This window comes from Microtus oregoni, unplaced genomic scaffold (assembly GCF_018167655.1).
Source record: "Microtus oregoni isolate MIOR12 unplaced genomic scaffold, Mior012 000077F_ref0000221, whole genome shotgun sequence".
In the NCBI taxonomy this organism is placed as follows: domain Eukaryota; kingdom Metazoa; phylum Chordata; class Mammalia; order Rodentia; family Cricetidae; genus Microtus; species Microtus oregoni.
Window position 1 is genome coordinate 6934866 of NW_024544029.1, and position 66915 is coordinate 7001780.

The window sequence follows — 66915 nt, forward strand, 5'->3', positions numbered from 1 at the left end:
GACACACACAAAGACAGACATACACAAAGACAGACACACAGACAGGCACAGACAGACAGACAGACAGACACACCCTTGGGACAAACTTGGAAGCTGTTGAGCTGCGGTACATTAGGTGGCAACAGCAGCACCTGTTGGTAGGATATTGGAATTGCAGCCTGGCTCTGCTTTGCAACCTAGGTGGGTAGATAGCCAGAATGGTAAAAAAGCAGGTGGCGTGGTCTCAGCTATAGAGTTCTCAAACAGGTACAACCCCTTCTGTGACCACAAGTTTTCCTCTAGTGGCGTGGCTTCAACTACAGCCATAAGCATGTCAGGCAGACACTTTACCACGGAATTATGTCCCCATTTTTCGGCAGACAGGGGTTAGATGTTTTAGAGCCTGGGTCTTTTTGATCCCAGACTATCTTTGTTCTAGCTATGCAGCTGACACTAACTTTGAACTCTTGATCATCTTTCCTTAGCCTCTCAAGTGCTTGCCTTAGAAGACTGCCTGCCGAGGGCTCCCTAGCCACCCGTTAGTGATTGCCTTTCCAAAACTTTACAGCCACCTGAAGACATTTCCTTGCCTGGTAAGTTCAAGGATCTGGGTTCCTTCTCCTACACCAAAGCCAAACAAAAACCTAGCAAAAATTTTCTTGTACACATGAAGTATATTCTACAAGGTGAATAAATAGCAAAGACCAGACAAAGCACTGTGTGGTGCTATGCTCCTAGAATCCAGCACTTGGGAGGCAGGGTGGCAACATCGGCTACACAGTGAGTTCAAGGTCAGTTTGAGGTATATATGTCTCAAAATATCAAAACCAAATTAAAACAGAAAATCCTCACATGATCAAGAGGAAAACCCATAACTCTGCAGGTACCCAGGTCCACTGGCTCCTGGCTGAGAAGCCAGCACACTGCCTGCTGCAGGACAAGGGGCTGTCTCCCAGGCTCCACCCACTATTCAACAAGGCCAGGCTACAGAAGCCACACACAAAGCTTCAGCCATCCCTCTATGCCCCAGGAGAGCAAGTGGAGGAAACAGACCCAGGGGCGAGGCAGCCCCTGCCCCAGCCCACGGCCAGCTTAGCTTCCTGCATACCCTGCAGCCACATTGTTCCTGTTCCAGTTGGGGTGCACCACAACCTTCTGCACACTCACTAACTGCTCGGTGCCATCGTTCTGGCTCAGGTTGTGATCTCCAACGGCCACACGGAAAGTCATCTGGCTGGGGAGAGAGGAGGAAGCCTGAGGATCTCTTCCCCGCTTGGAGAAAGGGAAGAAAGTGGGTGACAGCTCACTTTGGGCCAGGAGCTCAGCTTATCTGGCCTAGACAGAGGAGGGCAAATGTCTTGGAAGGTGAGAATACAGCAAGCCCCCTCATTCCCTGAAGTTATCGACTCATGGCAGCAGAAAATACAATCCCTGAGCATTTTCACTTTATTAAGCTAACAGTGTAGGTTGAGTACGATGGTACTTGAAGATGCCTAGCTGTGGGGAAATAAATCTAGAGGTTTTACACACACACACACACACACACACACACACACACACGTATGTATGTATGTATGTATGTATGTATGTATGTTTGTATGTGTGTGTGTGTTGTTGTTGTTGTTGGTTTAGACACTGTCTCATCCCAGGCTGGCTTCAAACCCTCAATCCTCCTGCCTCAGCCTCTTGTACCAGGGTTACAAATGTTCATCACTGTACACTGTCTAGACCGGCACCTCCTAAACTGTGTCCTGGACCAGCACTGTTAGCATCACTTAGAAACCTGTCGGGGTCTGGGGAGATGGCTCAGCGGGAAAAAGGCTCACTGTGCAAACCTGAGGAGACACCTCTGACCTCAGCACTGAGGCAGAGATGTGTCCCAGGACCTCTCGGCCAAGACTAACAAAAATATCAAGTTCTAGGTTCAGTGAGTGACTCTTTCAAAAAATAAGGTGGAGAAGTGATTAAGAAGACTTCCAGATGTTGACCTCTGACCTCGCAAATGCTTCTATGGGCAATCACACACCTATATACACTCGTACACGCATGCACGCCCCCCCCCCCCACTGAAATGCAAGCATCAGGCGTCACCCCGAACTTGCCATATCAGAACTCCGCTGAGTGGACCCTCCAATTGACTGTAATATCTGTTCAGATCCGGGAACTGGACAGGCAGGATGGTTCAGTGGATAAAGCTGTTTGCTGTGCAAGCGTGACAACCTGACTTCTACGCCTGAGACTGGAAAATCAACTCCACAAAGTTGTCTTCTGACCTCTGTATGGACATCATGTCGTGTGCCCCCTGCGTCATGCACACACACACATCCACACACACACAACAACAATACCAATAATGATAGTAACAATACATTCTAACTTTTTAAAAAGGAAACTTTGCTTGTTCCAAGGACTCGATGGCGAGTCAGCATTTAAGTGTTTCCTCAGCTGTCAGCATTGCTTTCCCACTTCAGAGAGACTGGGAGAGCAGAGGTCACACAGCCAGAAGATGCTGGAATGAGATTTGAATCTGAACCTGCTGGACTCCAAAACTTGTACTTTATACCATCCCTTCCATGACCCCCAAACACATGGGCTCGATGATGGTCCATTGCTAGTCCTGTCTGGAGAAGTCCAAAGGGGCTGGTCGCTTTCTGTTTCCTCACCTGTCCACACAATGAGCAGCTGTCATGACCCAGTTTCGCCGGATGAGGGTCCCTCCACAGGTGTGGTACCATAACCCTCCATCACGGTACTGGAGGGAAATCTAGGAAAGAAGAAAGCATGGGGGGCTGGAGTCGCCCCTTCTAAAACTCCTGACATCATTCAAAACCAGCTCCCCACCCCCACCCCACCCCTCCCCGATTGCCCCAGACTGGCTGGAAGAGGCTATGTGGAATGCTTGCCCAGAAGAGGTATATAGTTGCTTCTGGGGTCAGCTGGACAGAGTCTCTACCGTTTGGTGACATTTGCTATGCGCACATGGGAAAGTAAAGGCACAGTAAGTGCCTCAGGCCTCTCTCCAGTAGGATGTCACTGCCCGTGGGCTTAGAACTCAGGTTCTTCCATCATCTCCGTTCCAAAGGGAGCTGGGTGTTTCTCCTTCACCCAAGCCCTGCAGGTTCAGGTCTCCAGGGTCCTCCCTTCAATATCTTCTAGAAGTACCCTGGCCTCGTCCACCAGGGAGAACTTAGAAATGCCAACGGAATATTCTTTGTTTGTTTTCTCTTTGTAATCAGTTTGTGTTTTCTCATATTACACAATGGATCTACTTCCGAGAATTGGGTTCAGATTGCTGTAAATTAAATCTAATTGTAATTGCGGTGATTCCTCCGGAAGCGTGGCTGTCGAGCAGCTAGCGTGCCAGCTTTATGTACTCATATCTGCAGCGAGTCGGACGCAAGTGTCCTGTTAAGGCTATGAAAACATGAGCCAAAGAAACTTCACGCCTCTGTGTTTTTGGCATGTGGGCCTTACACTGGGGAGTGGTGGGTACGTGTGTGTTTTAGGGCATGCGAAGCCTTGTGGGTCCACCTGGCACACAGTCTGGAACTGTGTCCCACAGGCCATCACAGGAATAACAACAGCTTGTGGGGTAAGGAAGTAACTCAGAGGAAGGAAGAACGTTTGCCATGCATGATGGAGTCCTGGGTTCAAGCCCTCATATTACAGAAGGAAGGAATGAAGTTTGGGTCACAAGTAAATCACTTACTATGCCTGATAACCAGGGTATAAATCCTTGAAACCTGTGTAAGACACTGGTGTGCTCCAAGGGCATGTGCTCACCTATGTTCATAGCAGCATTGTTTGTCATAGCCAGAACCTGGAAACAACCTAAACGCCCCTTGACCAAAGAATGGATAAGAAAAATGTGGTACATTTGCACAATGGAGTACTACACAGCAGAAAAAAAATAACGACATCTTGAAATCTGCAGGCAAATGGATGGATCTAGAAAGCATCATATTGAAGGAGGTAACCCAGACCCAGAAAGACAAATATCATACATACTCATTCATAAGTGGCTTTTAGACATAAAGCAAAGAAAAACTAGCCTATAATTCACAATCTCAGAGACCCTAGACAACAATGAGGACCCTAAGAGAGACATACATGGATCTAATCTACATGGGAAATAGAAAAAGACAAGATTTCCTGAGCAAATTGGGAGCATGGGGCCATACGAGATGATAGAAGGGGAGGGGAGAGGAAGGGAGGAGGGGAGTGGAGAAAAATATATAGCTCAATAAGAACAACATAAACAAACAAAATAAATAAAATCTACCCCCCCCCAAGAGTACAAGAAAGAAAGAGGAAAGGAAGGAAGGAAGGAAGGAAGGAAGGAAGGAAGGAAGAAAGAAAGAAAGAAAGAAAGAAACCGGTGTGTTCATCTCAGCATTCGGGAGGCAGAAACAGGTAGAATCTCTCTGAGTTTGAGGTCAGCCTGGTCTGCACTGCCAGTTCCAGGTCAGCTGGCCCCATGGTGAGAACCTGTCTCATACAGCAAACTGAAGCCTGGACGTGCTGGTGAGCAGCTGTGATTCCCAGCACTCTTGTGGTGAAGTGAGAGGGGGAGACAGAAGAGTGAGAGGGATTTTTGAGGGGTCAGTGAGAGAGCGAGGGGTTGGCACTAGCTTAGAGTATGCAGAGCAGCGGCAGAAGCATGGGAGGCCTTGCCACAAACATGGCGGAAGGCTCTATCTGTGCTGTGGAACTCGGCACTTTCTGTCTCTGTCTCTGCATCTGTCTCTCTGTCTCTCTCTGTCTGTCTCTGCCTCTGTCTCTCTGTCTCTCTCTGTCTGTCTCTGCCTCTGTCTCTCTGTCTCTGTCTGTCTCTGCCTCTGTCTCTCTCTCTCTCTCTCTCTCTCACACACACACACATGCACACGCACACACGCGCGCATGCGTGCATTTGAGTAGGCACCCAGGACACTGGTATATAAGTCTCCTCCCCCAGGTCTTTTGCAATTCAAGTTCCACCTTAGTTTGGTCCCATACATCTTTAAAATTCAGAATTAGACAGCAAGTGAGCTGCTGAGGGTAAACCCAATAGACATGTAAACTAATTTTGGGGGCTACACATTATTATCTCTTGTTTGGGTAAAATCCTGGGCAGGGGGAAACACCCACCTGAGATGGCCAAGAGTTCTTCTGGGCCTCAGCCCCTCCGACCACCCGTGCATTAGTTTCTGGAAAGTCCTGGGTGCTGTGTCCTTTGTGGGGCAGAAGAAAAGGCACTGATGACTCAGCGTGGGGGCAGCCGGGCGGGGTCGGGGAGCGGCAGCTGGGCTTTGAAGACTGTTAGCTTTGTCTGCAAATTCACAGCCCTCCCGAAACAGGCCCAGGGGCCCAGCCCTGAGTTGTCTGTGCCCCTTCTGCCTCTTTTGAAAACAGAGCCCTGAGCCCCTTCTTTCTTTGGGGTGTGTAAGAACTCTGACTGGCAGGGAAATACCTTTCCCAAATCACCAGGCTAGGGGCTCACAGGTGCCTGCTCCTCCTGTCTCAAGGTCATCCTTCAGCTTGAGGAAACCCCTCCCATGCTTTGGCGGGATTCTCCAGGAGCTGCTGACAGCTGTTGAGCTGTCGGTGTCCTGCAGTTATGAGGGATGGTGGGTAACCCCCAAAGGGGCTTCTTTATACTTCTTGGCTCAGGTACCTGTCACCTAGCAGGCACCTGCGTGGCCAGTCAGTGCCCCTCAGTCCTGCGTGGCCAGTCAGGCAGTGCTCCTCAACCTTGCCCGTCTTTTGCTCTGGGAGAGTAAGGATTCTGCTAGGCGTAGCTTTCCATCTTCCAGAGAGAGAGCTGGTCTGGGCTTAGAGACTTTCTGATCCTGCTGTTCAAATCCCCCTCCCTCAGAACTCAGGCCAAAGGATCCACTTACCAAACAGGACCAGGGAGGCGAGCACCAGAAAGCGCAACATGTTGCCGAGAGGGTAGCCCACTGCCCCTTGCCACAAGCCAAGCCCTCTTTATACCCCTCTTATCAGCAGCTTTGCTGACCTTCCTGCTGCCAGCTGGGCAGGGCTGTGGGTAGCGGGCGGGAAAGCACAGGTGACACGGCAGTCCAAAGGGAAAGTGTTCAACTCGGCTATCTGCTCTTCAAAGACAGCAGGGCTGGCACTCAGTCAGCCTGTTTCAGTTGAAAAGCATCCAGAGAAGTCAGATGGAGAGAGCACCGTGGAGATGGCTGAGAGGGTTAGCGGCCTTTGCACCAAACTGTTGACCCCAGTTCAGTCCCTAGAACTGACATGGTAGAAGTGAATGGAATCTTACAAGTTGTCCTCTGACCTGCACACACACATACACCACACACACACACACACACACACACATACACATGCACACACACACACACATATATGCACGCACACACATACACACATATACATACACACATACACACATATATACACGCATGCACACATGCACATACATATATACACACACATACACACATGCACGCACACACATACATATACACACACATGCACACATACACATACATATATACACACACATACACACATACATATACACACACATGCACACACACATACATACATACACACACATACACACATGCACACACACATACATATATACACACACAGACACACATGCACGCACACACACACACCATAATATGTAAGTAGGTAAATGTGATAATAAAAAATTTGAGCCGTGGTAGCACACGCCTTTAATCCCAGCCCTTGGGAGGCAGAGGCAGGTGGATCTTTGTGAGTTCAAGGCCAGCCTGGTCTACAAGAGCTAGTTCCAGGACAGGCTCCAGAGCTACAGAGAAACCCTGTCTCAAAAAAAAAAAATCAGATGAAGAATGAGGATTGTTTTTCTTCCAGAAGTCCACGCGTGATCAGAAGCCCTGTCATCATTCACACTGCCCCACAGCACACTGTGGGACTAGAATACAGAGACCTGTCCTGCGTATGCAGGGACTGGGTGGGGAAAACCGAAGAGAAAAGACATAGCAGCTTCTCTATGTCAAAACAGGGAGATGGGACTTGTTCCCAGCACACGGATATAGGCTTGAGCCCAGGAGCAAAGCAAAAAAGACACCATGGAGAGAGACCGATTTGGGAAGGCTCAGGAAAGTCACAGAGCTCTCAGGATGAGAGAATGTGGACAAGATGGAAGAGGGACCTTTAGGATGGGGAGAATAGGGTCATGAGGATGGAGGGCAGAGGGTGCACAGGAGGAGGGGCTAGAAGAGAAAGAAGAAGAAGGTCAGAGGCCAAGACGACCATGGTCACCGCAGTGACGGGAGCAGCAGTGTTGCAGAGCCCAGAAGCTACCACGATTCCCCTAGGATCCTCCGATGCATCTCAGAGTCCAGGCTTGGGGGCTGCAGGGCTGGGAGAGGCTGAGGAAGGCACTTGAGGGACCTGCAGTCTGTCCCCTGGGCCTTCAGGATGGTGGATGTCCAGGAAGCTCCTTCTGCCATCAGCCTCCAGCTTCTAAAAACAGAGGTGATCTCACGGAGAGGGTTGAGCTGCCAGAGAATCCAGGGCATCTTGTGTTCCTCCCACCTTCTTGCTTCTCTTGGAGACTGAGAAGCAGTTGCTAGTCCAGGATATTTGGTTGGAAGTGTCAGCCCAGCCCCTTGACACCCCTATATCCAAAAAGTCTGGAATGTTTGGGTGGGGCTTCACCCCAGCCCCTGGCATCCATTCTAAAATGTTAGGGTGGAACTTTCCATTCCAGGCCCCCTTCCCTGGGAGTTGCCACGGTCCAGACTCCATTTCTGAGAAAGCCCGCCAAATGGAGTCCCTTGCAGAGAGGGTCAAGACCCAGAGAACGAACACGTGGTCTTTCCGGTTCTCCTTTCCCCTCTCCATGGTTTCCTCATCTTTCTCCCAGGAAGCCTGAAGGGCCACCCGGGAGTGCTGGCACCCATTAAACCTGGACTTCTTCTAATTGGGTTTGATTTGGATTATTGTGTCAGCGGAGAGCCCTACCAGGCCACAAAATCTTTATAGTGCCTAAGAGGAAGCTTGAGAGCCTTCTCTTGTGTATAGTCCACCATCACAGAATCCAACGTCTTTAAGGGCAGGACCAACTCTGTTCTTGGCCTGGCCCAGAGAAACCCTGTTCCCTGTCCACATGCACTTGAAAACCAGCCTCCTTCTGGAGTGGTGGCTCACATCTACAATTCCAGAGCTTAGAGGAGGTAGGAGGATGGGGTTCCGGGCCAGCTTGGGCTCAATGTGACCCTTTCCCAAACAAACAAAAACGGAAACTCTAGTAAACTCTCGGATTCCATTCAAACCTCCACAACTGGCACTTCATGGTTAACTGGCCAGTCTTTCTTTTTTCTTTGAGGTAGGGTCTGGTTTTGAACTCCGATTCTTCTCCCTCCACTTGCTGAGGTGCCCCCACCACACCATAGCTGTTTCAGACTCTCTCCGTCTCATTTGTAGGTTTAGGCATAGACCTTGGTTGGCTTCAACATCAAGACATCTTTTTGTTTGTTTGTTTTTGTTTTCCCAAATAAGCCATTCCAAATCCTAGGATTTGATCCTTTTCTTATTCTTCTTTTTAATTTTTGTTTTGTTTTAAGACAGGGTTTCCTTATTTAGTCATGGCTATCCTGCAACTTGATCTATAGACCAGGTTGGCCTCGATCTCACGGAGATTCGTTCTCCTGCCTCTGCCCCCTGAGCACTGGGATTAAAGGTGTGGACCACCACTGCCGGGCTGGAACACATCCTTTTCAATTGAGCAGAGATGTGAGGCTGTGGTTTGTGGTGTGGTTTACCACAAAACTTCATGGCTGGCCATAAAATTCCCACAAAGTTCGGAAAAGGCCCAGTTGACACAGAGGAAGTTTGAATGAATTGGCTCTAATGGTGGAAAAGCTATTATTAGATCCTGATTTGTTGATTTATCTTAAAGTTTGTTTGTGCTGTCTGTTTGCCAGCATGATGTCACTGCTACCTGAACAGAATGACCTGGAGAAACCGCTGAAGAGTGGGTCACCTTCTGTGGGCTCCTGGAAACCCTGCTCGCTTGCCAGCTCCGCCTTGTGGTTCTAGAATATAAAAACTGACCCCACGATGAGAGGCCTTTCGGGAGCTATCCTGGCTTTGATCCCAGGTGATATCTCTCCCCTTCCCACTGGTGTCAGAGCACTTTTCCCAGAAAGCTTCCTGAAGCAATGGTACAATGACACCCGAGAAACAGGACAGACCTGTGACCCCGGCATGAGGCCAGGGAGGCAGGATGAAGAGTCGGAGACCAGTTTCTGTCTGGAGAAGAGGAGCTGAGGGAGGAAGGGAGGGGAGTCACAGAGAAGAAAATCGAGCCTTTGCTTTTCTTTGTTATTTTTTTCTTTCCCCATACTGACTTTCCCCTTCCTTCCTTCCTCCCTCCCTCCCTCCCTCCCTCCCTCCCTCCCTCTCTTTCTCTCTTTCTGTCTTTCTTTCTTTCTTTTTTCTTTCTTTCTGTCTCTTTCTCTCTCTTTTTCTTAAATCCTTCTCATTTTAACTGTTTGGATAGGAATGTACTATATATTTTTCCCCACTCCCCTTCCCTCCTCTCCTCTCTTCTTCCACCTTCCCCCCTACTCCACACTCCCAATTTACTCAGGAGGTCTTGCCTTTTTCCCCTTCCTGTGGATTCATGTATGTCTCTCTTAGGGTCCTCTTTGCTACCTAGGTTCTCTGGGGTTGTGGCCTGGAGGCTGGTTGTGCTTTGCTTTGTGTCTATTATCTACTAATGAGTGAGTACATATTATATTTGTCTTTCTGGCTCTGGGTTACCTCACTCGGATGGTTTTTTTTAGTTCCATCCATTTGCCTGCAAATTTCAAGATGTCACTGAATTTTTACCTTTGATTAGTGATTAGTCCACATTTTCCCTATCCATTCTCTGGTTGGGGAGCATCTAGGTTGTTTCTAGGTTCTGGCTATTACAAATAATGCTGCTATGAACACAGTTGAGCAAATGTCCTTGTGGTATGAGTTACATTCTTTGGGTATATGCCTAAGAGTGGTATTTATGGGTAGTTAAATACCCATATTTTGGAGGTAGATTGATTCCTAATTTTCTGAGAAACTGCCATATTGATTTCCATAGCAGCTATACAAGGTTGCACTCCCACCAGCAATGCAGGATGTTCCCTTTATCCCACATCCTGTCCAGCATAAGCTGCCATTGGGGTTATTGATCTTCTAACAGGTGTAAGATGGAATCTCAGAGTTGCTTTGATTTGTATTTCTCTGATGACTAAGGATGTTGAGCATTTCCTTGAGTGTCTTTCAGCCATTTTAGATTCCTCTGCTGAGAGTTCTCTGTTTAGCTCTGTACCACATTTTTTATTGGATTATTTGGTATTTTGATGTTTAGTTTCTTTAGTAGATCAGACCTCTGTCTGATGTGGGGTTAGTGAGATTTTTTCCCATTCTGTAGGCTGTCGTTTTGTCTTGTTGACCATGTCCTTTGCTTTACAGAAGATTTTCAGTTTCAGGAGGTCCCATTTATTAATTGTTTCTCTCAGTGTCTGTGCTACTGGGGTTTTATTTAGGAAGTGGTCTCCTGTGCCAGTGGATTCAAGGCTACTTCTTACTTTCTCTTCTATGATGTTCAGTGTGGTTGAGGTCGTTGATCCATTTGGATTTGAGTTTTGTTCATGGTGATAGATATGGATTTATTTTCATTCTTCTATGTGTTGATATCCAGTTATTCCAGCACCATTGGTTGAAGACATTTTCTTTTTTCCACCTTATAGTTCTATTTTTTTTTGTTAAAAATCAGGTGTTCATGGGTGGATTGATATCAGGGTCTTCAATTTGATTCCATTGGTTCACCTGTCTGTTTTTATGCCAATACCAGGTTGTTTTCAGTACTGTAGCTCTATGGTAGAGCTTGAAGTCAGGGATTGTGATGCCTCCAGAATATCCTTTATTGTACAGGATTGTTTTGGTTGTCCTGGGTATTTTGTTTTTCCATATGAAGTTGAGTATTGTCCTTTAAAAGTCTGTGAAGAATTTTGCTGGGATTTTAATGTGTATTGCATTGAATCTGTAGATTGCTTTTGGTAAGATTACCATTTTTACTATATTAATCCCATTTATCCAAGAGCATGGGCAATCTTTACACTTTCTGGTGTCTTCTTCCATTTCTTTCTTCAAAGACTTAAAAGTTCTTGTCATACAGGTTTTTCACCTGTTTGGTTAGAGTTACCCTAAGATGTTATATGTTATTTGTGGCTATTGTAGAGGATGATGTTTTTCTGATTTCTTTCTCAGCCCATTTATCATCTGTATATAGGAGGGCTTCTGATTTTTTTGAGTTCATCTTGTATCCTGCTACTTTACTGAAGGTGTTTATCAGTTGTAGTAGGTCCCTGGTAGAATTTTGGGGTCACTTATACTATCATATCATCAGCAAATTGCGGACGTTTGACTTCCAATTTGTATCCCATTTATCTCCTTTATTGTCTTAGTGTTCTAGCCAGAACTTCAAGTATTATATTGAATAGTCATGGAGAGAGTGGACAACCTTGTCTTGTTCCTGATTTTAATGGCATCACTTTGAGTTTTTCTTCATTAAGTTTGATGTTGGCTATTGACTTGCTGTATATTGCCTTAATTATGTTTAGGTATGTTCCTTGTATCCCTGCTCTCTCCAAGACCTTTATCATGAAGGGGTGTTGAATTTTGTCGAAGGCTTTCTCAGCATCTAATGAGATGATCATGTGTTTTTTTTTTCTCTCAGTTTGTTTATATGGTGTATTGACAGATTTTTATATGTTGAACCATCCCTGCATCTCTGGGATGAAGCCTATTTGTTCATGGTGGTTGATTTTTCTGATGTGTTCTTGGATTTGGTTTGCCTGTATTTTATTGAGCATTTTTGCATTAATATTCATGAGGGAGATTGGTCTATAATTCTCTAAGTTCTGTCTTTGTGCAGTTTGGGTATCAGGGTAACTGCAGCCTCATAAAAAGAGTTTGGCAATGTGCCTTTTGTTTCTTCTATGTGGGACAATCTGAGGAGTATAAGTATTAGCTCTTCTTGAAGTTCTGGTAGAATTCTGCTCTTAAACTGTCTGACCCTTGGACTATATTTTTGGTTCAGAGACTTTTCATGACTGTTTCTATTTCCATAAGGGTTATACATCTATTTAATTTCCTTTCTATTTTCAATTTTGTGGAATACAGGTTTTTAAAGTATGACTTGATGATTCTCTGAATTTCCTCTGTGTCTGTTGTTTTGTCCCCCTTTTCATTTCTGATTTTGTTAATTTGGATGTTCTCTCTGTTTTTTGTTTGGATAAAGGTTTGCCTATCTTGTTGACTCTTGTCTCATTGATTCTTTGTATTATTTTCTTTGCTTCTATTTTATTGATTTTAGTCCTCAATTTGATCATTTCCTGTTGTCTACTCCTCCTGGGTGAGTTTGCTTCTTTTTGTTCTAGAGCTTTCTGTTGTTCTGTTAATTAGCTAGTGTGGGATTTCTCTAGTTTCCTCACGTAGGCATTTAGTACTTTGAACTTTCCTCTTATCATGGCTTTCATTGTGTCCCGTAAGTTTGACTATGTTGTGCCATCATTTTCATTGAATCTTAGGAAGACTTTAATCTCTTTCTTTATCTCTTCTTTGACCCCAGCATTGTTCAATTTCCACGAATTTATGGGCTTTCTGCAATTAGTGTTTTTGCTGAATTCTAACTTTAAGCCAAGGTGATCTGATATGATATAGGGAGTTATTTCAATTTTTTTTGTATCTGTTGAGGTTTGCTTTATTATCGAGTATGTGGTCGATTTTAGAGAAGATTCTATGAGGTACTGAGAAGAAGGTATATTCTTTTGTATTTGAGTGGAATGTTCTATAGATGTCGGTTAAGTCCATTTGAGTCATAACATGTTAGTTCTTTCATTTCTCTGTTAATTTTCTGTCTGGCAGACCTGTCCAGTGGTGAGAGTGGAGTATTGAAGTCTCCACTACTAGTGTGTGGGGCTTGATGTATGATTTAAGCTTTAGTAGTATTTCTTTTACATATGACAGTGTATTTGGGGCATAGATGTTCAGAATTGAGACTTCACATTGATGGATTTTTCCTGTGATGAATGTGAAATAACCTTCTTCATCTCTTTTGACTAATTTTAGTTTGAAGCATATTTTGTTAGATATTAGGATCACTACACCAGCCTATTTCTTAGGACCATTGATTGGAAAATATTTTCCAACCTTTTACTCTGATGTAATGTCTGTCTTTGTAGTTAAGGTGTGCTTCTTTTTTTCTTTTTAATTATTTTTTTCTGCTGTGTAGTACTCCATTGTGTAAATGCGCCACATTTTCCTTATCCATTCTTCAGAAATAAATCAAAACACTTTAAAACATTACATGCAAATATAAAATTTGAAACAAATCTGTAAAGTACTTTAATTTCTACAAGATATTGTTTGATGGAGACCTTTAGGTAATAATCCTGCTTCAAATTCCCTCCAAGTGTGGTTACTGATATTTAAAAAATGCCTTGTTAGAAAACAGTAATGCAATGAGGACCTCAGTTGTGGAATTGTTTAGCATTTGGAGCTGAAATGAGAAGCAAATATCCATCAAGAGGAGTGAATCATCTTTGTAAAAATTAGTTTTTTAAATTGGTTTTATTGAGCTATACATTTTTTCTGCTCCCCTCCCTGCCTCTCCTCTCCCCTTTAACCCTCTCCCAAGGCCCCCATGCTCCAAATTTACTCAGGAGATCTTGTCCTTTTATACGCTCCATGTAGATTAGATCTATGTAAGTCTCTCTTAGTGTCCTCATTGTTGTCTAGGTTCTCTGGGATTGTGATTTGTAGGCTGATTTTCTTTGCTTTATGTTTAAAAACCACTTATGAGTGAGTACATATGATAATTGTCTTTCTGGGTCTGGGTTGCCTCACTCAGAATAATGTTTTCTAGCTCCATCCATTGGCAAATCTGCAAATTTCAAGATGTTATCTTTTCTGCTGTGTAGTACTCCATTGTGTAAATGTACTATATTTTCCTTATCCATTCTTCAGTCGAGAAGCATTTAGGTTGTTTCCAGGTTCTGGCTATGACAAACAAAGCTGCTATGAACACAGTTGAGCACATGTCCTTGTGCCATGATTGAGTATCCTTTGGATATATACCCAGAAGTGTTTTTTTCTGGTTTTTGAGGAAGGTTGTTTCCTAATTTTCTGAGAAATTGCCACACTGACATCCAAAGGGGCTGTACCAGCTTGCACTCCCACCAGCAATGCAGAAGTGTTACCTTTACCTACCTCGCAGAAGTGTTCCCTTTACCTACCCCACAACTTCTCCAGCATAAGTTGTCATCAGTGTTTTTGATCTTGGCCATTCTTACAGGTGTAAGATGGAATCTTAGTGTTATTTTGATTTGTATTTCTCTGATGACTAAGGATGTTGAGCATTTCCTTAAGTGTCTTTCAGCTATTTTAGATTCCTCTGCTGAGAGTTCTCTTTTTAGGTCTGTACTGCATTTTTTAAATTGGATTATTTGTTCTTTTTTGGTGAGCAATTTCTTGAGTTCTTTGTATATTTTGGAGATCAGACCTCTGTCTAATGTGGGGTTGGTGAAGATTTTTTCCCATTCTGTAGGCTATTGTTTTGTCTTGTTGACCATGTCCTTTGCTTTACAGAAGATTTTCAGTTTCAGGAGGTCCCATTTATTAATTGTTTCTCTCAGTGTCTGTGCTACTGGGGTTATGTTTAGGAAGTGGCCTCCTGTGCCAATTTGTTCGAGTGTATTTCCCACTTTCTCTTCTATAAGGTTCAGTATGGCTGGCTTTATGTTGAGGTCTTTGATCCATTTGGACTTGAGTTTTGTACACAGTGATAGATAAAGATTTATTTTCATTCTTCTACATGTTGATATCCAGTTATGCCAGCACTATTTGTTATATATTCAACACCATTTGATATTTTTTGCATCTTTGTCAAAAATTAGGTGTTTGAATGAATGTGGATTAATATCCAGGTGTTTGATTCGATTCCATTGGATGGACCTATTTTCATTTTTTCTACATGTGGATATCCAGTTATGCCAGTACCATTTGTTGAATATACTTTCTCTTTTCCATTTTATATTTTTTGTTTCTTTGTAAAAAATCAGGTGTTCATAAGTGTGTAGATTAATATCTGGGTCTTTGATTCAGTTCCTTTGGTCCTCCTAGCTGGCAAAACAGCCAGCCACTGGCTCTTACCTTGACCTCAGTCTGAAATGGCGATCCTGCCTCCCAGAATCTCAGAATGAGCCTGTGTTGTTGAGAGCTATTTCCTCCCGTTTTATAATCTTCTTTAGGACTGGGACTAAAGGCATGCACCACCATGATTAAAGGCATGCACTGCTCAGTTTCTATGGCAACTAGTATGGCTACTGGGATTAAAAGTGTCTGTCATTATGGCTCCTGGAATTAAAGGTGTGTGTTACCATAACCTGGTCTGTAAGGCTGACCAGTGGGGCTGTTTTACTTTTAGATCTTCAGGCAAGCTTTATTTATTAAAGTACAATTGAAATGCCACTACATTGTCCCATATTTTCTTGGACATTTTGTGTTAAGAATTTATTGGATTTAATATTTTCTTTGAGCAATGCATCTATTTCCTTTACCGTATCTCTAACTCCCGAGAGTTTCTCTTCCATCTCTTGCGTTCTATTGGTTATGTTTGCATCTGATTGTTTACCCAGATTTTCCATTTCCAGATTTCCCTTGGTTTGTGTTTTCTTTATTGCATCTATTTCAGTTTTTAAGTCCTGAACCATTTCATTCACCTGTTTGCTTTCTTTCACTTGGTTTTCTTTAAGGGATTTATTATCTCTTCTAATTTTTTGTTTGTATTTTATTCCATTTCCTTAAGGGAGTTTTTCATTTCCTCTTTAAGGGCCTCAATCATCTTCATAAAATTATTTTTAGTGTTGTTTTTTTCTGCTTCACCTACGTTGGGATGTTCAGGTCTTCTCGTCAAGACCCACTAGTTTCTGGTGGTATTGCTCTTTGTGTTGCTTAGTGTGTTCTTACCTTGTACCCATCTCTTCCTCCAGTCGGCTTGTGCTTCAGAGAGTGTCCCTTCTCCTTCAATTGGTGTGGTTGGGTTGTGGCTCCATAGAGCACTCCTTCAGGTGCAGGCAGGGCCACAGTGCTGATGCTCAGCCCTCAGGTGCATCTCTGGTGACTGCGGCCTAGGTGTAGGTGGGACTGAGGCTGAGGCTCTGATGGCTGAGGTTGGGTAGCTGCTGGAGGCTTGTAGTGATATTCCATTTGTATTATTTTAATAAATAAAGCTTGCCTGAAGATCAGAGAGTAAAACAGCTGCACTGATGTTTTACTGACCAGGCAGTGGTGACATTTACCTTCAATCCCAGTAGCCACACTAGTTGCCATAGAAACCAGGCAGTAGTGGTACACACCTTTAATCCCAGCACTAGAGATGAATATAAAATGGGAAGAGACAGCTCTCAGACACTGTCTCATTCTGAGATTCCTGGAGGCAGGGTCACCATCACCATTTTGGACTGAGGTAGAGGTGAGACTCAGTGGCTGGCTGTTTTGCTTTTATGACCTTCAGGTTGAGCCCCAATATCTGTCTCTGGGTTTTTATTAATAGTGCTATAGATGCTGTCTCCCGGCACAGCCTGGGCCAGCAGCGACTCTTGTTATTTTTTGAGACAGAGTTTCGCTATGTAGCTCAGGTTAGCTTCTACCTTGTAATTCCCCTGCCTCAGTGCTGGGTTCATAAGTAACAATATGGCACAACTCTCAAAAGGAATGAGTTAGACTGATATGAGAAGACGCTGCCGGCATGCTAAGCGAAGGAAGCCAGTTATGAACGTGATCATGTCTACTCTGTGCACATGCATGGAAAATGGGGAAATCTATGCTTCGTGCTGTAGACAATTATCACTTCTAAGAATATATATGGCCATGTGTGGTGGCAAGCGCCTTTAATCTGAGAACTCAGGAGGCAGGGGCAGGTAGATCTCTTTGAGTTTGTGACCAAGTTTCAGGTAAATAGGGCTATGTAAATGAGATTCTATCAAAACAGCAACACAGGAACCTGGGGCTACATTAAGTGAGGTTCTGTCAAAACAATAAAAGAAAAAAAGGAAGGAGGAAGGAAGGAGAAAACAAGCAAATATAGCTAGGCATAATGGTGCAGGCTTAGGACCCCGGTGCTTAGGAGGTGGAGGCGGGAGGGCAGAATTTTAAGGTCACCCTCTGCTGTAGAGTGAGTCAGAGTTTGAGGCCAGACTGGGCTATTTGAGACCCTGTCTCAAAATTAAACCATCAGAAAGTGGTTACGTGGGGGCAGCAGCGGGCTGGAGAAGGTAGGAACCTTGGTAGGCCTAAGAATAGTCTTGGGTGGGTTTTAAGGATGATGTTGAGTTGGGCAAGGTCAGTGAGGCAGCCAGCTGTAGCCTTTTTAACACTCTGGCCGTATATGCCCCTCCCCTTACCTGGGCCCGTTCCGGGGTAGGAGGGCAGCTTTCATTTTCTGTGAGTTCCCTGAGCTTTTCTCAGCTCCAACTCAACCCCCTCTCGTAGGGGCAGATTTAGCCACTAGCCACAGTGCTTGAAGCCCAGTCAGGCCTTGAACTCTTGATCCTCCTGCCTCTCTTAATGGTGTGCATTAAGAGCACTGCCTGCTCTTCCACAGGTCCTGAGTTCAATTCCCAGCAACCACATGGTGGTTCACAACCATCTGTAATGAGATCTGGTGCTCTCTTGAGGAAGAGACCTGGCCAGTCGTCCTTATCAACTTAGACCATGAAACCCAATATGGACAAGTTCAACAGAACCACCATATATGGGCTGCCCATGCATGCTTCAGCATTGCCAGGGCATAAATTAATTTCTTTCTTTCTTTCTTTCTTTCTTTCTTTCTTTCTTTCTTTCTTTCTTTCTTTCACAGTGATTAGGGTCCAGAATGCATTTAGGGATCCACGAAGTGTTTCAGTTTAAGATCTGAAGAAATGAATGGAGCCAGAATGGTCACCTTCATGCCCACGTGATCGGAACATTGTTGCTGTAGCCCAGGTTGGCCTCCAACTCTCCATGTAATTGATGATGTGAATGTCTCATTTTGTGTCTGTCTCCTGAATGCTAGAATTACTGGCTTGTGCTGTCTATCATGTCCATTTTACCTGGCCTTGTGCGTGCCAGGCCCATGCTACTGACTGAACTCTCCCCAGCTCTTAAATTTTTCTTCTTTTCTTTTTAAAAATTAAAACTTAAAAATTTCTATGGGTTTTTGCTGCATGTATGTCTGTGTATCACGCATGTGGCTGGTATGCTCAGAGTCTTCCAGAACTGAAATTACACACTGTGTGGAGCTGATGAGGAACTTGAGTCACTGTGGGGAATTGAACCCAGGTCCCAAGGATGAGCAGAATCCCTAACCACTGAACCATCTCTTCAGTCCCCCCTTTCTTTTCTTTTCCTTTTCTCTTTCTTTCTTTAAAAAAAATCATAATTTATTTACTTTATTTTATGTGCAACGATGGGAAGGTGTCAGATGCCCAGGAACTGGATTTATGGACACTTATGAGCTGCCATGTGGGTACTGGGAATTGAACTCAGGTCCTCTGGAAGAGCAGCCAGTGCTCTTAACCGCCCAGCCATTCCCTTTCTTTTTTATTTCTTTTCTTTTCTTTTATTTCTTTCTTTCTTTCTCTTTCTTTCTTTCTTTCTTTCTTTCTTTCTTTCTTTCTTTCTCTTGAGACAGGGTTTGTCCTGGAACTTGCTCTGTAGACCAGGCTGGCCTTGAACTCACAGAGACCTGCCTCCTGCCTGTTTCTGCCTCACAAGTGCTGGAATTAAAGGCGTGCGCCACCAACACCCTGCTTCCCCTCTTTCTGTTTTTGGGACTTTCTTTTTTTGTAGTCCTGGCTGGCCTGAAACTTGCTATGTAGACCAGGCTGCCTCTGCCTTGGGACGAGCCAAAGTCACCTTCTAGCTTCTACTCCCATCACCACCTCAGCCTACCGTCTTTGTTTCCCAGGCCCCTTCGACCTTCCCGTGGTTTGGCTCATGCTGAGGAGCTGCGTGTGACATGTCCTTCCTTCAACGGGGTCAGCTGTCACTGACTCCTTTACTAGCACATCCTGGGACTCGCTGACATTTTGAGTGGGAGACCGTGGGGGAAGGCCCACCTCACACCTACACACACTTCACTGGCTAGAGGATGCTTGCAGCTAAGTGACGGCGGCTCTGCTAGGACAGTGTAGTTCTTCCCAATCTGTTTCAGCCAGAACAGAGAGAGTGGAGCCCAATACAACGTCCTCTACCAATACCATCAAACCTTTATTTCCGCTGGGTCCGCATGTCTTTCTTCCCTTCCCCAACCCTGGATCATAGCTTGACCAGTTCCGCTTCCTTTGGCTAGTGCACCCCTGACTCTCCCAAGGAAAGCGGGAGACTTCCTGCCAAGTGCAGTTGCATGGACCATGGGGCAGCTGTGATCCCACGGCTCCCTCGTGTGGTGACAACTTGCTACTGAAGCCCTCCAAAGCCTTGCTGGACATTTCTATTTTCTTCCAGGCCGAACAGTGGGGTCCAAGTTGATTGGAGTAGGGTTGGCATTCTCATGTCAGCTCCACCCTAGGCGCTTGAACAAGGACAGCTGGTGGCGTTCGTCCTCCAGTCTTCTGCACACCGTCCCTGATCCCTCAGACTTGCTAGGACTCTGATTAGTGTTATCTGGGGTTTGGTCTCAGAGCTACCAAATATCTTGCCAGGTGACCTTGGGCAAATACCTATCTAGCTTCTACTGAAAAACAAATTAAACACTTGGTCTACCATAGTTAGGGACTGCGAGGTGCTGCTCCCAGATTCCCATGCTGTTTTTTATTGCTTTCGAGACAAGGTTGAACTCTGTAGCTCAGTCTGGCCTTGGACTGAAAATGTGTTAGTCTCTAAGTACCAAGACTACAAGCCTGCACCTTCGTGTCTAGTTCTTGCCTTGTTTTTTATCTCATTGTATATGGGTTAGAACAAAGGGGCCAAGGCCTTAAGCCTTGAGACTCACGGATGCCTGAGCCCATGAACTTCTTTCAACACTAACAGCCCAGAATTTTCCATGTGGTCTCCCATCTTGCTAACTGACTTTCTGGAGGCCAGCCAGCCAGAATGGTCAGAGGGGGCCAAGAACCAGCAAGGCTGGCAGTGCATGGTCTAGTGTTGTGTGCTGGATGGAGCCCTGGTTCAGCACCAAAGACAGGGCCTTAGCCCCAGCTTGAGCCACCTGCCAAGTGTGTGACTGCAGAAAGGGCCTTGACTCTGTTTCTGCTCTCCTCTCCTGGCCTTCCTTCTCTCCTGTTTTCTGTGGAGCTAGGGAGTTTCCCAGGGCCTTTCCCTGAACTATATCCCAGCTCAGTCTCAACCTTCTTATTGGTCCAGTGGGGGCTCCTTTCATGTCTCTTCCATGGATAAGTACACAAATGCTGTGGGATAAAGGCACTCTGTGTAAGGCAGGACGATTTGGCACTAGGGTGTGCTAACGACGGAGGGTGGTCTCTGCACGTTCAGTCCCTCTGCAGGGTGAACTTTCAGCTTGCGTTAAAGGCCATTGTCTCTAGAGGATGAGGAAGGCCTTGGGCCAAGAAGTATGTGACCTGCTGGAGGAAAGAAAATGGCGCCAGTGTTGTTGCAAGAAGAAGGCTTAGAAATCCACCTCTCGGGCCTCCAGAGGAGCCGGGGAGAAGCCATCCAGATGCTTGGTGACACCATGTCCTGAGGGGCTTGTTGAATTTGCACTGGGGTTGACCCCAGACCTAGACAAATAGCCAGAGCTGGCGGGGGTCACTGGGGTTACAGGGCGCCATGGCTGGCTTTTTGTCCTGGGTTATCAGGCAGGTGCCTGATCCTGAGTTTCTGATGAGCTGATCCTAAAAGGCAAAACAGTGGAGGGTCAGCCTGGGGACCACGGGACAAGGGCAGCTGACAAAAGACAACACAGTGGAGGGTCAGTTTGGGGACCACGGGACAAGGGCAGCTGACAAAAGACAACACAGTGGAGGGTCAGTTTGGGGACCACGAGACAAGCGCAGCTGACAAAAGGAAAAGGAAACCGGGCAAGCTACAGAGAGGATACTGCCACGTCCTTCCCGAAGATCCATGCACCACGGCAGCCTGGTGGCGGTCACTAAAGACTGTAAGACCGTGGCTGATCGAAAAAAACAAAAAACAATACTTTCAGGGCCTCCCTTTCTCCAGGGTGGCCAGGTTCAAAAACTTGGGGTCATAGCTGCCTTTCCTCCCTTTTCTGTTTCTGGCAGAAACTTTGGCTCTATCCTTTCTGGTAGCTTCATGGTTAGACCATTATTTATTTCTGAGCAGCTCACCGAAGTGAGTAGAGCTCGGGCTTGGTGAGGAGAGTGGCTACCGCCCACCTCGCGCCCCTGGACTCCCAGAGACTCTACCGCCCACCTCGCGCCCCTGGACTCCCAGAGACTCTACCGCCCACCTCGCGCCCCTGGACTCCCAGAGACTCTACCGCCCACCTCGCGCCCCTGGACTCCCAGAGATTCTACCGCCCACCTCATGCGGTGTGGTGGGAGGGACAGACCCTGAACTCGCAGAGACTCAGGGAGGCCTGAAGCTTGGGCCAGACAAGTTTGTTGAATTTCATCTGACTACTTGGTAGAAATGCGGACATTGTCCTTTGGGACGGAGCCCCTAAACGATTAAGAGAGACGATGCCTGAGCATTGCTTAGCACCTAGCATGCGAGGCAGGGGAGCACCATGAATGTCTCTTCACCTGTTTGGATTCAGCCTTAAAATGCGCCACGGCAGAAGGGCCCAGACATGACCAGACACGGACCGACTCCACAGCCACTGTGCCTTCCACTCTGGACTCATGGTCCCGCGCTTTCTGGGCCACTGACTTACCTGCGTCAACTCCCATTCCTCGTCCTTGGGCACTTCGCTGTTTTTGCCAGTGAACCGACAGCTCCTGAGGCCCAGCGTGCTAGCGCTGGCGTGTAGACACAGCTGCTTCCCAATGTTGTGGCGAAGGTCCCTCTGGGATGTGTACTCAAAGTACTGCAAGTCAAGACAAAAATGTTCTCTGGGGCAGGGGAGGCAGCTTCCCTGCTACCGCCCAAAGCCACTTGCCCGACAGCGCCAACTAGAGGACTTCCTGGGGAGGAGGTGGGAATGTGCTGCTACTTTTGGTGATTTGTGTCGCTGCAGTGATTGCTGCCACAAGACGTTATACTGGATTGACAGTGCTTAGAACTATAAATTATTTGCACTAAAATTGAACTATAAATTAAAATTCACCTTAGCCTTATATATATAAACACCACCTATGCGGTCATATGCTGGAACACTACATTTTTGTGTGTGACATGGATTCTTGTTTTGTAGCCAAGGCTGGCTTAGATTTCTGTCATGTAGACCAGGCTGGTCTCAAACTCATGACCAGCCTTTCAACTACTAGAACATTGTGCCATCCAGCCCATGGCATATGCCATCACAGTCACCTGCTGGTTCTAGGTTGACATAAAAGATATTCACCAATGGACCACCTAAAAGGGCTTTGCTTGCATCTGCAAGTCTCTGCAGTCAGTTCCGGCTACCCCTTCATCTTGTGTACCAGATCTGGGTACCGGATATCTGAGGGATGGGATAGGAGCATGCTGGTTGGTTTTGTTATCTAGAAACAAACTAGGGCCATCTGGAAGAAGAATCTCAACTGAGAAAATGCCACCATCAGATTGGCCCGATGAAGGCCGGTATAGGCAAGGGTGCAGGGCATATTTTGGTTAATGAGAAGGCCCAGCCCACTGTGGGAGGTGGCGCTCCTGTGTCCTGGTGGGGAGGAAGCCGGCTGAACGCGAGCAGGAGAGCAAGCCAGTTAGCACTGGTTTCCTAAGGCCTTTGCTTCAGTTCCTGTCTCCACATTCCTGCCCTGCTTCCTTCAGTGATAGACGGTGATGTAGAAGCAAAAACCAAACCTGTCACCCAGTGGTGGTGCACGCCTTTAATCCCAGCACTCAGGAGGCAGAGGCAGGAGGCCAGCCTGGTCTACATAGCATGTGCCAGGACTACATGGGGAACCCCCGTGTCTAAAAACCCTTTCCTGGTGTTTTAACACAGCAACAGAACACAAACTAAGGCAGAGGCGTACAAGTTACCCTCAGGGATGTGCCGGGGCACTGGGGCATAGGGACGTCTCCAGGGTGTCGGTAGGTGGCTGTTTGGGGGTCACTACTAGAGGTGGAGTCAAAGCGGTATTTTCTGGCCAGGGGAGCATTAAGGATAAAAGCTGAGTATAGGTGAAAGAGAATGCCTGGCAACTCTCCACAGCCCTCTCTGTTGGCAGCTCCCCTCATCCTCTAGTGCCCAGCATGATGCCAGCCCTGTGGCCCACTTCATGTGTGAGTCATTCAGCCTGGCTGCTTCCTGCCACAAGGGTGAATCCTCCCTCCACATGGCCTCTGTTGCAGAACTATTCAGAATAGAGAAAGGGGGCCCGTGGGAAGAGGAGGTGCCTCAGAGATGGGCTCCTGTCGGGTCTACACGGGGTAAGCATGTTTTATCTACCTGATTGCCACCAAGGTTGTGGCAGACATACATGATGAGAGGCTTCCCTCCATGGTTGTTCTCGCCCACATCCAAACACTGGTTGGTGCCAAGATTCTTGATCTGCACAAAGGTGAGCAGAGGGGAAGCAGGATAGCTCAGCTGGGTATGGGCACCACTGGAATGGCCTTTCCACTCTGGGCATGAACCAGATGCCTGGAGCTAATAGCAAGGTGTGGCAGAAAAGCCCCAAGGATGGGCAGGGCAGGGTGCCCTTTGTAGGGAAAGATGAGCAGGCCTTTAGGATGCCAGGCCTTGAGAGGTCCTTAGCACACAGGAGCTACCCTCACCATCACCTGGGACTTGTCCATGTCTGGATGGAAACAGTGCGGATGGGGCCCAGTGATGCGTATTACCACACCTTCCTGGGTATTCTCCCAGACTCAGCCCTTGAGAATCACTCCTCACGGATTGCCCCCTTTATCAGGATTTTAACTATTTGAGGAAGCCCCCAGTTGTCTCCCCATCCTCTCGGCTTGGCTGCTCCTGGGCTGCGTGGTCTTAACTTCTTTTGGGGTACCATGGTGGTGGGTAAGCTAACTCACGGCTCCATAGAAGGTGGGGTTCAGGTCAGGGACAAACATCTCCGGGTAGACATTGTGCAGGTACCAGGAAAAGTTGTGGCAGTGTAGCTGCTCCCTCAGCTGCAGTCGCTCCGAAATGTCACCGAAATTATTCTGTCAACCAAGTCAGTCCCCTAAAAGGTGAGTGACACAGCCCAGGTCTTCCTGTCTGGGTTGAGCAGCCCAGACAATATGGAACACTGACGCCACTCTCCCCGGCTCATCATGGCTACAGGCTCAGCCTCATATCTAATACCTGACCTCTTGCCTTACCTTGGGGACCTCATTACCTCACAACACTCCCTCACGTCCTGTGACTCCCCCGTGAGCCTGTCAGAGCCGTTCCTCCAGTGATGGGTTCTCCTTCCTATCTCTTTCCTTCCCCTCCCTGGAGGCACAACCAAGGCTCCCCCAGCCCTCTAGCTTCAGAGCCCTGTGTTCACGGGGCTCGCTTATAGAGTTCTGAGGAATGAAGGGAGGCAGAGGGGTAGAGATGTGATGACCCTGCCAATGGGCAGCAGACCAGGGGCCTGGAATTCCATGATTCCCTCACCAGGCACTGACATCTTACCTCCTGCACCATCTTTGCTGCCTGGAGATTTCTCCTGTAGAAAAGCTTCTTGTAGCTGTCCATCCAGACCTCAGCCAGGCGCACCTGATTGCGTGCAATGACACTGGTGCCCTTGGGGAAGGTATGGGGACTCTTGGTACGGAACACGTGGCCCACCACAGAGCAGGGGATGATCTCCAGCTGGCCTCCACACTGCCATACCTGACATGAAAGAAGACAGGATGGGGCCTTCAGGAGGCTGGATGGCAAGTCCCTCCAAGCAGTTCTGTTCAGTCCCCAGAACACCACAGCCCTGGTCCTTGGATGGAAACATATGTTGCCTTTCCATCCCTGAAGAAAGAGACATTGGCGGGCTTCCCCCTATGGCGCAGCTACCCATGTCCAGGCTGTCTGTGCCGCTTGCTCTGGATTAGTGGATGTGGTGTGCAGTCCTGAGTCACCAGGGCTCATGCCAGAGACGAGACGGTTGCTTACTTCTGTGCTATGGCTTACTCTCAGCTCTGGGTTCTTGGCTTTCTGAGACATGGACGCTTTCCCAGGGGTTACAGAACAGCTGGCCTCCCCTATACCAGAGCACCAGTCAGTGGCCCATGACCACTGGGCCTTGAGCATGCCAGCTTCCCAGGAGAGATACTGGATCTGGGTCAGAGGCTCACCAAAAGTGAGAACCAGATACTGGCTGGTGGCCCTTCTCTGTGCTAGCTGCTGGCTGGAGACAACCCTCCCACTGGGCTCTTTGGGTCCTGTTTTGGGAGGCACCTGCTATTCACTTATATACGGCAGCAACAGAAATCCACAGCCACAGCTACAGGAACATCAGACGGCAATTATGTGCCTGATGCACGCCAGGTACCGAGTTACTCTCTCACTAGCGGGTTTCAGAGGCAATCCTTCCTAACCTGTCTGGATTTGCCTCATTCTCAGAATTCCTCAGAGTTCTGCCTCCATCAGAACCAGGTCCCACCTCTCCTCTCGCTTAGGAAGAGCTTGTTGAAAACCCAAAGGCCCCCAGGGCAGGTGTCCTTTGAGATGGGGAAAGGAGCCTGATTTTTACAAACTGGAGGGGGTAAACTGGTTCCTGACCCGTTTTCACCTTCACTGAGACCATTTCCCACATTCTTCATAAAACAGCCGATACCTGAGTTCAATCCTTACTGCTCCCACAATCCCTTCCCTCTTAGAAGTTCTTCCCTGGGATTTGGTTCAAGCTATCGGTCTCAGCTCCAGAGAGTCCTACTGCCCTCACCGGGAGCCAGGGCAGAAAGCAGATATCCTTTCAAGTCCATTCCAACATGACATCCTCGAAGGTACCAATGCCTGATAGACAGCTTGTCATCCTCCTCCCTCCCCGGCTCCATGTTGAGGTTTGCTTGTCATCCCCCACCCCTTCCCCTTCAAAGCTCTCTCCATTCTCACCCGGAAGGACATTTCCACATTCTCCCCTCCCCAGATCTCCATCTGGCTGTCATAGGTTCCGATGTGCTCAAAGTAGGCCTTGGAGATGGAGAAGAGGCCACCAGCAAACGTCGGGGATCTGGAGAGGCAGAGGCAGGGAGAGGCACATGTACCATGCCGTCAAATGAAGGCAGGGAGACACAGACCCAAGTAAAGACTGGGCCAGTGTAGCAAGGAGACGTCACAGAAGTCTGGGGAAGTGGGGTCCTGCTCTTGTCTCCCCGATGCCACATTCACATTCTAGGAGGAATTTCAGTTGAGAAGCCACCATGCTCGGACTGGGTTCCTGTCACTCCTTCTGTCTTTAAGGGGTCCTAAGGCAGCCCAAGTAGCCCCAGGCAGCTCCGAAAGCCCGAGAGCTCCAGATGAAGCGCTGAGGTGGACCTGCATTTGAGGATACCTGAGAGGTGCCCAGACTGGGGGAATCGCTGACAAACTGGCCATGAAGACAAACGCCACTCAGAAACACCACTGTAGACTCATCTCAACAGGTAGTCTCTAGAAAATGCCTGTATATCCTGGCCTGCTTCCTGGGACCCTGTGTCCCTTAGCTCTCCTCTCAGGCATCTCTGTGAGAATGAGGACGAGTTACCAGTGTTGAAGGACCACCGTATGAAGTGTGTGCTGCCAGGGCACCTGAACCCAGTGCACATTCACCCCTCAAACACTGGAGCTTTGTTCTCCCGCTGGACGGTCTTACGTTAGTGAGGGGTGGGGGCCAGGTGCCCTGCCCGTGCTGCTGTGTGCCTGGTCCCGGCCTGGGTGGAGTGCGGGTTTGTTGTTATACATGCCAAACAAAGGCTCCTATGAGACAAACAGAGTCAGCAGGGAGTGTAGATTTCTTCCTCTGTCTTCTCTTTCCCCTCTTCTTTTTTTTTTCTCAAGATGAGAGGTCTTTCTCGATAGTCCAGGCTTTCCTGGAACTTTGTGGCTCAGGCTAGCCTAAAATCTGTAATGATCTGGGCAGGAGAACACGGCTCAGATGGCTCAGCAGGGAAGGCGCTACACAAGTGTGAGGGCCTGAGTTCAGATCCTGAAACCCTGGGTAATCCAGGTGGACATGACAACTTGCCTGCTCCTTGGTCTCAGAGACAGGACCCCAGGACAGGCTGGCTAGCCATCCCAGCTGTGTTGGTGAGTCCTAGGTTAAACCGGGAGACAGTGCCTCAATGAACGAGGTGGAAGATCCCAACACCATCCTTGGAAACATGAACACACAAGCAGAAGCACTCACCTGCACATGTGCCCACAACACATGCAAAAACATGTGCATATGCATGCACCTGTACACACATCTGCACATGTCCGCACACCTGTACACACATCTGCACACCTGTACACACATCTGCACACATCTGCCCACCTGTACACACATCTGCACACACACACACACACACACACACACACACACACACTACAAAAAGAAACAAAAGTCCTGCAATCTGTAGAGGCTGGGCAGGCAGGGAGCGAGAGGCAAGCCTCCGTAGGCTTTAAGCACATTAGCTGTCAGCTACCTAGCCTGCTTGCTGTCAGAAGACTATGGCTGTGGTTCCCAACCTGCGGATCATGACCCCTTTGGGATGGCATATTAGATATTTACATTGAAATTCATAACAGTAGCAAAATTACAGTTGTGAAGTAGCAACAAAAAGAATGCTATGGTTGGGGTCACCACGACATGAGAAACTGTATTAAAGGGTTGCAGCTTGAGGAAGGTTGAGAATTAGTGCTCTATGGTAAAACATGGTTTTTACTCTTTTTTCACAGGCTCTCTTCAAGGCAGGCCTGAGCTGGCTAGCCAAGGATAACTTGAACTTCTCGTATTGTTTTCTCTTCTGAAGGTGGGGTTTCAGATGTGTACGGCCAGGATCAGTTTGATTTTCACATTTTGAAGCAACGATAAAAAACCCCAAATCTACCCCCCCCCCCCCCCCGCCAAATAAGAGAACACCAGTAGGCTATCTGTGGTGGCTGGCGGAGTTAGACAGTTCTGATGTGTCTCATTAATGAAAAGTGCACGGCAGCTGAAGCCTCAAACTGAAGCACACAGCCTGTGCTTGCTCCTTTTCCCTCTCCCCACCCTGCCCTGCTTCAGACTGAACCTAGGCCTCTGTACAGGCTGGGCAAGAGCTCTCCCATTGAGCGCTGACACATGTCACGGCGCCTCAGACATTCTCCCTGGATTTCCCAGGCTGGCCCTGAATGCACTGTAGCCCAGACAGTCCCTGAATTTGTGATCCTCTTGTCTCGGCGTCCTGAGGGGCTCGGATTATGTGCTGGATAGTTTGAGCTAACATCCTCTGAGAGGGGAAGCTGCAATTGGGAAAATGCCTCCATAACATCGAACTGTTGGTGAGCCTACGGCATTTTCTTAGTTCGTGAATAATGGAGGAGGGCCATTGGGGTACAGTCCATTTTGGGGAGTACCATCCCTGGGCTGGTGGGCCTGGGTTCTATAAGAAAGAAAGCTGGGCAAGCTATGTGAAGCAAGCCAGTAAGTAGCACCCCTCCATGGTCTCTGCATCAGCTCCTGCCTCCAGGTTCCTGCCCTGTTTGCGATCCCGCCCTGGTTTCCTTCTATGATGGACTAGGATGCAGACGCATAAGCCACATAAATTCTTTCCTCTCCGCCTTGTTTTTGGACTTGGTATTTCATTGCAGCAATAGCAACCCTGACTAAGACAGAGTACAAGCATGCACCACTGGGTCCAGCACCTGTTTCCTTTCTCTGAGTCTTTCCCGAGACAGTAACCTGGGAGCCTGGGAGCCCATGCCATAGCTACCTATTACAATGATTGTTCAGCAATGACCACACAGCGTCCCTCACCTGCTCTGCAAGCAGAGGCCTTGGCCTCCTAGATATAGGAGCAAAGAGTGAGGTGGAGGTGCACAGGCTGGCAGACGGCCAGTAGTAAGCAGGAGCAAGCTATCACAGTGTGAGGCGGTAGGGTCCACGCTGGGCACACAGGTCGTCTACCCTGTGCTAGCTGCAGGGTCCGAAGTTAGCTGCTTACCGCCTTGGCTTTGCAGTCTCACTTGTAAAACAGGCTAACAAAAGGACCTATCTCACAGGGACTGTGGCTTGATAAAGCACCTAGCGGATGTTGGTGTGGGATGGTACAGGTCCCCCGGAGCTTAGTGGGCAGAGGCCAGGGTGGGGGCTCAGCAGGGTGCAGTCCTTACTTGATGGGGTACGTCTCATCCTTGCGCCTCTGTTTCTCGTGTTCAGGAAGCAATTCCCAGCCGAAGGTCAGGCTCCAGTCAAAGTTGCCACGGCTGTGGGCTTTGCCTTTCTGTGAAGGTCTGGAGAACCTGAACGTGTTAAGGTCGATGGTGACGATGTCTGGGCTCACCACCACTGTCTTATCTTCAGCGATGCGAGCCAGGAGGGGCTCCAGCCAGCCGTGGAAGCACTCACCTGAAGACCCGGACCAGAAGGTGGAGGTCAGGGGCCCAGGCATAGATGATCCTCTAGCCTCAGAGGAGGCCCAGGGCGGGGGGTGGGGGGTGGGCACATAGAATCCCTGAAGCCTCTTCCTCCACCTCCTGAAAGGTGGTTGTGGCTTTGCAAGGGGGACGCTAGGTTTTGGGGGAGCAACCTGGTCAGCATAAATCAGACGCTAACTCCCAGAGACCTGAAGCCCATGTCCTCAGGGTTTCCACCCCCACATGAATGTGGCTTCAGAACGGCTCTCTGTCCTCCAGGGCATACGCATGTCAACGCCCAGCTCTTACTGTGGAGCTGCTCTCCCCCAGGCGTGGGATCTTCTTTCTTTCTTCTCTATCCTCCTGAGAGCTTTGCTATGCAGTCTCCACTGACTGAAACTCTCTATACTGTCCACTAAGTGGACTGGCCTCAAACCTACAGTGATCCCCCTGCCTCTGCCACCAAATGCTGAGGCACATGTCACCACACCTAGACAGTTTTGACTTTAAATGAACATAGGTTCTACATTACTTCATTTTTTAGATTTATTTATTTTACTTTATGTATCTGAGTGTTCTGTCTGCTTGTATATCTGTGTGCCTTTTGCCTGCAAGGTCAGAAAAGGGGATTCGATCACCTAGAACTGGAGTTATGGATGGTTGTGAGCCACTATGTGGGTGCTGGGATTAAAACCTTAGTTCTCTGCAAGTGTTCTTAACCTTTAAGCCATTTTTGGACCCCTATTTTATTTTATTTTGTTTTATTTTAATGATATCTTGTTAGGTAAGTCAGGAAACTGAGGCCGAGCCAGATGGGAACTTGGGTTCCTGGTACCAGTTCAGAGTTTTCTGGGTTCTATTCTTCTTTCAGGAAAAGTCAAGGGGGAGCCCTTTTAAACTCCACATAGCCCTATAGAAAAATCCCAGACAGGAGCGTTCCTAGTGGGGACAGGGGTTCCTCTTAGGTCCACACAAGTGAAGGGTAAGTGACCATTGGAGTGGGGACAGTGGTTTCTCTTGGGCCCACACATCGGAGTCACTGCCAGCTGTCCCGAGTCACCAAGCCTCATGGTTATGCTCTCTCAGGAACCATGCCTGGAGTCAGTGTAAGGAAGGGGCAAAAATGGAAGAGCACCACACCTCTTTACTTCTGAAACAGGACAGGACAGCCTCAGCCCTTCCTCATCTGCCAGTGGTGAAGGCCAGGTATCCATCTAGACCTCCACCGGGCAGGCATCTGCTACTCACAGTGGGCATCCAGGAACGTGAGCACCTCAGCCTGCGCCACGCTCGCTCCCAGCAGCCGGGCTGTAATGAGGCCTTTCCGCTCCGGCTGCCGCACCACCCTGACGATTTGCAGCTGCTGGACGTACTGCTCCAGCCTCTCCTTCAGGTATTCTGGAAGGGACAAGGCCACTGTTACCAGCTCCTCACTAATCCCTTGTGGGCACCATGCCCAGGTACTCCCAGGTCTTCAGCAGGTCTGAATGCCAACCCCTCCCACACACCTGTACAGATCCCTTACACAGGATGCGAAAGGCAGAGAGAGGAGACATGCAGGGAGGAAGCCCTGCCTGAGGCCTGTCATTAGGGTCCTGGTCATCCTGCCTCCGCCTCCCCTCTCCAGTGCTGGGCATGCCCAAGAAGAACACATGTTCTTCATAAGAGAACACTATATATAAAAGAACTGTGGACCCATGCCCACAGGCTTGCACAAGCTAGGGACTAACTACAGCAGGGAGCATGGCAGATGTGAGCCTGTGTCTTAAGAACAGACTGCCTGGGGGCAAGACATCATGACAATCACAGTAGGTGGTGGACAACCTGCCAGGGCTAGTGCAGACCCAACAGGAGCCTGCAGAAGGGAGGACCCCTCTGCTAGAGCAGGGAGGATCCTTCAGCAGAGCAGCGGCTCCTCCTGAGGGAGCATCTTGCCTCCTTCCTCTCAGCTGTGCTGTCTCTTCTGCTCCATGCACAGACCAAGCCTCGGGGACTTCTCTCGGGGCTTCCCTTTGTAAGGAACACCTGGAGAGGCTCCTTCTGGCTATAGCGTGTAGTGCTCCCTAAGGGCCCTGGGATTCCACCTAAAATCCTCAGGACATCTAAACTAGTTTTATTTTGAAGGATCCCATCTTGAAACATCAATTATCTTTATATTTTAATGTATTTTTGTTGATGAGTTTCACTGTCTTGGCTGCCTTTGGAACTCACTATGTAGCCCAGGCTGACCTCGAACTCACAGACAGCCACCTGCCTCTGCCTCCCGAGTGCTAGGATTAAAGGTGTGTGCCACCACCACTCCTGGTTTACTATTCTGTTTTTAAAATAAAGAAAAAAAGATTTTGTGTTTTTAAATTACGCATATGTCTGTGTGTCTGTGCAGTGTTGCAGGCCCGGAGGATGTCAGGCTCGCTGCAGCTGGAGTTAGAGGCAGGGTTGAGCCACCCAGTGGCCAAATTGGGTCTCTGGACGAGCTGTGCACGCTCTTAACTCCAGAGTCTCTCTCCAGCTCTCTCTCCTGTTCCTAACTGTGTGAAATGGAGGCGCTTGTAGTTTTAGGAGTGGAAAACAATTCTGGCAACTGTGTTCTTCCCTCCAACTGTGGCTCACACTGGGCCTTCTCTGGATACTGCATTTTATAAATCATAGGCCCTGAAAACAATTTATTGGGCTGTCACTGATAGCAACCCCCCCCCCACACACACACACACATACACCTGTCATGTGCCAGTCACTAAAGCAGGTGACATCGTGCCTGTTTACCCCAGGGTTAACAGATGGAAAGTCAAGACTGGGATGGGAGCCCAGGTCACCCCAGCAGACCCTATGGTGGCACCGGGGTCCTAAGCAGCCTGTGTGTGAAGACTTATCTCCTCTAAGCTCTGAAGTCACCTACTAGGACTTGAGGGGTGTGAGTTTCTTGGGGTGAGGGTGTTTCTTGGTCCCCTTTGTTATCCACTGTCTTGCTGCTTCCCCTGTGAGACCCCAGGAGTTCACTGCTAGGGAGATCAGAGCCTGGGGGAAAGAAACTAAGCTTCGAAAGTGACCTCCTGGTCTTTCTTTTTCAGTCCTTCTGGTAGGCAAGTGATCCTGACCCACTGCCCTTGCGAATGACACCCTCCAGGAAGGCACCTGAGAGGGAGGCCTGTCTTGTTTCAGAAATGGAGCCTCTTATCTTTGGTGTCAGAACCTGCCTGTTCCAATGTAGTCTCACGTCAGCAGTGACTTAGTGTTTGCAATGCACTGTCCAGGGGCGGGACAGGGAGTGTCTGTCACCACCACGGGATATGTGAGCCCCAGCCTGGCCACCACGGGACATGTGAGCCCCAGCCTGGCCCCTGCCAGGTGTTGCTGACAGGAAGGAGGAGCCCAACTGTGATGTCACCTTCTCAGCAGCTCAGCTGAGGTCTCCAGAGACCCTGCTCTCTCACGGGAAGCTCATGGTAGAGATAACCATGGCAAGCCTCACAGGAAGTGGGTTGTGTGGTAAGACAGTGAGAGGCGCTAAGCTGTGACTTCCAGGGCCCTGTGCTCTAGAGTTCTCCCACGCCTTCCTTCCAGTCTCAGTGGGCCAGGCTGGGGGCTCCTGGTTTTGGGCCTCAGGTCCTTGCACGAAAGTCAGACAACGCCCCACATCATCCACCGTCTGTCCCACCTCTGGGTTACTGGACATAGGACCCAAGGCTGTGTCTAGAGACAGGCATGTGCTCTCAGGTCCCGCCAATGACAGTTTGTGACTTTATCACTCACCAGGATGAGAGTCCACAAGACAGGCAAATCCCTCTCCTCTGCCCCCTGCAGCCCACAGGTCACAATGCTTCTGTGACTGACAGCTCCAAGGTTTTCCTCCAGCCTTGCAGAGCCCTGCACCTCAGTGCAAGTCTGCAATCCCAGCCTCACCTCGTGGCCTCTACACCAGCAACCCTTTAGCCACTCCGTCCTGGTGCCAATCTGGGTTCTCTCTGCCTTTTCCCTTCTTTAAATCTTCATTGTCAACTCAACAGCAAGCTGTCACTCCAGGTATCACAGCCAGCTGTTCTCCCAGCCACTCCTCCATACTTTCCCAGAATGTTCTAGATATGGAGCTGTATTTAATCCCAGCACTCAGGAGGCAGAGGCAGGTGGTTCTCTGAGTTTGAGACTAACCTGGTCTACAGAGAGAGTTCCAGGATAGTCAGGACTACATGGAGAAACCTTGTCTTGAAAAACAAAACAAACCACACACACACACACACACACACACACACGCACGCACGCACGCACGCAGTTTCTTTTCTCTCTCTATGTTCGATGATGATGGAGGCAGAGCTCACGGCCTCAAGCATGCTAGGTAAATGTTCTACCACTGAGCAATGCCCTAACCCCAAATCTCCCCACCACTTTCTCTCCTGGGTCTCTAATCCAGGCTAGCCTCAAACTCTTAATTTTTTCTTTCATCTTCTGAGTTTCTAATTAAAAAATTATTTTATGTGTATGGTGTTTCACCTGCATGTATGTCTGTACATTACATATGTGTGGTGCCTATGTAGTCAGAAGAGGGTGTCGGATCCCTAGAATTGGAGTGACAGACAGCTGTGACCCACCAGGTGGGTGCTGGGAACTGAACCCGGGTCCTCTGAAAGAGCAGCCAATGCTCTTCAGTGTTATGCCATCCTTCCAGCCCTTGGCATCTCTGAGGATGACCTTGAACTTCTGATCCTCCTGTATTCATTCACTTGCCATGTGTTGGAATTACAGGCATGTGCCATCATGTGTGACTAATGTCTGCTGTGGGTTGAACACAGGACCTTGTGCGCTAAGCACACACTCAACTAACTGCATTTTATTCTTGTCCGCCTGCTCCTCAGCATTCTCTCTCTCTCTCTCTCTCTCTCTCTCTCTCTCTCTCGCTAAGCTCCTCAGCGTTCTCTCTCTCTCTCTCTCTCTCTCTCTCTCTCTCTCTCGCTAAGCAAACACTCAACTAGCTGTATTTTATTCTTGGCCTCCTCCTGCTCCTCAGCGTTCTCTCTTAAAACTGTAAATCAGATGAACTTTGTTTTTGAAGATGTGGTGTCACTATGGGTCTAGGCTGGACTCAGGCTCACAATTCTGCTACTTTAGTCTACTACAATTAGATAATTTTAATTTCAGAGGTGCATTAAAAACAAATCCAGGGCCAGTGAGATGACTTAGTGAGTGGAGGTGCTTGCTATGAAGGCCTGACAACCTGAGTTCAATTACTGGACCACAGAGTGGAAGGAGAGAACAGTCTCCCCGACAAGTGAAAAGCCCCAAGTTCATGTCTCAGCGCTGGGGGGGGGTGGCACCCAAACCAAACAACAACAAATAAAAAAATAAAAATCCATCACAGATTTATCATAATATAATCTAGCAATTTCACTTCTGGGTATAGATAAAAAAGAATTCAAAACAGGGACTGAAACAGATATTTGTATACCTGTTTATAGCAGGATTAGTCATAAAAGCCACTTGCAAAACCAACATATGAATGCATAAGCAAATGAGGTTTATCATTACCAGGGAATGTTATTCAGCTTGATGCATGCTCCACAGACCAGATCTTGAAAATACTATGGAATGTGAAAGAAGCCAGCCCCCAAAGACAAATGCTATATATGTTATTCACCTATAATAGGAGGAGTAGCCAGAGTGCTCAAATGCAACAGCCAGAAGGCGGGATGCGGGCACCAGGTGCTGGTGCAGACAGCACTGTGGTTTTAACAGGCACCGAGGTGCAACATGGGAAGATGAAGGTCTGCAGATAGCAGTGATGATGTCTGCATGACAGTTTGGATAGATTTAGGGTCAAAGATGGGGCCAGGGAGAGGATTCAGAGGGTCAAAGCACGGTGCTGATGGCATGAATTTGATCTCCAGAACCCGTATTTTAAAAAAAGTCAGGTGTAGGGACATGCATCTGCAATCCCAGACCTCCTGCAGTGAGATGCAAGGCAGAGGCAGGAGAGTCAGAGGAGAAGGGAGAAGTGCCCAAAGTTGTTCTCTGCCCTCCACACATGTACCAGGACATGTACCAGGACATGTGTGGGCCTGTACTCAAACACACGCACACATGCACACACGCACACATGCACATCCACATACGCTAATAACAATTTTGACACAATTTCTCTATTTAGCCCCCCGGCTGGTAGCCTTGACTCGCTTTGAACTTGTTATGTAGACCAGGCTGGCCTCAAATTCACAGAGACTCAGTCCCAAGTGCTGGATTAAGGCAAGTGACATCATAGTTGGCTAAAAGAATTTTTTTTTTTTTAAAGAAGAGAAGGAAAAACATGGTCAAGATTGAGAGGCAGGAGCCTTGCCTATTAGGCACAGGGGCCTAGGCTTGATTCTCAGCTTGATCACACACACACAAACGAACCGTTCATAGATTTCAAAGAAAAAGATTAAATTCATATACTAAAGTTAAAGTAAGCAAAAAATAGTGACGCCAGCGCGCCTTAGGCTGTGCGCCTCTCACAGACTCACTTGCCACTGCTTACACAGGCCTCGTGACTCACCCTTGTTCACTTTTGTATCCGTGTGTTTGGCTGCCTTGCCCACTTCTTTTTAGCCTGCTTTCTCGCCTACGCACCACGCCCAAGGGCCCCTGTGCTGGCTGCTGCTTTGGTCGGGACAGCCTGAGCGGCCTTCCCTGGCATCTCTGCTGAAGGGGTCCCCTGACTCGGTAGCCTAGCACTGTTCCTTTTCTCTCTCTTAGCCGAACTGCTTCATAGACTTGTTATCTAAAATGATGTTCTGGGGGTTGGAGAGACAGCACAGTGTTAAGAGCCCCCGCTGCTCTGGCAGGGGGGCACCCACTTCAGGTGGCTCACGGCTACCTGGAACTCCACCTCCAGGTCTCTCCTTGCCTCTGTGGGCACTACACTCTTGTGCACATATCCTTATACAGACATGTTCACATATACATACATATAAATAAGATCTTATTTAGAAAATACAAAATAAAGGTATTGGAGAGATAGGTCAGCAGTTAAGAGCTCTAGCTGCTCTTACAGAGATCCTGGGTTTGGCTTCCAGGACCCACATGGTGGCTCACAACCATCCTTCACTCCAGGTCAAAGGATCCAATGCCCTTTTCTGGCCTCTACGGGTACCAGAGACGTACATGGTGCACACATATACATGCAGGCAAGGCATTCATATACATAAAAAATTCTAAAAAAATAAAATAATTTTCTGTCTTTTCAACTAAAAAAAACTAAGCAACTAGGTGGTGGTGGTGCACACCTTTAATTACAAGACAAGGAGGCAGAGGCAGGTGGATCTCTGAGTTTGAGGCCAGCCTGGTCTGCTAAGAGAGTTCCAGGACAACCAGGGCTGTTACTCAGAGAAACACTGTCTTGAAAAACCAATAAATGAAACAAAGAAGTTAAGCTCCAAGAAGACAGGGCAGTAAGGGGTGAAGTCTCCTCCCCCAAGTATCAAATGCCCACATAATCATGGTCACAGGGCAGGAAGGGGTGAAGTCTAGACTCTGATTCTGTCTCTTGGCAAGGAATTGAAAGTCCTCCAGCCTATCACAGGGTCTCCTCCCCCAAGTATCAAATGCCCACAATCATGGTCACAGGGCTGCTGTGGGGCACCTGGGTAGGAGGACAGAGAGCAGGCACACTGTCCAGCAGAGAAGCAGTCCTTTTGTGTGTGTAACAAGAGCCGGTTAATCTGATCAGTCAAACGTGTGGGAAATTTTATCCTGTGTGGATAGACAGGCCAAGATTACTGACCCACAGTTCTGTTCCTACTGACGAGCACTCAGAGGCTTTCCGGAGGCTGAGAGGCTCAGAGAGGGGCGTTTCTTACCGTATGTGCACTGCCGAGGATCACAAGTAGAGACGCGGCAGTGAATGTCACTGTAGGCAATGACATCTCATCATACAGTCTCAAAACAGGACTCAGAAGATGAAGAGGACCAGCCAGAGTTCTCAGGTGAGAAGTCAGAGATGACAGATGTGGCCTTAAGAGCGAGTGCGTGTGGTACCGGAGGGATGGCCCCGTGGTTAGGAATTCTGGATCCTCTTACAAGGGACCTGTGTCCCAGCATCCACACGGAGACTCACAATTCCAGTTCCAGGGGAATCCTCTGCCCTCCAAAGACATTAGGTGTACACATGGTACACAGACCTACATGCAGGCAAGGCACTTATACACAGAAAACAAAACAAAAGAATGAGCCCAGGCCAAACTGGAGGTGACAGAGAGAACACCTGGCACAGCCATGTCTGATGGGGATGGCAGAAGTCATGAGGCCAGCACAGCTGCTGGACAAAGGCCCAGCAAAGCCGAGCCGCAGGACGGCCGCCGGCCGTGCCACCTTCGGTGTTCATCTCCACCTCTTGCATACTTGGGGGACTTTTAATATTTGTACAATTTGGGGATGCTAGATGGATGGGAAATTCCTTAGGAATCATTTATGCCTTCTCCCAGGAGTACTGCTTCTAAACTTCCCAGGATAATCCTGAAGATACTACCCTGCCCACTTTTAGGGAGATATCCTTATCTACTTGAAGATCTTCCTCATGCCTTGGAGGCTGTGGCACACATAAAGACGCCAGAGGTCTCTTTATGAGGCTCTGAGACATTCTTTAAACATCTGTCCCTGTACTTATGCAGGAACAAGATATTCAAAACAAAGTAAACTCAAAAAGGTCAACAAAATTCAGTGGGCTGGAAGAGTTGGCCACAGATGAGCCTGCAAGCCTCTTCCCACTATATACCCAGGCAATCACGTGGGATACACAGCACCAAAGTTAGATGAGCTGAAGTGACCTCTGCCCTCCAAGGAGTCTTATGTTGATGGATAAGAACGGTGTAGGAAGAATGAGATGTCAGGACCCCCCTTTCCTGGAAAAGCTGGCACATGCAGAGCCACTGTGGTGTCATATGACCCAGGGACAATAGAATGCCAGGATTAGATTTGCAAACAAACTTCGTAAAGATATAAATGTGAGCATTGTAGTATGCCAGAGTCTGAAGTGCTGCAGCAGCTTCTGCCTGAGGATTTTTCTTGGGCACTCTGACCATTAGGAGTTAATAATACAAGCTTGAACACGGCAGCAGGCCTGGGATGGCTGGAAGATTTTGTTTTGGCCTAGTACCCTTGTAGCCACAAAAGCTATCAGCCCGAGAGCGAGCTGTCATATGCCTCTAGATTCTTAAAAATTGGGTTATGGGATTAATGAGTAATAATAATTAAAAATGAAAACTGCTTATCAATGATAACAAAACTTGAGAGGAAATGATTGGAAATGATAACTCTGTTCTGTCATAGTTTATTGATGACTAAAAAAAATGAGCAAGAGGAGGTGAAACACATGTCCAAAGCCAGAATGATATGATCTATGCTTTGGAGCAACATGGATGTATCCCTGCTTACTAAATTCTGTATAAAGAAGCGCCCTGGCTTCCAGTCACTCAGGCTGCAAGATTCTCCACATCACCAGGGACTGATTCTCTCTGTCTCTCACCTACTCTTTACATCCTCTGAGGGACCTGTCCCCTGCCGGGGGCAGCCCCTGGCAAACACAGGAATGGGGTCTGGAGAGACGCCTGCTCTTCTGGAGGACCTGAGTTCGGATCCCAGCTCAGCATCAGGTTGCTCAGAGCCACCTGTAACTCCATCTCCGAGGACCCCTAGCTTCCTAGGGCACCTGCACTCACACGAGTATACCCACACAGACACACATAATAATGTAGTTTAACTAGGAATGTATTTGGAACACAGGTCTGCTGGCTGCTATGAAGGGTACTGTCCTGATTGCTCTTTTTCTTTCTTTTCTTTTTTGTCAACTTGACACAAGCTAGAGGGATCAACAATTGAGAAAACACCTCCAAAAGATCAGCCTGAGCTTCAAAGCCGATGGGACACTTTCTTAATTAGTGGTCGATGTGGGCAGGCCTAGACCGCTGCGGGTGGTGCCATCCCTGGTCAGGAGATCCTGGGTTATATAAGCAGGCTGAGTAAGCTGTATGAGTGTTCCTGTATGGCCTCGGCTTCAACTCCTTCCTCTAGGTTCCTGCCTTGAGTTTTTGTCCTGACTTCCCTTCACGCTGGGCAACAACTGCAATGTGAAATAAACCCTCTCCTTTCCCAGACACTTCTTAGCAATAGAAAACCTAACTAAGACAGAAACTGGAGTCAGGAGTGGGGTGTTGCTGTGATGTCTGACCATGCTTTTTGGGAGGATTGTGGAAGGATGCTGGGACCTTGGCTAGAAAAGTCATCCAGTGCTGAGAGCTTACGAAACTGGTATGGGAGCTCAGAAGACAACGCTCAGAGCAGAGCAGAGGATAGAAGACTGTCTTGCAAAGTTTCAGAGGGAAGTCCTTTAAAGATTATATTAGGGCCATGAGATATTTTGAATTAAGAATCTGTGGTTCTAGTCAGCTAGAGCCAAAGACTCGGCTATGATTAGCAAGAGGCCGGGACCAGGAAGTGAACTCTTCTGGGAAGCTGTGGGCCAGAGAAGACCGAGGCAGGACCTCTGCACTGGCAGCCAGCTGAACTTGGTCATGTGGAAGAGTCACACAGAGTACTGGTTTTAAAGACATAACGGGGTCATGGGGAAGAACTGAGGCTCGACGCTGAAAGAGGCCAGGGGACATCACCGGTACAGGTGCAGCCACGGTTTCAGAAGAAACCCCAGGATTGAAGGGGTCACAGAGAACAGCAGAGGCTTAGACTGGTCAGGGTCCCAGAAGAGAACCTGAGAAAGGCTACTGATGAAGGCACAGCCCGGTTGTGCACAGACCCCAGCATTTTGGAATTGCAGAACCATACGACAGCCACGGAGGACAGCAGCAGCTGTGGGCTGGAGCTAGCCTGAGCCCACAAAGGAGCTACGTGTGCTGTGAACGTGAGCTAGAGAAATGGGGCCTTTTGGAGCCAGAGACCGTGAGTTCCAGAGGTCAGGCAGACACTGAGCTGTTTACACTTCTAGACTTGGATTTGCTTCGGTCTGATTGTCGCTGTGCCCTGATTCTCCCCTCATGGAGCCTTTAACTTGTTTTGATTTTCCTAGATACCTAACATGCCAGGCACTTGCCCACCAGACCTCCCTTCTGCTACCTCGATACTTGTGTGGCCAAGTGCCAGTCTTCCCTGGAAAAGAGAGAGCTCCCTAGACAAGAGGTTTTAGTAGTACTTATGCCCAGCTGCCTCTCCCTCTGCCCTCATATTCTTGAAGGATCCTCCCTAACCCAGGACTAGAGCAGCTGGGAGAGACAGGGGGGCTCTGGCTGTAGCATGGGGCATGAGCACGGGTCCACAGTGATGCCTCGTCTCTTTTTAAATACATATATTGAGCCCGGGCATGAATGCCACTTCAACATGTGTGATTGCTCATTCTGTCAACTTCACAGGCTCTGGGATCACCGAATGATGACCCTCCAGACCTCTTGATCCGGTTAAGAGAGGCAGGAAGAGTGGCCTGCTGTGGTGCCATCATTCGCTGGCATTCGGGACTGCAGGACAAGGAGAAGACGAGCTGAGCACAGACTGTCACTGGCTGTGGATGCAGTGTGCCCGGCTGCCTTAGGCGCCTGCTGTTGTGACTTCCCCACCACTTTAACCTGGGAACCAAACCTGTGTCCTCTGAAAGAGCTGCCAGTGCTCCCAAACAGCTGAGCCGTCTTTCCAGCCCCTTGTTAGGTATTTGGTCACAGCGATGGGCCAAGAAACTACGACTTCGATAGAGAGAACCTGCTTACAGAGTCCTTGGTTTGAACACAGCATCCCAACAAGGCGCAAACCTCCACATCCTGTTACTCTCAGATCCGTGGCAAACCTAAACTGCAGCCACCCTCAGTCTCCTTAACAGACTCCTGTCTCTAGAGCTCTGCTTGGGCTACTCTCTCTCCCAGGAACGCCCACCACCTGCTGCTCCTTCCTCAGACACGTATTCTGTGAGAGCCAAAGTTACACTTCAAGTTCTATTTACTGTGCCTCAGAGATCCATGAAACAAAAACGCCTCTGACCTGTGAGCCCTTTGCCCCAGGACAGACAGCTCCTGCAATGCTGGGAACTGTTGTCTATGGGAGGCAGCAAGACACATGTTTTTGTTTGACCCATCTGCATGGATGTGTTTGACCACAGATGGGCAGGAGGTTCACAGGATGGAGGTACTTCAGGATATATGTTTGCCTCTGATTGGACCTGATGGGAAATGCAATGAATTGTGGGATTTCCTTCTTACACCACCACAAACTGTGATTCTGGGCCATTTCTTAGGAATCTAGCCACAGCCCATCCACCTGGCCGGTATTTAAATAAAGCTTGCTTCAGATTTGGCTTGAAACTGTGGTAGTGGTTTTGGGATTAACAATCCTTCCAGGCCCAGCTCCAGCACAGCCTCCATCGTCAGCCAGTCACAGTCACACCAGGCAGAACATCTCAGGGCTACACACTCCCACACGGCGAGGAAAACAAACTCACAGGGGGCTCTCCTGCGACGCCATTCCATCCCCTGCAGCCCACAAATCATATTCATCACCTGTCTCACACCCTCACCTCCCATAGGCAGGAGTCAAGCCCTTTTGTAGAAAAGGGAAGCTGGAACTCAGAGCGGCCCAGTGCAGTCAATCCTCAAGGTTGGACTTTCAAGTCCCCGTCATTTCATGGCATTTCACTGTCTGCTGAAGGAGCGCTCAGGCCCTATGCCCATGAGCTCTGAATGGTTCATGAGCCTTCTCAGGGAACCATTTTCCCCTCTAACTGGTGCCTAGGTCAAGTCAATCACTCTGGAACTGGCGGGAGGTCGAAAACTTGAGCAGTCTCCCCTATTAACATTTAGGACAGAAGGGGCTTCTGAGGGGGGAGCCTTCAGAATCAGAGGGAGACCAGGAGGGCCCTCCAGCCACCTGCCCTGCCCTGCCCAGCAGGCCCCGTCTTTCCCTCCCTTCCCCTCTTCCTCCTTTATTTATTTAGTGTTTGTATTTGCACGCGCCTGTACACACACACTCAAATCTCAACACTCAGGTAGAGTTGGTTGGTAGTGCGTGGGTCTCAGGGTTCAGATTTAGGTCACCAGGCTTGGCAGCCAAGTGCACTAACTTGCCGAGCTGCTCGCTGGCCATTTCCTTTTAACTCCTGAGTTAGGGTTGCCCGCGACAGCAAACAGGGAACCTCGGAGGCCCAGGTTGCCACGTGTGGTGCGGACGAGTTCTAGGCTCTAGGAATGTGGCCCGTGTGCCCTGCTCCCGCCTGGCCTCCTCAGAGGGCCCCTGGACTCCGCCCCTATGCAGACACGCCAGCCTCACCCTCTGTGCTGGCGTCATCCACCAGGATGATCTCCTTCAGCAAGATGGCAGGGCTGGTGTGCAGGACGCTGTAGACTGTGCGCAGCAGAGTGGACCAGGCTTCGTTGTGGAACACAATGATCACGCTGGTGGTGGGCAGCGGGGGACAGCGCCGGAACCTCTGGTCCACACACCTGGAACAACGGAAGGACATACAAACTCTCTAAGTCCTGGGGCAGGGGAGGAGTTCCAGGGGGAAAGAAAGAGAGGTCTGTCTAGAGCTCCCTTACCCCCAGCCCCCGTTATCCCCCACACCCAACACACCAATCGCCATTCCCTGCCTGTACTTGGGAATAGCTCTTAATCCGTGGCTCCATCCTCCCGCCCTCGGTGCAGTCCCCTCCAAAGCCACGCCCAGGATGCTCAGGTACACCACCCCTCCCAGCAACTGCATTTCTCTCTCAGGCCAGTTGTTCCCACAACTGCCTCTCTCTGCACCTTGGACACTGCACAGGGTGTGACTGTTCAGAGGGCTGAGTCACTAAGGGCAAATGTTCAGAGTAAGGTAAAGGTCCTTCCTAAGAGTTCTAGTTTATACTTCCTCTAGAAACCCTCTCCAGACTCCTCCCATCTGACTCTAGCAATTTCCTGGGACCTTTCCCCCACCGTCTCCCCCAGCAACCATTGCGTGACACCCGGCTATCCTGCCATCTAGACACCGTAAGGGTCAGGGACCCGAATCCCAGGGAACACACAGCTGACCACCCTTTTCATTTTGTGGAGACAGGGTCTCCCGGTGTAAACCAGACTGGTCTCACATTGGCAATCCTCCTGTCTCAGCCTCCTAAGTCCTGGCATTATCAGACTCAGTTTCCTGACGCTCTCCTGTTTATCAGGGAGATGTTGTCAGACCGCCGGGGAGCCTCCTCAGTTTTCTGCTCTGGCTGCCCCTATGCCGACGTCATTCTTTTCTGAGAGGTTCCTGATGGCCAAGCTACACCTTGTTGGCTCAAGTCCGGGGAAGCCCAGGTTTGCAGCCTGTTAAGGTCATGACCTTTAGTGGAGCCTCTTGATTCCAACTCATTAGTTAGAAGGGACAATGGCTAAGTGTGAAAGACAAAAAAAAATTATCAGGACACAGTGTGATTACGGGGGGAACGATACACATTAGAGGGGAGGGTGGTTCTAAGATCCAAGTGTGGGTCTTCCCAATATCAAGAGCATAAGTGGCTTCAAGTTGGAATGACTTACGGACCTGTGGCCTTCACTAGAGGGAACCAAGAGGGTGGTGTGGGGACCTTCTGGACTACCACAGCAGCAGTCAGGGTACGTCCCCTCTCTCAAACTAGTACCAGAGGCCCAGATGGCAGTAGCAGGTTCAGCATCTTGAGGGCTGCAGAAGCCACAGCTCTGTCCCAGCCCCTCCCAGTTCCCTGTGCCAGGTCCTGGCCAGCAGCTTTGGGTTCTTCTTCTACATCCTGTTCCCTCCACAGCTGTGTTTCAGCTCACAGGTCCCTATGGCCCCTGCCTGACCATAGAACTCCTGAGCTCCAGCCCCTGCGATCAGGGCAATTGGCCAGCAAAAGGGAAGAGGAAATCCCTGCCTGTTCTCAAATTCCCTTTGGCTTGCGTTCTGACAACTCCTGGCCACATTTCTGGGAAAGCTCTGGTCTCCTCTGAGAGTTCTGGACACTACTTACTCAGGAGGTCGGGTGTCTGGCCCCAGGGACCTCTGCAAGGAGATGCGGTCACTGGCAAAGGCATTGAAGCAGTGTTTCTTATAGCCCTTTTCCTTTTCCTGGGTCTCTAGAGGGGTCCATTCTTTCTTCTGAAATGGTTTTCCATCAGCCCCGGGGCTGCTAGGGTCCTGAGGTGGCCGTTCCCAGAAGGGCTTCAGCTCAGCAGGGGTATAGAACCCAGGAAGGCAGGAGTGGTTTGTGGAGAGCTGAGTCTGCTGGGGGTCCGGAGCCCTGATCTGCAGCTTGGGCATGGCATCTCTGATGTTGTTTACAGCACCTAGCATGAGGTCCAGCACATGGTCCTTCTGGCCTACCAGGGACTTCAGCCAAGGTTTCTCCGTGGCCTGCTGCTCCCGTTTGCTTACTTCCTTTTGCCGGATGAAGAGGAAGAACATGAGGGCGCTGCCGAGCATGGCTAGGCGCAGGGGCATGTGGCGTCTGCGGAGGAGCCTCATCTTCCCGACCAGGACCCAAGCAGGGTCAGTACCAAGTCTTGGACGTCACTTTGGAAATAGCTTGCTATGCCAGGGTGGCCACGCCTGGGGCCTCAGCCTGAGAAAAGAGGGCATATGAGAGAGATGAGCCACTGCAGAGATGGGGAGGGCTGGGGACTCTGAGGTGAGTGTGCCTTCGCGCAAGGCCACAGTATCCTGGCATCTAAATTTCCTTTTGCTATAAATGAGAAAACTGGGTCCCGGTCTTTCCTGCTGGGAGGAAACTACTTTGGGAAACACTTTGTCACTAAAATAAAGCTTAGCTGGAACACATTTGTTGGTGCCTTGACTTGGAGGATAGGACGGGCAGCAACTCCATGAACCCCCTGTACTCTCATTCCAAGCTGTTTGGATTTTTGAGACAGGGTTTGCTAATTAGCCCAGGCTGGCCTTCAACTCCTGATCCACAGCCTCCTGTGAACTGGGAAGATAGGCATGGACCACCGTCTGGCCCACTTTGCACGTCAGATAAACTGGTTTGTGTGACCCTGGAGGCCTGGACAAGAATGTCTGTGGCATCACTGAGCAAAAGCGGCAGCAATGAATAATCAGCTGTTGAACGGTGAAGTGTGAGACTACCACTCTGCGAAGCTCTCTGCAGCCGCGGAAGGAACGAGCCACCTCTCTGAAGCGCTCCAGAGCAGTGGGGTAAAAAGGCAAGCTGCAGAGAGATAGTGTTTCCCTTAACTGAAAACTATAAAATACGCCCATGTTAGAGATGGTGCTGTGCGTATAAATATGCGGTAAAGCTATAAAGAGGCTAATAACAAGAAAGCCAGCGTTTCTGAAGAAAGACAAAAATGTATGAAGGAGTTGGGCTTGGTGGATCATGCCTTTAGGGAGGCAGAGGCAGGCAGATATTTGTCAGTTCAAGGCCAGGCTGGTCTACACAGTGAGTTCCAGGACAGCCAGGGCTATTGGGGGTAGGGGAAAAAGAAAAAGAGGTACAAAGAAATACCGATTAGAGATAAACAGATGAGGACTAGAAAGTTAGAAAATGCGTTCTTCTTTCTGGAGGCGGATGTTGATGTGGGCAGTATCTTACCTCCCCTTTCTTTCTTTCTTTCTTTCTTTCTTTCTTTTTCCCACAAGTCACAGACACGGTTGCTCTGTTTAACAGCCCTGTCTTGGAACTCACTCTGTAGACCAGGCTAGCTAGCCTTAGACTCACAGAGATCCGCCTGCCTCTGCCTCCTGAGTGCTGGGATTAAACCCATGTGCTACTACTACCCAGCATCCCTTTCTCTTTCTTTTGAGATAGGGTTGCTAGTGTAGACAAGGCTGTCCTCAAACTCACTCTATAGACCAGTCTGGCCTCAGACTCACAGAGATCCGCCTGCCTCTACCTCATGAGTGCTAGGATTAAAGGCATGCACCGCCACACCTCGCCTACTCTTAGTCTTTATGTCTGACACGTATTTTGTAAATATAGTTGACCCCGAAACAATGCAGGGGCTAAGGGTGTCAACTTTCTATTCAGTTGAAAACGTAACTTTCGACTCCCCTAAAACTATCATCAGTGGCTATTGACTGGAAGGAAGCCTTACTAATAGCAATAGTAATCAATTAATACAAATGTATACTCTGTATGGTGGCCAACACACACCAACTATGAAAGACGACATGTATACTCTGTATGGTGGCCAGTCCACACCAGCTGTGAAAGATTTCTGTGTATCATGTGAGATTTCCTGGAAGGATGACCAGCTCAGATGGAGACAATTTTAAGCAGCTACTCCCAACACTTGAGCACCACAGGGGCACAGGAGAGGAAGCAATGAGGTTGTCACATGGTAGGGCATATAGATTTCAGTGCTATAATCCTGCAGTTCATTCTATGCAATTACGACTTTTTCAGTCACGCTGAGGCCTCACGTGTCTAAACGCACTCTTCACAGAGCTGCGCCCGCTTCCAGCTGGGACTGATCACACGGTCATCTTCAGTTCTGCAGCGCTGCTCTCCTCTCGCACACGGACACGGCGTGCTTGTGTGCCCACCTTCTCACAATCATAGATTTGTGTGGCAGGGGCGGAGCTTAGTTGACAGAGTGTGATGCATACACGTCCTCCTAACACCCAGAAGGTGGAGGCAGGAGGATCAGAAGTTCAAGATTATACTCAGCTACCTAGTAAGTTCAAGGTCAGCCTGGACTGTGAGAGACAATTAAAAACATGCACACACAATAGGTTTGTATATCTTTTGTGTCAGATACATCATTATCGACATATATTTTATGTATTCATGATATATCTATTAAAATACATTTCTACATTCACTTGTTAATTTTTCAGATTGTCAAAAATTCCTTGCCCCTCAAAATGTACATATGGGTGGGCCCATGGAGCTCAAACTCCTGTTGCCCGAGGGCCAAGTGGTTTCTTCTGTATTTACTCACTTAGAACATGTATGTATGTATGTATGTATATGTGTGTATGAATGTAAGTATGTATGCATGTGTGTGTATGAATGTACGTATGTATGTATGTGTGTGTATGTATGTATATGCTTTTTGGTTTTTTGAAACAGGGTTTCTCTGTATAGCTTTGACTGTCCTGGAACTCACTCTGTAGACCAGGCTGGTCTCGAACCCAGAGAGAGATCTACCGGCCTCTTCCTCCCCAGTGCTGAGATTAAAGGTATGCTCCACCACTGTCTGGCAATTATTTTATTTTTTGATAGGATTTTACTATGTAACTTGTTGGCCTAAAACCCTTGATCTCCTGCCTCAGCTCCCACAAGCTGAGATTATGAGCACATGTTGCTAATTTCAGATGAAATTGTTGTTGCTGCTGCTTTTAATCTAAAATTCTATAACACCTTCCATGTAGTACTAGGCATGGGGAGCGATTGAGGGGTAAGAGAGTGGAGGGAGGAGGGAGGGGGATTGAGGGGTAAGAGGGTGGAGTGAGGAGGGAGGGGGATTGAGGGGCAAGAGGGTGGAGTGAGAAGGGAGGGGGTTGGCCAGGCAGCACCCCAGTCAGAGGATGAATATGAAGAGTTTTCTACGGGAGCTAAGCTAGTATAAAGTCTCCAGCTGATGGATGCTGGTGTCAAGAGATGCGACCTCAGGCTCAGGCCCCCTTTAGAGGAGCCGCCTCTATAGCTGGTACAGGGTTTCTCAGAAGTGTGGCCCTCTTATCAGTGTGCACAGTCAGTTTTCAAAAAATAGTCTCAGCTAGTAGCCAAAGGTGACCCTTGGGAGATTTACTTTATCCCTCTAAGCCTTGATTTCGTCATCTATAGACTAGGAGTTGCCAACACCCAACTCGGGCGGTGCTGAGGATTAGGTTAGGTGATGTATGCAAAACCTTCGGCCGAGTTCGTGTCATTTTCTAAGCACCGAGTTCACCTTAGTTGTCTGCACAAGTTTAGCATGCTTCAAGTGAAGAGCATTATCGAAGGCTGAGCTGGAACGGCCAACTAGTGAGCAACCCAGGACGTGGGGAGTGGGAGCTCAGAGAAGCGCAAAAGCTGGCTGGGGTGAAGCCCTCATGCTGTTTGCCCTTGAGAAACGGGGAGCAGTTTTCCAGGAAGGATTCTAGGAAGGGGAATAGGACAGCTGGTGGCTGATGATGTGAGCAGCAGCTGCTCAGCAGCTGGGTGACCAGGTAAGAGGGACCGGGAGATTGGACCCAGGGAGCAGCCCTGCCAGTGGCAGAAGTGGCACCAGCAAAACTCTTTTGGGTCTTAGGGTAGGACACAAAGGTAGACAGTCGGGTGTGAGGCTCAACGCTTCTCCCCAAGGGTTGTGAAGGTCCCAGGAAGTGGGGCAGTCCTGGGAAAACACTCAGCAGCTGAGAACACTGGGTGCTCTAGGGACCCAGGTTCAACTCCCGGCACCCACATGACACCTCATGACTGCTGTAACTCCTGTTCTGGGAGAGCTGGTGCTCTCTTCTGGCTTCACAGTCACCCAGATGTCTGTGCTACACAGACATACACTCAGGCGAAATATGCATAAAATAGAAGCAAAATTAAACAAAATTAAGTGGAAGAGGTGATTCTACAGGTCAGGCCAGGGAGGAGCGAGTGCTGAATGGCATCTGGTACTGCGAGCCCCACCGTACTGCATTGTGAGCCCACACCGTACTGCACTGCGAGCCACACCGTACTGCACTGCGAGCCACACCGTACTGCGAGCCACACCGTACTGCGAGCCACACCGTACTGCGAGCCACACCGTACTGCGAGCCACATCGTACTGCACTGCGAGCCACATCGTACTGCACTGCGAGCCACACTGTACTGCGAGCCACACCGAACTCCGAGCCACAGCCTACTGTGAGCCACACTGTACTGCACTGCGAGCCACACCGTACTGCGAGTCCACACCGTACTGCGAGCCCACACCGTACTGTGAGCCGCACGGTACTACCTATTCAAGCTATTGAAAGTAAAAGGTAGCGAACAGCACAGACAGCTGAGAAAGGCAGGGTTCCCTCCAGGTCTCACAGAGTTTTCAAGGAAAGGAGCAGGATTGTGTGTGGAGGCTCTTTCCCAGTGCCTGAGCTACCCTGAGGGCTAGCTCCAGGGGCTCTGCTTGAGCTGCAGACCTTAGTCTAGAGACTATCGAGAGTAGACTGAGCTCTGTAGCCTGGGCTAGGTCTGTTGAGCCACCGTGTAGCCTGCACTCAGGACAGTTTTCTGATTACTTCCCACTCCAGCATGAGAGTGGGCACAGCTGGACACATGGGCATGGTAACACTGCAGTAACTAGCTAGAGCCAGGCCAGGACTCACCTCCTCCAGGAAGGCCTCCTGGAGTTACCCGTCACTCCAGCACCCTCATCCAGGCGCTGAGTGTGGTACTTTGAAGAGGTGGATACCTTTACTCCTTTTCTCTTCCCTGGGGAAACAGACCTTGGGTTAAAATGAACTCCTCTGGAACATCTGCTCTCTGGATCCAGTCCGACCGTCTAAAGCGCTCTCTCTGGAACCTGCAGTTCCTCAGGGTTCTAACCACATCCTGAAATGAAACGAGACACCTGTGATTAGACTTGGCAGGAAAGGACTTGTTCTCACTGTCAGCTCAGCATGCCAGCAGCAGGAAGATAGTCCAGGAGAAATATCAATTTCATGGATGCCATAGGGCTTCGGGGTCGAGGGTTCCTGCTCCATGCAGACGCAGTCCTAGAATCATGGCAAACAAGGGCCAGGAGGTTGTGCCCTTGAGCCCTGGAAAGGAATAACCCCTAATGTAGTAGCTGGTTGAGTTCAGGGCTCTGCAGGACCTATGCCCCTCCCTACCGTGCTCACAGCCTGTGGCTGCCAGGGAGAGTCCACTCCCAGGTCTCTCCCTCCCTTGGGACTGCTCATCAGACTGTCAGAGCCAAGATACCCCAAGTCCTAGTTGAGGAAGACATGGGGGATGGGCTCCTCTAGATAGAGCACACACTCACTCCCTTGCTGCTCTAGAGAGCAGAGCCCAGGCTACCCCAATACTGATTCCAATCGGTCACTGCAAAAAAAGTCTTTAAATAGCCAGCATATGGCAGGAGGGACATTAGAAGGGGCTGGAGAGATGGCCCAGCAATTAAGAGCACTTGCTGCTCTTGCAGAGGACACTGGCTCTGTTCCCAGCACCCACATGAGGGCTCACAAGTGCTCAGAACTCCAGTTCCAGTGGATCCAGAACTCTCTTCTGGTCTTTAAGGGCAGCAGACATGCATGCAAAACACATACATGCAGGCAAAATAGTCGAACACATAAAATAAAAATTAATTTAAAAAAAGACCAGAATGCAAAAAGACAGCTATAGTGGCAGTGTATCTTTTGTCCCAGCACTCAGGAGGCAGAGCAGGTGGATGTCTAAAAATTTAAGAGCATCCTGGGCTACATAGCAAGTTCCAGGCCAGGGCTATACAGTGAGCGACTGCTAAAAAGAGAAGAGGAGAAACCAAGTTGGGCTGGGGACGTAGCTCAATGGTAGAGTGCTTGCCCGGCACGTGCTGTCTCTAGCGCTACAAAAACAAACAACAACAAAACCCAAAACTGCATCGCATGGTTTTATTATATTTTCCTCTCCGTTATTACCTATAACTACAGCATGGATCAACGTCTCAGAACAGCTCTTAGCTTTAGTAACTTCAGAGGTGTAAAGGCTACAGATTCAACAAGGATCTTTGGAAAACTTTATTTTTGCTTTTAGTTTATGAATTCTGAATAATTAAAATTTAACACTTTATCTTACTGAAGGTGACAAACATTACTTGATATAAAATCAGAACTTGGGCTGGGGGATGGACCTCAGTGGGTCAAGAGCCTGTCTAGCCACGCGAGGCCCTCATCTTCAACCCCAGCACTGTATAAACTTGAGACATCTGTAATCTCAACACTCAGGAGGCAACAGCAGGAGGCTCAGAAGTTCAAGTCACATGGCTACACAGAGTTTGTAGGCAGCCTGGGTCACGTGAGGACCTGTCTCAAAAGGGCAATGCAATGGAATAAAATAAGAACTAAAATGTGTTCTTCAAAATGTATACTTCTCAATGAAGTAAGCAGTTAAACAATCACATTTTCAGGTAGTTTTCGCTACGGCACATACTTTACACTTGTGATGCCATCGTGTGTGGAAGCTGCTGGGAGACTTTTGAGCTCTCCTGCCACACTGATATGAGTCCAGGTCTAGGAAAATGCCTTCTTTGTAGCCACACATTTAAAACTCAGGGACACAACCCTCTTCCAGGAGAGTCTCCTCTGATCTTCTGCCATCTTCAGTAAAGTAATATGAAAAATCAGTTATACAAGATTCACATTAACTAAAGAGTTAATCTGTCCCCATTATCTACCTGTCTTTGTCTTCCTCTCTTTCTCCTCCCGCCCCCAGTGCTGAGGATCTAAGCCAGGGCAAGGCAAGGGCTTTTCCCACTGAACCACACCTCCAGCTCTGGCCTCCTGATTTCCCCTTTCTTCATTGTCATCATGACACAAATCTGCCCATGTCAACTGTGGCTCTATGCCCTGCTAGAGACCTGGACTCCTGGACTTTGAGGGCCACGCCATTTCTACCATCTGTCACTTGCGAAGTCTGAATGAGTAGGTGACCCAGCCTGTTATTGATGGAATGAGTGTTTGAGTTAGGTGGCCTTCTGCTGCCACAAGCAGCTTGCCATCTGGGTATGCAGCAGCCTTGTGTTGGTGAGCCTACTTCCACTGGACTCCAGACACACAGCTAGAAGCTCCCAGGAGCAGGTCCTGGGTTGGGTTCTCAGAGCTCTGCTATGCTCCTGCCTCTCTCACCTTCCCGATGGCGGTGCTACAGGGCCTGGGCTCTTCTGCCCCTCTCCTCCACTCCTAAACCCCCTTACTGCATTTCCCTTCTCTCCAACTCCCACTCAGGGATTCCATGCTTAAAGATGTCAAAACTAGGAAGTACCAAGTGAGGTCTTGGCTCTCATGAAAGGCAGGGTCAGCCACCCAGACCATAGCCAGGTGGCCTCTTCGTAATGATGTTTCTTCCTGTATATGCAAATGAACCGCACACCTCCAGGAGGTGAGAGACGTGGCCTTCTGTGGCCTGCAGGAAGAGAGCTGTCACACCATCCCCACAGGATATTTGCTCAAGTTAATTGGCTCACCAAGGCGTTGGTGTAGGCAGGTGGACCTCACGGAACAGGTTGGTTTCAAGATCCTGGAGGGGGAAGGGCACTCCAAGGTTGTAAAGCCAAATGGTTGTCCCTTCATCCACGATGACATGCTCTCTTCACCAAGCCCAGTGGCCTTACCTCCCCTGCAGTCACACTATGAGAAGATGACCCGATGGTCTCTAGGGACTTCCTTCCCTCTCAGATGTCTCTGGTCCCAGGACAGTGGGACGTTTCCACCCCCTGTCCCTGAGTTACACCTTCACGGACACTCTGGCTCTTCCTGAAGACCAGCACTACAGTAATGTGCTGGGCTCGCTCTCCCAGAGCAGTGTGCTGAGTTATTTCTGCGGCTAGCACGTCTTGGTTCATTCTGGGTTTACAGAAAATGTTGAACTGAACTTATCCAAACAGATTTTCCACTGAAAAAACAACCAGTTTCTCACCACTGTGTAACAGGATCAGTGTTTGGCATAAAAGCGTTTGGTACACCTTTGTCGTCTTACCCCAAGCATAACCCACTGGAAATCAGAACAGCAGGCAACTAAACAGGAAGCTCAGCAGCTCTCGGGCTTCATCCCCAGGGTCTCGGGTGGGGGAGCTGGGCCTCTCTAACCTCCTAGGGTTTGAACTGAATTTTGCCATCTGTTGGCTGGTGGTGGATAGGAGGAGACAAGGTGGGGGTCACGGGACAGATGGTTCTAAGTGCTGGGGCTAGAAGTTGGGGAGCTGAAGTTCGACCCTCTCTTCTCTTGGGGCAGTCTGCTCCTGATCGCAGGAGTCCTGCTGGAAATTTCCACCTGTCACCGCCCTCAGGCCTGCAAGCAGCCCGCTGACTTGAGCAGTTCCCCAGTGCTTCCAGAAGCACCCCTAATTCCTGGTTCACACCAAGATCTGTGATGTTCAATCCCTTCAAGGTACCAAGGTAACCAAGCCCTTGCTGGTTATGTCCTGCTTTCTGGGTGCCCTTCCTCTCCACCCAAAACTGTCGTCAAAAACTGTCCTCGCCCTGGAGGATGAGATGTAGTACCTGCCTGACTCCTTTGCTTCGTGATCAGCAAAGCCCTGGCCACATTTCTTTAGATTACAGCTGTTTAACCGGGGCAGATTCATCCAGCAGTCAGCTTGCCATCTGCATTTATTTACCTTCCAGGCTAACCAGATGCTTGGTGTGGCTCTCTTTCCCTTCCTAAGGTGGCTCAGCAGCTAAGACAGCTCACTGCTCCCCCAGAGGGCCTAAGTTCAGTTCCTGGCATTCGCGTCTGATGGTTCACAACTGCCTGCAACTCTAGCTCCAGTGAACCCAACTCCTCTCTGGCACACATACATAATTAAATTAAAAACAAATAAAATGAGCTCTTCCTAGTAGGATGTGGTAGCCCAAACCTGTGTTTTCAATCTTTAAGGAGAACCAGGAGTTCAAGGTCAGGGACTAGAGAGATGGCCCAGTGCTTAAGAGCATGGCTGCTCTTGCAGGGACTTAGTGCCTCACAACCACCTGTGACCCCAGCCCATGAGACCCACTGCCCTCTTCTGCCTTCCATGGACACCAGGCATGCGCATGGTACACTTACATGAATGTAGGCAAGAAAGGCATTCACACACACAAGATAAAATCAAATCAAAATGAGTTCAAGGTCACTTCCATTTACATGGAGAAGTTGAGGCAATCCTAGGCTACGTGAAACCCAACTCTCAAAGAAGAAAAGAAAGCAAGGTTTCCTAGGTGTGTCCCTGCCCTCAGGAGTTGAGTGTGCATCTTTGTCCCCAGAGTCACTCACTCCTCACTTGCCCTGCTTTTTTCACGTGGGACTTTCCCACTAGATTCATGGAGGAAAGTGAACAACACATCCAGACAACTTCGTCCTGTTTGCTTTCTGTACCCTTAAACCCTGCTTCTCAAGCTTCTTATTCTGACAGCTTGGCCAGGTATCCATCCCTCCGCACTGAGGTGTGTGTGTGATCAGGAGTGTGTGTATATATGTGTGTGCATGTGTATGCTCATCTGTGTGCATGTGTGTGAGTGTACATGCATGCAGGGGAGTATGTGTATGTATGTGTGTGTGCATGTGTGTGTGTGCATGTGTGTATGCTCATCTGTGTGCATGTGTGTGAGTGTACATGTGTGCAGGGGAGTATGTGTATGTATGTGTGTGTGCATGTGTGTGTGCATGTGTGTATGCTCATCTGTGTGCATGTGTGTGAGTGTACATGCGTGCAGGGGAGTATGTGTATGTATGTGTGTGTGCATGTGTGTGTGTGCATGTGTGTATGCTCATCTGTGTGCATGTGTGTGAGTGTACATGCGTGCAGGGGAGTATGTGTATGTATGTGTGTGTGCATGTGTGTGTGTGCATGTGTGTATGCTCATCTGTGTGCATGTGTGTGAGTGTACATGTGTGCAGGGGAGTATGTGTATGTATGTGTGTGTGCATGTGTGTGTGCATGTGTGTATGCTCATCTGTGTGCATGTGTGTGAGTGTATATGTGTGCAGGGGAGTATGTGTATGTGTGTGTGTGTGCATGTGTGTGTGCATGTGTGTGTGCATGTGTGTATGCTCATCTGTGTGCATGTGTGTGAGTGTATATGTGTGCAGGGGAGTATGTGTATGTGTGTATGTGTGTGTGTGTGTGTGCATGTGTGTGTGCATGTGTGTATGCTCATCTGTGTGCATGTGTGTGAGTGTACATGCGTGCAGGGGAGTATGTGTATGTATATGTGCATGCACACGTGTGTGTGTGTGTGTGTGTGTGTGTGTGTGTGTGTAGTAACTTCCTTCCCTATCTGTGTTTTGTTTGCCATTAGATGCAGAGCTGTGGTCAGAAGGGGTCTCTTGCTCACATCTCTCCCTAGGACTCAGGCGGGGCTCGGCCGGGTACTGGAGAGTAACTGGACCCCACAGGGCTCTCAGGTGCCAGGGGACTCATTCTCAAAGCTCTTTTCTCCCTGGGCTGAACCCATCCTTGTTTACCACACAAGGCACAATTACAGCATTGAGATCCTCACTGAGACAGGCACTGCCCTGCACTTGACCTCTTGCGTACTGAAACGCTCGCTCTCATCCCATCGACCAGAAACGGGCATTTTGGGCTTTTCCAGAAGAAAGACTGAGGGTATATGAAGAGCCAAGTTCACTCGAACTCTGGCACAGCCAAACACCCACTGTGGTACTCGGCTTCACTTCCAGAACTGGGGACACTGGATTACGTCCATCAGCCCCAGGGGATGTTTAGGGCAATGCTATCACTATCTTTCACTTGCTTTTTCAAGCAACAAAGATATTGGCCACAAGGACACGCCTATGATCACCTCCCTGTCACTCAGGCTCGGCTTCAGCCTGGCTCCTGGGCTCAAGCAACCCTTCTGCCGCATCCTCCTGAGAAGCTGAGAATACAGTGGTGGTGCATGCCTTTAATCTCAGCACTGGGGGGGGGGGGGAAGGGCAGGGACAGAAGAAGATGGATCTCTATGAGTCTGAGGCCAGCCTGGTCTACATAGTGAGTTCCAGCTCAGTCAGGTCTATGTAGAGACCCCATCTGAAAAAACAAAAATAAAGAAAAAATAAACAAAAACCTCACATAAGTTATGTTTTTTGTTTTGTTTGGTCTTGGTTTTTGTTTTTGCTTTGAGACAGAGTCTCAGGTAGTCCAGGCTGGCCTCAAACTCATTACCTAGCCAAGGATGACCTTGCACTTCCGATTTTCCTTCTTCCCCAGTGCTTAGGTTCCAGGCGTGCACCATCATGCCCAGTGTTTGTGATGCTAGAGACTGGACCCACAGTCTTATGCGCACTGGGCAAACACTCTGCCAACTGAGCTACATGCCCACCTCTGACCTTCTGTTTTACCTGGAAGTAAAGTGAAGCACAGAGTGACTAGCTTGACTGTGGGCACACAGCTAGGAAAAAGCAGATTCACACCAAGGCTCATGTCTGTTCAGAGCTATGACACATCTTATGTCTGGTTGGTCCCTACAGCTCTAGCACTCACTTCCACAGGCATCTCCTCATTTACTCCTTACCCCGAGAGTTTACATGATGTGGCCAAGGTTAAACAGCTACCTTAGTGGGAGCGAGCGCTGAGTCAGCCACTGGCAGCCTTCATTATCCACCACTACCTCCCTCTGTGAGCCTCAGGTGAGCAAGGCGCTGCCCCTCCCTAGCCTGACTTCTGTTTCGGACAGTGGCTACAAGAACTCAACCTATGATCGCATCCGTGTCTGGGTTTCTCCCAGTTGAACTTGGGCTAAGATAGTTATGATCTCCTGACACCCACGGGGCCTCCCTTTCCTGGACTCTTCCGGGTGCTGGAGGCAGCACCAGCTGTGGGCAGTGATTACCCAGCAGCCAGTTTCCCTCGGTTTCACTTGCTCTATACTTCCTTTTGACTGTCCTGTCGTGCTCTTTGGTCCTGGTAACCCCGAAGCAGCTCTCTCCAGTCACCGCTAGGTTCCTGAAGCACGTGGCATCGCCGGGGAATGCCTGTGCTGACGCAGACTCTTGGACAATTTGAATGAAGTAGATTTCAGAACCCTGATGCAGTCATCACATGAATTTGCCCAGCTCATCCTTCTTAGCCTTCCTGATGACAGGGAAGACTCTCCTGTCGGGCGGAGAGGAGGGCCTGTGGAATGCAGGCACATCTGTGGTTAAGTGAACATAGCCCTGGAGGTTCTTTAGTGTGTCTAGAGTCATTAACGTCAGCCAGTGCCTGCCTTTGTGGGTCTGGGGATGAGCTCAGAGTGCAATCCTTAAAGCTCTCCCTGAGACCACTGCAGTGAGTTCCTGCTTAAGACAGGGCTTCCTTTTTGAGCTTTGTGGGCAAGTTATCATCAGCAGTGTCCACAGAGGCAGTGGTCTGGAGTCTGGGATGACTGGCCCTTGGGCAAGTAACAGGAGGGTTCTCCCTGTAGTCTTCATGAGGTATGGAACAAGTGAGGAAGAGAATCAGGAAGTTGGTGACAGTAAGTCATACAGTCCCTATACCAGACCACAGAACTGGCTCTCTACCCCTCAAAAGTGCCAAGGGGGGAATCAAGCAGGCAAGGGCTCCGAGCGGCCCCCACCAACAAGGCTTCCCCTGGTTTGTCCCTTCTGCGCAAAGGTGACAGGGCAGGAAGGACCCTCTCTGAAGGTCTTCCCGCGCTTGAGCACGTGAGGTGATCGCAATCTGGGGAAGCGAACAGTAGGCGCCCGGGCGTGCGAGAGGGGAAGAGGGAGTAGGAGCTCCCCGCTTAACTCCCCCCCCCCCCGTTTCTGGACCGCAAAGGTGGAGGGGGTCTCCCCAAGGGAGGCGATGGTTGGCACCGCACCAGAGGAGGTGTCTGGCTCGGCCCCTTCATTTGACTGCGGGTCGGAGAGGAGTGGGGCGGGTAGTAGGAAGCCGGGACTCAGAGCAAGCGCGAGTGGAGCGAGTCCCCGAGAAGCTCAGGGCTGCGAGGTCCAAGGGCACCGCGGGGTCGAGCGCCCCACTGCTGCTTACCTATCGCGCTGAGGCCGAGCCGCCGTCGCCGAGCAGTTTGCCGGTTTCCACACCGGGAGGCTGGGAGGGCGGGCCCGGGGCGGGTCCTGTCATGGGTGGCGCTCCACCCGGCTGCGGCAGGTGCGGGAAACCAGACAGCTCTCTCCAGATCCTGGCCTCCCAGGTGCAGGGTCCGCGGCTACCCCAGGTCACCTGCATTGCCTGCCGCAGGCGGCAAGGGCAGCGAGCCACAGCGTGCCTGCCGGGAGCCACAGTGGCTGTGGCGCCCAGAGCCTGAGGCCAGCGGCCGGGGTCGTGCTGGCGGTGGCTAGTCCAGAGGCTCGTCCAGGTGTCCCAGGCAGATAACTTGTGGACACATAAATTCCCCTCCCTGTTGTAGAATATTATTTAATTAGGCAAAGATGTGTTACATTTGTTTATGCTGGAGAGTGAGTGTAAATGTGTTGCTTTTGTTTATGCTGCAATTGTTTAGTTATGAAAAGATGTGTTGCATCTGTTTCGCCTTGCCTGCCCAAGGCACCTGATGGGTGTAATAAAACGCTGAACAGTCCATAGCTCGGCAGAGCAGATGGGACTGGCGGGCAGAGAGAATAAATAGGAGAAGAAATCTAGGCTCACAACAGAAAGAACAAGACCAGAAGGAGGAGAAAATGAAGTACATGCCAGGGACAAGAAGCCAGGAAGAGGACAGCAGGACAGAGAGAAGCAGTGAGAGTAAGATAAGGTAATAAGTAAGAAAGGGAATAAGCCCTGAGGCAAAATAGATAAAGAAAAAAGGGTTAATTTAAGTTAAAAAGAGCTAGCTAGGAACGTGTCTAAGCAAGGCCGAGCGTTCAAAACTAATAAGCCTCTATGTCGTGATTTGGGAGCTGGTACCTCTCCCATCTAACTGCTGCAGTCCTTTATGTGTATGTGCCTTGTAAATTAGAGGAGTTGTCCGGCTTGTTTACAGGGCTGTGGGATCCGAACCCTGGTCCTCATCATTGAGCCGCAAGTGCTCTTTACAGCTCTCTAGCCCTCGTGTGTGTGTGTGTGTGTGTGTGTGTGTGTTGTTGTTGTTGTTGTTGTTTGTGTTTTTGTTTATTTGGTTGAGTTGTTGTTCTGAGGCAGAGTCTCAAGTGGACTAGGCTAATCTTGAACCCCCTATACAGTATAATTGAGAATGACCTTGAATTCCCAGTCCTCTGGCTTCTACCTTCTGAGTTCTGAGAGTGCGGATACCTCCTTACCCAGCTTGGCTACTCTCTTCTGGTAGACACTGGTGCCTGTGGTCCCAGAATTGGGGATGTTAATGCAGGAGGATCTGGAATTGGAGGCAGAGCAGTCAAATAAGCTTGATCTGAATAGCCAAAAAAAAAAAAAAAAAGAATGCTGGTTCTCTTTTGGTTGACAGTAAAATGATTTTGCATTTTTGAGTCTCTAAGACTCAGGGACAGGGTTTGATCTAAAACCCTGTGGTTGGGTTGAATGACTCAGAGACTCAGAGGTGTTCTGGGAAAGCCAGCAGAACACAGGCAGAAGCTCACAGCAGGGCAGCATTTTCACCAGAGTAGAAAAGGAGGTGTCCTGTGTACGTGTACTTGGCATAATCACCTCCAGCTCCAAGAGCCAACCCCACACACCCTCCATCGTCCACCACCGACTGGGGGCTCAAGCCTCATTCCCTGTGGCTGGGCTGCAGACTCAGGTCCAGGCTCCGCTCTCCCCCATGGCTCTTCCTGCTGGGATGAGGGGACGCTGACCCCATTTCTCTTTCCTTGGCTATTAGACTTCCTGCCTAGGTTTGACCTTTGCCCCACTCTGCCTCTCACCTTTGACCACTTTGACCATCAGGAATATGTGACCTTTGTTAGGTCCCAACACGGCCTGCGTGAGGGACTTACACTTCCCCAGGGCAGGCTCAGGGTGTGGCCGCTGACAGAACTTTGGAGCTTAAAAGAGGCTGTGTTTGGCTTTCCAAGAGGCTACACCAGCCTGTGTTTTGTGTCTCACATTCTGAAGTGGTTTTCAATGAATTAACTTTTAAAATAAGAATTGATTAGCCACCTTTTAATCCCAGTACATGGGGGGCAGAGGCAGGCAGATCTCTGTGAGTCCCAGGCCAGTCTGGTCTACAAAGCAAGTTCCAGGACAGCCAGGGCTACACAGAAAAACCCTGTCTTGCAAAACTAATAATAATAATAACTTTAAAAGAAAATGATTAGCATTTATGTAGGGTAAAAGGGACAACTGGAGCAGGAAACCAACCAATCACTGAGCACCCTGACTTTGAACCCAGAGCCAGTGAGAGAAATACACCCTGGATTTGAGACCTGAGCCAGGGAAAGAAATATCTTTATCCCTGAACCCAGAACTAGAGAAACATGCCCCGACTCTGAAACCAGTGCCAAAAGAAACACACTTTGTCCCTAGAATCAGAACCAGTGAAAAAATAAAAAAAAATATGCCCTGGTCCTAAGATTAGAATCAAAAGGCTAAAAAGGACCATAAAAAAAAAAAAAGCACAGTTTGGCCATGAAATCAGAGCCGTCTCCGCCCTGACCAACTAAATTAACCAATCCCTGAGCAGGGAAAACTAACCAACCCCTCTTCTCCCTGGGAAAGCATCACCTCTAAGAAGTTCTAGTAAGCCTCTCTCCCTGTTCAGTTAGAGGCTGCCATTTATCTGTCCTTGGGAGGAACCTCAGTGGACTGAGCAAGGCGGAGCAGAACAGAAGAACCTGCTGGGATGCTCCCTAAGAGGGGCTGAGCCAAGCTGAGCAGAAAAAGTAACTTTTTTTTTTTTTTTTTTTTGCCAGAGCCCAAGAAGATTGCTACATTTCTGAAGGGGCTTCCCCTGTAGCAGAGTGTTAGTTAAAGAAGTAACATCTTGGGGAGAGAAGAAGCAGATAGCTCTTCCAAGACTTTCACTTAAGGGAACAGAGCAGGGCTCAGCCATAGCAGACTCTCCAGAAAAGCAGGATTGCTGTAGCCTTCCGGGAAACCACCTCCAACTGCTTCAGATAGCCTGGCTTCCTGTAAGTGAGGACACTTTCCCTCCAGGGCTGAGCTGTCCTACTGCAGCTCCAGCCTCTAGAGTTGTCCTATTGCCCGCTCCCCCTCCAGAGCTGTCCTATTGCGGCACTAAGTATAGCCTGGCTTCCTGATTAAGTTAGGGTGTCTTTGCAACTCCACAGCTCTAACACACACCCCTACAATTTATTGTGTAAAACAATAATTTCATTATGACACTTCATATATGTAGATACTATATTTTGATCATCTTAATCCCTCCCCCCCCTTTTTTTTTACAATTCGTGTGTGTGTGTGTTCATGCTTATGCGTGTGTAGGTCAAAGGGGCAACTTTTAGAAGTTAGTTTTCTCCTCCCACCACGTGAATCCTGGAAATTAACCCAGGTCATTAGGTTTGTATTTACTGTATTTTTACGATCCTTTCCCTCCCTTAAGACAGAGTTTCTCTGTGTAGCCTGGCTGTCTTGAACTCAGGGATCTGTCTCTCTCTGCCTCCTGAGTGCTGGGATTAAAGACGTGAGCCCTGCCCCCATTTTTGTCTTTGGAAAAAGGATCAGTCTCCTGTAGCCCAGTTGGTTTCAAATTTGGGGCAGTCCTCCTGCCTCAGCCTCCCACGTGCTGGAGTTATAGGTGTGAACTGACATAGTCATGCCTGACTATGATTTTAACTGTGACTTAAGTCCTCATAATGACCTAACTTGGAGGTACATGCCGTAGACCTGTCCCTAACAACAGGGCCTGAGTTGTTCCTTCCTAGCAGGGGAATGTCAGTGGTCCTCCCCACAGCATCAGAAGAATGTCAGTGATCCTCCCCACACCATCAGGAGAATGCCAGTGGTCCTCCCCACAGCATCAGGAGAATGTCAGTGGTCCTCCCCACACCATCAGGAGAATGTCAGTGGTCCTCCCCACACCATCAGGAGAATGTCAGTGGTCCTCCCCACACCATCAGGAGAATGTCAGTGGTCCTCCCCACACCATCAGGAGAATGTCAGTGGTCCTCCCCACACCATCAGGAGAATGTCAGTGGTCCTCCCCACACCATCAGGAGAATGCCAGTGGTCCTCTCCACACCATCAGGAGAATGCCAGTGGTCGTCCCCACAGCATCAGGAAGGTTCTGAGCCGCCACAGCGCAGGAGCTACCAACCTGACCTCCACTGGTGGAAATCCACAAGATGGTGGCACACACCTCTAACCTAAGAAGTTTCGAGAGGGAGGCAAGAGGATCAATCGATCAGGGGTTCAAGGCCACACTTGGCTAAGTAACAACTCTGAGACCATCATGGGTTACACGAGAGCAACCCTCATTCAAAAACCAGGTGTGTGGTAGCTCATCGACATGGCTAAAGGGCTTGTAACCTCACTCTGACTCCTGAGTTTGGTCCCCAGAGCCTACCTGATAAGAGAATTGACTCCCAAAAGTTGTCTTCTAGTCCACACAAGCACCCATACTCACACACAATACTAATAAATAAGATAAAGACAAAATAAATTATTTCCCTTAAATGACAAATTTATATATGCATGTGGTAAGGGGCAAAACTGGTTCCAGGACAAGATACAGACTAGGAGTTACACTTCCTCCCTTCCCGCCTGCAGTCTGGCTCCTGAAATCATCCACACATGCTCACAACCATCCCTTCATCCTTGGGCTCTTCCTAGGACCAGCTTGGGCTACCCAGCTGCAATACCTTGAGATGGCCCTTTCCCAGGAGCCTTCTGAATAACATTGTTTCCCTCACAAGCTGCTTTTTGTTGCTCAGCCGTTTAAGGTTCTAGTTTGGGGTGCTCTGTATTTCCCCTTTCATGCCCGTGTTTCTCAAGGGGATTCCCCGCTAGGGCGCAGGAAGCTCAGCGAGGAGCAGATCCCTTGAAGCCGGCTGAGACAAGGGCAGCTTTGTGAGCTGATGACATAAGTTCTGCCCCTTATCGACTGGCTCTCTTCCTCCCACTCAGGACCTGGAGAGAGACAGCTACTTCCGGGTGTGGCAGACATGGGGGAGAGGGAGGCCTGCCCTCCACAGAGAGAGGCTGTCCCGGCTTTTCTGGGAACACTTGTTGTTGGTGGGGGAGCACCATGAGCTTGCCTGGATCACTACCCCGACCTCACCAGTAGGTGACTCCTGCAAGAGACCAGAGTGGTCAGTGATGCCCAGGCCAGCCTGGGCTACTGAGTGAGTGGAGCCTGAGTGGGTGAGCAATGAGAGGGTGTGATAGTTCTCAGTATCTCCTGCTCCCTTAGCTCTGTCGTTCCTGCGCCCAGGGGAGAAGTAGCCAAAATGAGAGATGGGTTAGGAAGCTGGGCTGTTCCAAGTTCTGCCATCGTCACCAAGGATTGCTAGTTTGCTTGCCTCAGAGTGCCTCGGCTTCTTTATCTGTAAAATGGGATGATTATTTCAACCATTGTGTGAATACATCAGGAAATGATCCCTGGAACCAGTGGCATGTGTTTGGAATACCAATGTTTGGGAGGTGGAAGTGGGAAGAGTGCATGGACTTTGAGGCTAGCCTGGGCTACTGAGGCCATGTCTCAAGGAAATGACGGCAGCTGGAGATGCCTCAGTGGTAAAAGCACAAACCCCGTGAACTAAAAACCTGGATGCCATACTGGCCTGGGCCCAAAATCCCAGCACCTGGGAGGAGGAGGGAAGAGAAGGAGGAGGTCAGGATGTCATAGGTAATTCTTGGCTACTAAATGATTTCAAGGCCAGCCAGGGATACAAGGATTTGTCTCAAAACACCACAAACAAACCCTAAAACCAGAAAGCCATGGTGTGTGCCTGTAATCCAACCAGGGGTGGGGGAAGCCGGAGGGAGGATCAGGAGTTCCCGCTATCCTCAGCTAGATAGCAAGTTCCAGGCCAGACTGAGGTGCCCAAGGCCCTATCTCAAAAACCAAAGCAAACTAAAATAACAAAAAGAAGAAGAAGAAGAACAACAACAACAACAAAAAAAAAACCAAAGCAAAAATAAGTTTTAAAAAACTGGCAAAGCCTTTAACCCAATCTCTGGTAAACAATAAACTGTGTCACCCCCAAATCTTACAATCTTGTCAGTGACTTTTTCCTTCCTTCCTTCAATTAAAGATTGTTTTGTTATTGTTGTTGCTCTGAAATAGGGTTTGGATATGTAGCTCAAGCTGACCTGGAGCTGTTTTGGGGTTTTCACCAGAGGCGACTGTTCGGACGTGGGTTTAAACCAATAGAAAATCTTTATTAGCTGGCTGGTGACTACACTGGGTGTCCAGGATCCCAGTGTAGCCCTGAGCCTTCCTCAGGATGAGCTTTTCAGCATAAAAATCATGTCCTGGGTTGGCAGACTGCAGTTAACAAGAAGAGTGAGCAGAAGAGGATCTACAGAAGGCAGAAGGCAGGGTTAGGACATTTAGGGACTTTCTCAGAACTATCGACTTTGATGAATTAGATCTCCCAAGTTCTAGGATTACAGGCACAAACAATTTTTTTTTGTGAGGAAATTATATTTTAACTCAATGTGTTAAAAACGGGAGAGCTGAGATTGGTGGTGGTGGTGCATACCTTAAATCCAAGCACTAGGGAGGCCAAAGCAAATGTATCTCTACCAATTCTAGACCAGCCAGCCAGGACTACACAGTGAGACCCTGTCTCAAAACGAACCAACCAACCCATCAAGATAATTAATGCAGAAAGCTGGGCAGTGGTGTCCCAAACCTTTAATCTCAACACCCGAGAGGCAGAGGCAGGCAGATCTCTGTGAGTTCAAGGAGAGCCTGGTCTACAGAGTGAAGTCAAGAATAGCCAGGGCTATACAGAGAAACTCTGTTTTAAAAAAACCAAAAGGCCAAAAACAAAATTAGGATAAAAATTTTAGATTTTAATTATTTATTTTTGTTTTGTTTTTGTTTGTTGGCTGGTGAGGGTGGCCTTCAGTGGGGGTGATGGCAAGATGTCTGCCAGGGTGTCCCCTGGGGTTGCATTCCAGCTGTGCCGCACCTCCTAGTAATAAGAGTTCCTCATTACTCTGGCTTTACTGCCAGGGCTAAAGTCCAGGCCTGGCCCTCCTTGGCCAATAGAGTCTTCTGGTGCAGACCGAACAGCCCTGTTTCCTCTGCCAGATGCCGACCTGTGATCAGGGCAGCTGGTGCGAGCTGCTTGGGCAAGGGCAGTCCATACATCCTGTGGAAGTCACAGCTGGAGGGTCTTTGGGTTTTTATTTCTGGGGGGCACAGTGATCTCTGCCTGAGGAGAGGCAAGGGACGTGAGCTCACGGGCAATGAAGCTAGGCCGTATGCTCTTACTGTTAGTAATGGCTTTAACTTTCTCTAACAGGAAGACACAAATATTTGAGGAGTTACGTGAAGGGGATGGACGAGTCTTGGGGCTGCCTTCTCACAGGGAATGCTGGTTTGTGGAACTTCATTGCCGACTAAGAGTCTGGGAAGTTTGACTACATGAGAACAGGGTCAGCCTGGTCAAAAGAGCTTGCTTTTTTCTTCACCTACCTTGGCTTCTTAGTTCATGTGAAGCTCGGGTGGGCAGGGTGGATCTCTGATCTTTTGATCATGGCCACTGGCTTAGGGTGAAATGACCAGCTGGGGAAGCTTGAGGCAGCAGTTTAGAGTGGGTAATTTACAGTGGCCTGCGGAAGGACAAGCAAACTGGATGTAGTTGAGAAAGCAAGACAGTGAAGAGTGGGGACCCAATGGCATCTTTTGGCCTCCTGGATCCCACTGTACCTGAAATCCATTATCCTTTGCTTCTTCCGTGTGCCACTTCATTTTCTTCTTTTTACTCTTTGATGCTTTCATTCTTTGATCTAAGACATTTTTATACAAGTCCCCCACACGGTCTGACTCTCTCCTTCCCTTCCTGCTCCTGTTAGCCCCCGCCATGCTCCTAGACATGTTCTCTTCTACTGTCATATCATAGAGGCACATGTGGCTTTATGCATTTATATTAAATCTATGATTCATAGAGAAAATATCTGAATCTGACTTATTTTGTTTAATATGAAAGTCTTCAATCGCATCCGCTTTTTTGCAAATGACACAATTTTGTTCTTTATGACTGAACAAATTCCAGCATATGCATGTATGTATTAGATAGATGGTATCTAATATAGCTATATGTCATATTTTCCTTACCTGTTCTTCTGTTGATGGACATCTGATGTTTGTGAACGGTGCCACAATAAATAGATGGGCAAGTATCTATGACATGTAAGCTTGGGGACCTCTGGGTAAATAGCCAGAAGAGTGTAGGTGGGTCATATTTATGTTAGTTTTTGAGAAATATCCATATTAGTGCCTGGACTAATATGCTATAAACAGTGTATAAGGGTTTTCTTTCTTCTCGCTAGCATTTCTGTTTAGTTTTTTTAAAATTACATATATTCATTTAGTGTGTGTGCACAGACAAGAACATGCATGCCACAGTTCATTCAAAAGTTAGAGCCACTATGTGGGTCCTGAGGACTAAATGCAGGTCATCAGACTTGGTGACAAACAACTTTACTTATGCAACCATTTTGGTAGGCTGTTGTTCGTTTTCTCGTATTTTTAAATTTTTATTTTTATGTGTATAAATGTTTTGCCTACGTATATGTCTGTGCACCACACGTATGCTTGGTACCCATGGAAGCCAGATAGGGCATCGGATCCTCTGGAATTGGAGTTACAGATGGTTCTGAACCACCATGTGGATGCTGGAAATTGAACCGGGGTCCTCTGGAAGAACATCCAGTGCTCTTACCTGCTGAGCCATCTCTCCAGCACTGGTTTCTTT

General features: G+C 48.8%; 2 protein-coding genes across 5 annotated transcripts in view; both read right to left on the reverse strand.

The window, feature by feature from the left end:
• Cela1 (chymotrypsin like elastase 1) overlaps positions 1-5898 on the reverse strand; it is a 13440-nt gene extending 7542 nt beyond the window's left edge. The window contains exons 1-4 of the mRNA XM_041642748.1: positions 5859-5898; positions 5107-5189; positions 2643-2743; positions 1088-1213 (exon numbers count right to left, since the gene is read on the reverse strand). Coding sequence (XP_041498682.1) covers positions 1088-1213; positions 2643-2743; positions 5107-5189; positions 5859-5898 — 350 coding nt within the window. The remainder of the gene's footprint in view (positions 1-1087; positions 1214-2642; positions 2744-5106; positions 5190-5858) is intronic.
• Positions 5899-19263: 13365 nt separating this feature from the next.
• On the reverse strand, positions 19264-58200 carry Galnt6 (polypeptide N-acetylgalactosaminyltransferase 6). Of its 4 annotated transcripts, none has more exons than XM_041642717.1 (12): positions 58139-58200; positions 49935-50040; positions 44542-45132; positions 42863-43035; positions 30833-30982; positions 29342-29576; positions 26120-26237; positions 24704-24904; positions 24115-24246; positions 23531-23632; positions 21872-22024; positions 19264-20594 (listed from the first exon to the last, which is right to left on the reverse strand). In XM_041642717.1, exons 3-12 carry the CDS (start codon positions 45033-45035, stop codon positions 20529-20531), a joined length of 1824 nt encoding a protein of 607 aa, XP_041498651.1. In that variant the 5' UTR covers positions 45036-45132; positions 49935-50040; positions 58139-58200; the 3' UTR covers positions 19264-20528. The 4 variants fall into 4 exon arrangements, with proteins under 4 accessions (XP_041498651.1, XP_041498650.1, XP_041498648.1 ...); XM_041642716.1 differs by having other exon boundaries at positions 19264-20597; XM_041642714.1 differs by having other exon boundaries at positions 19264-20867.
• Between the last annotated feature and the right edge of the window lie 8715 nt (positions 58201-66915).

Excerpts from the sequence above, each read along its gene's own strand:
- Galnt6 (XM_041642714.1), bottom strand. The coding sequence starts at position 45,035 with ATGAGGCTCCTCCGCAGACGCCACATGCCCCTGCGCCTAGCCATGCTC. Across the intron at positions 43,036-44,541 it reads CCAGACACCCGACCTCCTGA|GTGTGTGGACCAGAGGTTCC; the intron begins GTAAGTAGTGTC and ends CCGTTGTTCCAG. Across the intron at positions 29,577-30,832 it reads CACGTTCCTGGATGCCCACT|GTGAGTGCTTCCACGGCTGG; the intron begins GTGAGTAGCAGA and ends CCGGGTCTTCAG.